At 53.0% G+C, this 67,539-nt stretch overlaps 4 protein-coding genes across 12 annotated transcripts; 2 read left to right on the forward strand and 2 right to left on the reverse strand.

The window, feature by feature from the left end:
* Nucleotides 1-12,316: 12,316 nt before the first annotated feature.
* SLC29A1 (solute carrier family 29 member 1 (Augustine blood group)) lies at nt 12,317-26,192 on the forward strand. Of its 3 annotated transcripts, none has more exons than XM_062490310.1 (13): nt 12,317-12,490; nt 18,609-18,691; nt 19,151-19,232; nt 19,473-19,645; nt 19,873-20,012; nt 20,220-20,354; nt 20,498-20,595; nt 20,941-21,031; nt 21,154-21,242; nt 21,385-21,493; nt 22,710-22,795; nt 24,418-24,617; nt 25,177-26,192. In XM_062490310.1, the coding sequence occupies exons 2-13, from the start codon at nt 18,663-18,665 to the stop codon at nt 25,286-25,288; spliced, it is 1,344 nt and encodes a 447-aa protein (XP_062346294.1). In that variant the 5' UTR covers nt 12,317-12,490; nt 18,609-18,662; the 3' UTR covers nt 25,289-26,192. The 3 variants fall into 3 exon arrangements, with proteins under 3 accessions (XP_062346294.1, XP_062346296.1, XP_062346295.1); XM_062490312.1 differs by having other exon boundaries at nt 25,999-26,192; XM_062490311.1 differs by lacking the exon at nt 12,317-12,490 and having other exon boundaries at nt 18,611-18,691; nt 19,456-19,645.
* Nucleotides 26,193-26,320: 128 nt separating this feature from the next.
* On the forward strand, nt 26,321-35,400 carry HSP90AB1 (heat shock protein 90 alpha family class B member 1). 6 transcript variants are annotated; one of them, XM_062490306.1, is made up of 12 exons: nt 26,321-28,575; nt 28,681-28,827; nt 29,013-29,219; nt 29,532-29,691; nt 29,881-30,014; nt 30,493-30,804; nt 31,230-31,395; nt 31,590-31,780; nt 32,061-32,208; nt 32,476-32,744; nt 33,185-33,518; nt 34,841-35,400. In XM_062490306.1, the coding sequence occupies exons 2-12, from the start codon at nt 28,681-28,683 to the stop codon at nt 34,948-34,950; spliced, it is 2,178 nt and encodes a 725-aa protein (XP_062346290.1). In that variant the 5' UTR covers nt 26,321-28,575; the 3' UTR covers nt 34,951-35,400. The 6 variants fall into 6 exon arrangements, 5 of the variants coding, with proteins under 5 accessions (XP_062346290.1, XP_062346291.1, XP_062346288.1 ...); XM_062490307.1 differs by having other exon boundaries at nt 26,321-27,899; XM_062490304.1 differs by having other exon boundaries at nt 26,321-26,531; nt 26,692-28,827.
* Nucleotides 35,401-37,251: 1,851 nt separating this feature from the next.
* SLC35B2 (solute carrier family 35 member B2) lies at nt 37,252-45,991 on the reverse strand. Of its 2 annotated transcripts, XM_062490313.1 has the most exons (4): nt 45,855-45,991; nt 41,075-41,268; nt 40,625-40,785; nt 37,252-39,369 (listed from the first exon to the last, which is right to left on the reverse strand). In XM_062490313.1, exons 1-4 carry the CDS (start codon nt 45,968-45,970, stop codon nt 38,431-38,433), a joined length of 1,410 nt encoding a protein of 469 aa, XP_062346297.1. In that variant the 5' UTR covers nt 45,971-45,991; the 3' UTR covers nt 37,252-38,430. The 2 variants fall into 2 exon arrangements, with proteins under 2 accessions (XP_062346297.1, XP_062346299.1); XM_062490315.1 differs by lacking the exons at nt 40,625-40,785; nt 45,855-45,991 and having other exon boundaries at nt 41,075-41,264.
* NFKBIE (NFKB inhibitor epsilon) lies at nt 45,985-59,234 on the reverse strand. The gene is made up of 6 exons (XM_062490316.1): nt 58,780-59,234; nt 48,333-48,435; nt 47,579-47,810; nt 47,320-47,408; nt 46,799-47,047; nt 45,985-46,477 (listed from the first exon to the last, which is right to left on the reverse strand). Exons 1-6 carry the CDS (start codon nt 59,127-59,129, stop codon nt 46,412-46,414), a joined length of 1,089 nt encoding a protein of 362 aa, XP_062346300.1. The 5' UTR covers nt 59,130-59,234; the 3' UTR covers nt 45,985-46,411.
* Nucleotides 59,235-67,539: the final 8,305 nt, after the last annotated feature.

Genomic DNA, 67,539 nt, shown 5'->3' on the forward strand with positions numbered 1-67,539 from the left:
GAAATACCTCACAGGGCTGGGCAGCTTCAGCCCCACCAGCATGTTCTGGGAAGCATGTCCATGGGACTCCCAGCCTTATGTAAGGGAGAGGCTTTGCTGGCTGCCTTCCTCCCTTGCCTTCTCCCTTTGGTCTGGGGAACACAGCAATCTGCCAACAGCAGTGTGTTTTGGCACTGTGCTGCTGCCTTGGGGATGGAGAGGGTGGGAGCACAGCAAGCTCCCGGGGCTCCACTCAAGGCTGCCTTTTCTCCTTGACTGAATTACACAGGGGACAAACATGTTTCTCTGTGGGTCATAGAGTGGTGGGCCCAGTACCAGTCCTGGGCAAAGCACAGCTGTTTCCAGTTTGGAGCAGAGACTGTTTTCATAGCTGTGTGCTTTTTATAGGAGGTTTGTTATTGTACACGCAGAGGTGAAGATGATAACATGAGTCACTTGGGAGCAGAGGGTTCTTCAAACTCAACACCTTTACCAAGATGAAGCAAGGCCACTTGGCCCTGCAGCAAGGGCTCATGTTCGTGGGGCAATAAATGAGTGCAATTTGTTACCTTCTCATGCACCTTAGAGGAGGTGTCACCCCTCTGAAACTGCAAGCTGCCACTGACATTGCACAACCCAAGGACTTGCATCGCTCTTGGGAGCAGCCGTGCTCCCTGAGGGGCTGAAGTGCCTCTACAGAGAAGAGAACTTTGAGCTAAATGTCTCCTGTCCTGCAGCAGCCAGGGCTGGATTCTGAAGGACACTCACTGTCTTCCAGACTTAGCCTTCTTCACCCCATGGTGTCTTGCTTGCCCCAGGTCTTCTGCCTGCACAAGAGAAGCCGTCTTTAGACCCTGTTCTGAAAGTTGGTGATGGGTGGGTGCCCAGGTCTGTGCAGGGAAGCAGCCAGCAGCCGGTGCTGTGCTCAGGAGCTGGAAGTTGCCTTTCTCCGTGCCTCCCCTCGGGGCTATCTGCTGGCCTCCAGTCTGCCTGCGGTCACCAGGGGCTGGAACGCTGTTCAGCACTAATGGATTTCAACTCCCCCAGTTCCAGTGAGAGATGTTTGATTCCAGTGACTAGGGGAGTGGCTGTGCAGACAGGACCGGAGCTGCAAATTAGAGAACATTTAATCCTGTACTTTGGTGATGGTAAGTGTTACGTGCCCTGCTGCTGAAAGCCTGGGGTGAGGCAGCGGCTCCACCCGCCCTGTCCTCGAGGAGAAACTTCCTGGAATATCCACTCAAAGGTAAATTTTGCGGTGGTTTCTCCTCCCGATGGGGTATGAGGTTATGATGGTTGAAGCTGAGAGCCTTGTCCTGGCTTCTGGAAGCGCAAGTATCAGTTTGGCTGGGCAGTGCCAGTCTGGACCCTGTGCTCAAGTTCCTGGGAGAATTGGTTCTCACAGCTTTTAGTCTGTGCTCAAGCTGGAGCTTATATAGAAAGATAAAATTGTAGAGATGTTCAAATTTCTGCTCATGCTGCTGAACAGCAAGTGTGGATATCACAAGGAGAAACACAGTGCCCAAGCTGCAGTGGCATCCACATACCAGGGACTACGAAGGGGGCTTTGTGTGGCTCTGTGAGTGATAAAATGGTACATCTCAAAGCTAGAGAGGAGGTGACATGAGACACCCCAAGCAGCCCACCTTGTTTTTCTGTTTTGTTTGGATTTTGCAGAGAAGAGAGGACAGAAAAGATAAGGCAAGGTGGGGAGAGGAGAGGTCTTGTCCGTGTTGCAGCTTTTACCCAGAACACCTTCCAGACCATAATGACTAACAGAAAGGCAGCTGAGGAAAGGCAGGCCCAAGGCTTGGGTCTGTCATTGCCTGGGAGATGCAGCCTGGGAGCTTTGATTTGAGATGAGAGCTTTTAAATTTAATTTGATCTGATATGGATCTTAAATTTAAGAAAAGAGCCTCCTGTCTTACTCTCTGGCAGCATTGTCTGCCACTCTCCTCACATTGTTAGTGTACCCTGCTATCTGACCCCAGAAGCCCATAACCATGACAAATATCTATGGCCAGTGCAGAGGGAGAGATGCAGCTGCAGAAGCTGCTGCTAAGCAGAGATCAGTGAAGAGGTCTTTCCCTCAGGGTGACACTCTGCAGTGTAATTTGTTTCAGATCAGAAAGCACCGGTAGCTGTCCCAGCCCTGTTACCACTGCCTTTTTGTAGGGCTTTGAGGAATTTTTGCTTATGTGGCAATGTTTTGCAGGTCTGTCTTAAAATACAAGCTTGGGGCTTGGATTCTGCAGGAAGATGTGTGTTAGAGATCATCTCGCTGAGAGAGCGTGAGAATGAGAATCTGCCAGAGCTTTCGGGGGTGTTTTAACTTCTGGTTTTAATTTCTAACCCAAACTGATCACCATCTGCAGAGAATTTTCTGAGGCTGTTTATTAATGGAATAAATGTTTTAATGGTCTAAGCTGCTGCAGGGACGTTATGGTGCCATTGCCTGTGCCTGCACAGCACAGTGAATGGAGAGAGCCAGGAGGGCTCTGTTTTCCTTTGAACACCCAGCTAGATAAAAAAAATATTTCTGTGACTGTTTAACCTCACGGATATAAGGTTAAATTAAGGTGCACTCCCCTTTGCTGGGGGACAAAGTACCTGAGGAATCCTCCACGTTTGCACTTCAGATGAGCAACAGGGTTTTATCACAACGGAGTAGATACCAGTTCAGGAGAGATAGGAACCTGAAGGCGGCAGCCGGAAAAAAAGTAATAATAGTGTTTTGCCTGCCCTTTGGATACTGAATACACATATATCCTCCAAATATAGGGGGATTGCTAAGGTTCACAGGGCTCTGCACATTGCCTGCCAACCTGGGTAGTGCCACCATGCATACACAGTGCAAAAAGCTGTCTTTAATCCTCTCTGTGACTTATAGAAAGGGACCTTAAGGATCACTAAGTTTCAATCCCCCTGCCATGGGCAGGGATGACACCCACCTACTAGATCACTAACTCAAGAGAGTTTTATATATATATGTGTGTGTGTGTATACATGCATATTTATATTTGTGTGTATGTGTGTATATATACACATCCGTATATATATAAATATGTACATGTATTTCACCCTTAGGTGGTGACTGCCAGCAGTGTAGTTTTATCTGAATTAGAACGCAGCATGGGGGACAAGTGAGGAACGCAGCGAACTAGGGGCCAGTTCACGCTCCGTTTAGAGCCATAATTTAATTCATAGCTCCCTTTCGAGCTATAATTTCTACTAATGCAAGGACACGAACGGAAACGGGCTCCGGAGTTAGAGGGGGTTTTACCTTGCTTTCCTTCTCCCAAAAAGCAGGCGGGCCCGGGGGCTTTCCCGCCAGATGCGGGGCGTGGAGATGCGGTAGGCGCGGAAATGGGGGGAGCCAGGGGCGGGCGGGCCCGGGAAGGGACGGCGGCACAAGGCGGAGAGCGCGGCGCAGGTGGGTTCGCCCCGAGGTGCGCACGGCTGTCCGCGGAGGGTTCGCGGCTCCTCTTATCCCTTTTCTCCCGGGGGCGAGAAGGGGAGGGGGAACGGGCGGGAAGGGGGAAAACCCGCCGCCTCTCCCACGCGGGAACCGCGTGGCGCTGAAGGCGGCAGAGGCGGAGTTTAGAGAGCGGGACGGGGGCGGCCAGCGGATGGCGGTTCCCATCGCTGGCAGCGGGGAGAGAAGGAGCCGGCAGGCAGGGAGCGGTGGGCGCTCGCGTTCGAGATACCGGCTCAAAGTCACCGAGCTTTTGGCCGCCCTGGCTCCCTCCGAGGCTCCGCGCTGCGTTTCAAAGCTGCCGGGTGCGTGGGGAGCCCCCAGAGGGAGCCGGGGAATACTCCAAACTCAGGGTTCGGCGCCACAGCGTAGGGAGAGGCGGCGTGCGAGTCGCGACTTGGGGGACCGAGCGGGGTTTGTGATGCACAGATGCTGCTTTTCGGGGGATGGGGGGGAGGGGGAGTGTCTTCCTTACTACGTTGCACGGTGACTACAAATCCCCTTTCATAGTTACTGCCGGGGGGAGAGCGTGTGGTTTTGGGGATGCGAAGTGGAGCGGCCAGCACGTGTCTCTGGGGATGCAAAGCGCAGTGATGCTCTGATACCTGGGATGCTGGACTTCACCGAGGGGTTGGTGCCGCGGTCCTTCGGCTGCAGAGGTGCACATCCCTGCCAAGCAGTGGCGGGTGTGCACGGCGGGGTGTGCCAGCTTGCCTCAGCTGGCGGGTGTGCTGGGGACCCGCTGGCAGGTGCGTGGGCAGGGTGCCATGTGTTGCTGGGCGAGAAATGGGGCAGAGCCCCTTTCTCTGGCTGAAAAACTGTTAGGTCGGGGTTGCTCCAGGTCCTGCTCAAGAAAATGCTCTCAGTTGGCTGCGGGATGTTGTGGATGATTTCAATGAGTATTTCTTTCCATTCCTGGGTAAACCATCAGTGCTAATGGAGAGCCCGGTCCAGGCAGAAGTGCCAAGAGTGCTTGCAGAGCCCTTTTGTGCTGTCCTCCTCACCCCTGTAGTTAAATCTGAGCCTCACACCCCTGCTAGATGCTAATACTGCCAGACCAACACAGTCCTTGGCTGTACTCATCAGCGCTCCCATCTGCCTCCCGGGAATGGGCTGTGGAATTGCAGACTGTGTGGGAAGGCAACAGCGGCTAAGCCCTTGAGCTGTGGGATCGCAGACAAGTAAAGCCTGTGTCCTTGATCCCAGGGCTAGGGGCTGAAGGAGGAATTTGTGCAGCTGTTGGCCACAGCTGGATGCACTTCCCAGCTGCTCCGAAACAGAAAGCAGCTCAAATGGCCCCTCAGCTGCCTGTTGTGAGCAGACACAGTTGAGGGACTTCTGTGGGTGCCGACATGGGAAATCCCACTCTCCCTCTGCACTGCATCCCAGCTTGGTGGTATTGTTTCCACTCACGAGCAGCTGCAAGGTGCTGGACAGCCTCAGGCTCCCTCAAGCCTGCTTTCTCTGCAAAGCTATCTCAGGATGTGACTGCGCAGGGATGCATTTCCCTTGGGTTTACTGGTTGTCTTAGTGCAGCTCAAGGGCCATTGGTAGTGTCAGTCCAGTGTTGATACCACACATATGCCCTCCAAAGCACTCCTGCTCCTACCACTGTTTTTTGCTCCTCAAAAAGGCAGGTAGGCTCGCTCTTGGCTCACCAAAGAGATTTTCACAGAGCAAAAACTTTCTTTTCAACACCAAGGACTGTAACACGAGCCCCAGAAGGTGCTTTGCATGATGACTTGTCCCTCCACAGCTAGTGGAGACAAGAGGTGGAGGCTGTACCAGATACAGTGAGGAGTGAGGAGGCTGAATAAGTTCACTTCAGCTTAAATCAGCAGATGTGGCACCAGCACACAGGTATGTGTGTGGCACCTCCATCCTGCAGTTGTCCCTCTTTCCCATTCCTCACCAAGCTGCATAATTAACTACTGGCATCAATTCTGCAGGATGGCATCCCTGCTCTCATTATCTTGGACTGGGAGGTGTTAATGAGCCTCATCCTCTTTGAAGATGAGCCATGGGCTTTGTTATTGCCCTGGCATGACCTGTCTTATTCCTTGTTGTGGTATGGGGGTAAGCCAGGGTGCAGAAGACAAGGCACCCGTTCACCCACTCCCATGCTGCACCTTCTTCACTGCCCAGCTTCATTCCCAGTTCTCCTGGCGGAGGCAGGGCTCAGGGAACAGCCCACTGGGATAGAGGGAGCCCAGGACCTCTCGTGTGCCCTGTCCAAATGGGAAAGCACCAGCCACTCACTTTAGGAAGCCAGCAAATGACTTCTGGTGGTTTCCATGGGACACAAGTAGATCTTGGCCATTTTTGTTCAGTGTAACGTCCAGGCCCTTGGCAGGTGTTACAGAAGCTGCAACGCCCTCTCTCATCCGTGGAATTCTGTTTGCTTGTGGTCCTTGCCAGCTCTGTACTGACCCCACAGTGTAAACCTTGCTTACCTCCCTGTGCCTTCCTGAGCCTTCCTGACAGCAGCTCTGTCCTGAGACCCCTGCCAGCCCAGCACTGCACTGTTTGAAGCTGCAGGACTGCCAGCTGTCAGTCTCATCTCCATGCTACCTTCTACTCCTCTACCAACAAGCTGATGCCCAAAGCACTATGCAAAATGAGGTACAGGCATTTACAGCTGGGCAGGAGTCAGGGTTTCACCAGCCACACAGCTATTTTGATTTGATTAAGCTGTGCTGAAAAGACTAATTGCTTCTTAGGTTAAGAATGTGCAAGATGTGGGATGGGAAAAGAAGTGTGAAGAGTAGGGGCAGAGCCCAGATGGGTTTGGTTACATCAGGTTGTGTGGTCTGGAGGGTCTCAGTGCCCCAGCTGAGGCTGCAGCACAGTACTGCATCCCATCTCTCACTCCAGATTCTGTGGACCTAGCTGGGGTGGAGGGCTGTACATGGGCTGTGGGGTCCCCGTGTGGGAGAGGGGCTGTGATGCTGCATGAGGAATGCATCTGAGGACTGTTGTTCTCATGAGACAAGGGAAGCTGTTGCGTAGGAATAACGTTAATAAGTCCTTTGTAATTTCATTGCTGATGGCAGCAGTGTGAAAATTGTCAAGTTTGTGATCTTTGGGTCCTGCTCTGGCTTGGAGCAGGCTCAAAGCTCTGTGTGCATGGCTGTCATGTACTGTGACACAAATTGGTGAGCCTGGCATTCTGGGCGTAGTGCTCAAGGCTCTCTTTCACTGCTGTGAGCATAGTCAGGCTTCCTCTCCAGGAGACCGACTTTCTTTGGGGCCCAAAGGGAGCAGAGACCTATTGCCTGCTTAGCAGCTCGTGCAGAAGCTGTCAGCAGGAAGTCAGGCAGATTTCCGCAGAGCCTTCTTGCTTCTTCCCACTACACGACTGCCAGGGAGACTTGCTTTAGTTCATTTCCTTTAGGACTAGTCTGATAGGAAGGCACCTCGCTGTGAAATTTCCAGCTGGAAATTCATGGAGTGGACAGACCAGGAAGCTCCAGAGGGAGGAGGCAGACAGGAGCTGAAGAGCAGGGCTGGGAGGGATGTGACTGGGTGGACAGCAGCAGTGGGACTGGAGGGTTGTGCCATCAGCCTCTCACCTGCTGAGCAGCCTGGTCTGGCCATGTACTGAGCCTCAGTTATGGCAGCAGGACTGTGTCATCAGCCATGCTCTGCCAAGGGCAAGCTATCAATCTGAATGTGTATCTGAGTCCCCAGACTGACACTGAAGTGGCTCCAGCCTCCTGCAAATCTGCTGGGGAGAAAGGTGTCCTGCCTGGGTTGCCCTGCTTGGCATCTCCTCTGCTGCCCAAGCTGTGGCTCCAGACATGGTCCTCATCCCTGCCTGGTTCATTTTGCTCAGCACATCCAGCCATGGACACTGTTTACATCTGTGGCCGAGGGCCTGTTCGGCTGGCTTGAGCTCGTGAGGGCTTTGGAGTTTTGCTAGAGTTTTTGTTCATGGTCATGGTAAACCCTCCTGAGAGAAACTCCCTTGTTTTCAGCTTGAGGATAACCCCTGAAGAACAGCCAAGGAAGCAGGAGGGACTGGTGACAGATCTGGCTTGTCAGTCCTGCCCAAGGCTCAGGGTTGGAGGAGATGCCAGTCTTATCTGCCTTGCCTACTCTGCCCGTGACGGGCGTTGTCATTTCCTGGCCTTAGGACCAAGGTGGAGGTAATTCCATTTTTTTATCCTCTGTCAGTGCTGTACCCTCAGTTCCCTGATGGTATTTGCTCTGGACTAGATCTCAGCCCCCACAGGGAGCCTAGTGCTGCAGGATGCACACAGTGCATGGTGCTTTCATCCCATCGGAGTTTGTAGGTGTTGGGCTGTGACTGAGGATGGCAGGGTTGGGTGGGTCTTCAGGCATCCTGGCAAGAGTGGGAGTGTTATCCATTAACCACAGGAGGACACAGACCAACAGCAACACAGCCAAGCCATTTTGAAGTGATCCACCCTACCCTGCAGCTTCTCTTTCCCGTCTTCACACCCACTCCTCCCACTCCTGTGGCAACACAAGGCTGGCGTGTCTGTGTGGTGAACCACACCAGGACACTGATCTGCCAGCATGTTCCTGAATAGGGCTGGAGGCAGCGGCTATGGGCTGCCCACATCATGTGGGTCAGAATCCATGCCTTGCAGGGGTATGAGGAAGGTGCTGAAGAGCACTGCACTCCCCCTGCCTGGGCTCTGCAGCAGGGTTTGCTCCAGAAGTGAAGCCTTTGACCAGGAACAAACCCCAGCATCAGTAAATAGCCTGGCAATCGATGTTCAACACACAAGTCTGCTGTCCTTTTTTCCTTCCCTGTGGCTGTGAAGGGGATGCAGTATGTCAGAAGGGATTGCTTCAGCAAGGCTCAGGGCCTGGGCTCCCTATCACCTGGTGTCACTGTGGAAGTACATTAGCATCCACCCAGGCAAGCTCTGACTGGACGCCTTGCCAGATGGCCAGATCGCCTCAATGGAGGCTTCTGTAACCTTGGGTCTCCCAGCAGGGTGTCTAGTGCTGCCTTCATCTCCTCTGCTCCCCACATTAATCTGGGGAGGCCGAGAGGCTGCTGGAGCCTGCCAGCCAATGCCAGTGGCTGCAAAGTGCCATTTCCACAAGAGCAGAGGACTCAGTGGCTCTCATCCAGAGTTTTCCATGCTTCCCTGAGACGTCCTGAGATGCTCAGGGTGCCAGACAGGCTGCGATATCATGGCTGTGGCACACTGGGTGGTGGCTGTTTGCACGGATGTAGCAGCACAGGCTGGGATTTGGAAGGGATGTGACTTGCTCTTTCCCAACTTGTGGCTGGGCTTATTATTGTTGGTTGTGTGTGAGATTCTGTTTTGACGGCATTTGGGCAGGCACAGCTGTCCCCACCTCCTGTTTGCTCTCCCTGTCTGATCCTACTTGCATAAAGATTTTCCTGTTTGCCGCTGTTTAGCCAAGGCCAGCGCCAAGGGTGGGAGGTTTGAGCTCTGACCTATTTGCTCCGAAGGAAGTGTCTGCCTCAAGTCTTGCTTTGGCTCCTCATGTGAGACCTCAGTCCTGCCAGGCTGTTTGGGGAAGCTGAGTTGCTCGGGAAGAGGGTGCCAGAGATGGTGCTTCTGCCTTGGGTGTTTGCTCAACTCCTTTGCTTGCACCACATCACTGGCAGCACACTGCTTCCTTGGCTTTCCCCTCCTCCATCCACAGATCATGCGTTGCCCACACAGCTCTCGTGTGTCTGCACCAGAGCAGGGATATGGCAAACCCAACTCTCAGCAGGCAGCACCTTCCCTGCTGGGAAATGTATAGGTGTATGTGGCTCCTCGAGTCCCTTCAACTCCTGGGACTCCTGGGGACGGCTTTACCCCACTCTTTGGAAACGGCTGCAGCTTTGGAAGTGAGTGGATTTGGCACAAATAGACCCAGACAGGGCATCCCTTCTCCTTCCTTTTGTTTCTGGGGATTGTGGGGTGCCCTTTGACTGGGACAAAGTGGGTTTTTGAAGTGAGGTGGTGATAGACACTCCCCATCTCTTGGACTAGAGCACTGTGAAATAGCTGCATTTAGCATCTGAAGCCAGTTTGGGATTTGCATGATGCTGTTCCTGTCTGGGCAGTGAGCAGGATCTTGGCAGGACAAGTGGCTGACAGACAGACTGCACAGAACCCTGGCAGGTCCCAAAACCTGCTTCTATGCTCACCATCCCCTTTCTCAGTAGGGCTGAGACGTTTAATTCCAAAAGCAGCAGTCAGCTGAGGCCCCTATCCTGAGCTAGCCTACAAGCGAAGGGCCCCTTTGGTCTGTGGGGACCCAAAATAGCCCATGTATTTCTGTCCTGGCCACTGGGACGTGCAGAGGACAGAGCCAAGCTCTACTCGCCACAGGCCAGTGGTTGGCTCCTGCATGTCTGTCCCATCCTCTGCCAAGGGGGCTGCTGCTCAGTGGGGAAGAACTTCCTCTCTGAGTTTTAGAAGCTGAGGAGATGGTGACACCAAGGGAAGATTGTGTTGTTCTGGCTCTGATTTCATCTCTGTCCTCCACTAAATTGGAAACAGCTGTGCAGCCCAGACCAGCCTCCAAAAAACTGTTGGGGGGGGGGAGCAAAATTGCCTCTGCTCCTGGGCCAGTACCCCAAACAGGACTTGCAGCCTTCTGCTGGGCTGTCCAGGAGTAATGGCAAGGTTCACTTTGTCCAGCCCTAGGGATGCTCTCCCACCTTCTCAGGGGACAGCAGCTCAGCAGTTCCCACTGGGTTTGGGCAGCTCTTGCCTTTTTTGTCCTGCCAGCTCTGCACCTTTGAATCTGGATCCGTAGAGGAAGGAGCCAGAGCAGGAAGGACAGTGTCTCTCCTGGGAGGTGGAGGTGTCGTGGGGTACAGGTGGCCAGGTGGTAGTGAGCAGGGGGTTGCTGCAGGCAGGTGTTCTCACTGCTGGTTGGCTGCCAGCTTTTCCTGCTCTTCTAAAAGCATCCCTGTTTTGGGGACAAGTGAGTGAGGGCTCAGACTCTCCTTGGGGAATGGAGTTCCTGTAAAGCACAGGGCAGCATTTGGGGTGGGAGAGTGGTTGAGCTGAACCCTCCAAGCCCCTTCTGGCTTTGCCCCTCACAGCAGGACTGTTTTGAGGACCTGTCAAATGAAATCTAAGCTGTCCCCCATCCTTCTCCTCCGGACCCTCACTGCAGGTTTCCCCATGCTAAACTCCCTTATATTGGGAGTTATATATATCCTGGTCTGACTCCTTCCTGGGTGTGCCAGTCCTGGAGCCAGGAACATGAAGCAATGAAGAGGGAATCATCTCCACTCTACATCCCAGAACCCTGGGGATACCAGTGGGCTCCTGTAGTCCTGCTCTTCCCCTCTGGTACTGCTTCCCAAGCAGTGATGTTGGGGTAGCAATGGTAGACATGGCCCTACCAAACCCAGGAGATGACAGGCTGTGGAAAAATTAATTTTACACCTCTTTAATTCCTCAGCTGTGGGATTCTGCCCCCTGGGCTTTCTCCCACACGTTCAGTGAGTCCTTGTCTTCAGACTTGTCTGGCTAAGAACTGTTTTGCTCTCATCCTGTTTTGGTGTGGGCTCCTCTTTCTGCATCTCACCTTTGTTCCCCTCAGCTGCAGACAGGAAGGGAAAGTGGGATGCGGTCCTGTAGGCTCAGCCCATCCCTCTGACCTGCTTTAGCTTCTGCCAAAGGTGTGGCCAACCAAGATACCACAGTGCAGACAGAAACAGGGATTCCTCTTGAACAAGCATGAGTGCAGGGAGGGGGAAAACTGCTAATGCAAAAGAGGTGCATCTGACAGCCACATCCCAAGGGGTCTTACCTAACTGCTGTCCCAGCCCACCAGGGATCATCCCTCTTCCCACCTGGCTGGGGGGAAATAAGAAATCCCTGCTTGTGGGATAGCAAGGCTGTGGGCAGGCAAGAGCCATAACTGTGCCTTGTACTGTGCATGTTTGGGATTGCCTTTGTCTTCTGTGCATGGCTGTCCTGGCATGTGGTGACCTGTGCCGCTACTGCATCATGACCCAGGCTCCTCCATGCAGGGAGGACCCACTTCCAGCTTGGGGCTGCCTCTGGCTCCTCCTCGTGCTCCCAGCTGAATTTTACATTAATGATGTCTGGTTGTTTTCCCCAGGTATCCTGTAAGGTTTTCTCCATTTGGAAGCGGAAACCTGGTTTCCTGCCATTGTGCTTCTTCCTGCTGCATCCCCCAGATCGATTCCAGGGAAGTTTCCCTTCCCGCAGCACTTCCCCTCCCCATGGCCCTAGGCAGCACCTCCATTGGCCATCCTGGCACCCCTGGGGACTTGGACCAGCCCTGCAGACATGGGCTGTGAGGGTCTGCCAGCTGCAGAGGATTACTGGATGAGGATGAAGGTCTGGGGTGAGGCATCCCCAGGCTCTCCCCAAATCCATGGTGGTCCCTCAAGAAGCCACGGTCAGGTGTTGTGAGCTTGGTGTGAGCTGTGCATACCCATAGTGGGTCACCCTCTGTCCCTCCCCACCTCCTTGCAGCTCCTGGAGGTACTGAAAACTGCCTGGAAGCACCATCTAGGTCCTGGAGATGGTTTCTGCCTGGGCTTGGAGGCTTCTGCAGCTGCACTGAGTGAAGCCCTGAGCAAAGCCCTCCCTACCCTTGGGATAAAGGGTCTTTATTTTTCTAAATTTCCAACAAATAGAGACTGAAGCTAGCCCTGGAAAAACATGTCTCCTTCCACAGCCTCCCAAGAAGCAGGTTGGGGCTGTGGCTTTGAGGGGATGGTCCTTTCCCAGGGGAGAGCAGCCTAAGCGGGTGCATCAAAGAAACCAGCTTCTTGGAAGAATCCTGTCTCTGCAAACAGTCTCCTGAGATCAGCTTATCTCTCCTCCTCTGACGCCTGCTCATAAATGACGTTCCCCCACTGCTCCTGCCCTCCCCCAGGCACTTCTATCTCCTCCTGTATCCCCAAACTGCTGGCCCTGGAGCAGGCAACAGCTCCAATATTTGTGGGGCTTCTCCTACCTCTCCCAAGGCTGCATTGTCCCTGCATCGTCCTGTGGCCTGAAGTGACAAGGAGCAAGGGGCTGGGACCACCCTGCCCTTCTGGTAAGCTTGTTGCTGTGACATTGCAGTGTCCCTCTGCGGCGTTTGATGGGATGCTGGGCAGGAGCACCCATCCCTGCTTCTGGGGAGGTTTTCTCTGGCCAGGGACCAGCCTGCACCTGGGTACTTGTCATGTGCTGAGGAGAGAGGTATGTGGGTTCATCGTGAGGCTACTACCATCATGGCATTTGACCAGTAATAGGGCTGGGAACCCACCCAGCTGCTCTGCTGAAGATGTGGATGCCCAGGGCTTCCTGGGATTCAGTAATGGGTGGGATAGTCCCAGCTGTGCCACCTGGGGTAGTTCTAAGGCTGGCTCTGCCCTGTCACTGTCCTCTGCCCTCTACCTGGTGAAGCCAGGAAGGGACAGTGCTGGAGTCCTGCCGAGTGCTGGGGAATTTGCTGCCAGCCGGCTCCTTTACCTGCCGGGGGTAAGGGCCCCCAGGGAGCCTCTCAGAGCTCCTTGAACTCTCCAGATAAGGGACTTTGCAGCCGGTTGCTGGTTGCTACGTAGTTCAAAACACACCAGGGCTGAACGCTCCCCCTGCACCACCTGGCATCTGAGATAACGGCAAGTGCTGGGAGCAAGGTTAGTATCCACAGCTGCTGCTCCGTGAGGAGCTTGTGGTGGCTGCTAATACAATAAGCCCAAAGGCAGAGGGGGCTTAGAGGTGCCTCTCTTTGTCCATGAGGGAGTGAGGTGAAATGGATCAGAAACATTGCCCAGAGACCCTCATTCTGTGAGGTGAAGGTGCTGCACAGAGCACCTTGTAAGAGGTTTTTTTCTGCTGGCCAAGCCCTGGCACAGCAGAGGATTTTTTCTGCAGACAGCAAGTCAAGGGAGAAGGCATAAATACCTGCTCCCTGCTGCTTAGCTCTCTTCTCAGGACACGGGCATGGAGTAGGGCTGGAAGAGCAGAGGGCATTACAAGACTGTTTACTGAGAGGCAGAGAGGAGAAGAAGAAGGATAGGTAGTGCTATCAGCTTGCTGATGGAAACTGCTCTCAAAGCGCTCCAAGGACTAGGAAACCTGCTGCAGGATGTTGGAGGGACAAGTGATCAGAGGAAGACAGGCCATAGTAGAAAAGACAGATGAAGCTTTTACCTCTGTTAGCTCTACAAGAGCCTAAACAGTTTCTTCCACCCTCCTTTAGGGAGCTCCTCAGAGCATCTGCAGAGGAGAGGTTAGAAAGCAAAGGTAAACAGCAACAAGTGTCTTGGGCAAGGCAATGTTCCCCAGAAGGAAAGGGAGGGTGAAGCAGCTGGTTGTGATTTGTGGTCTCTAGTCATTCATTTGCAAATGCTCTAGCCCCCAGGGGCTGGGAGGAGGGAAAGAGATGATGTTCTTTTCTAAGAAGGGCTAAAGGAACTTCAGGGAAAAGCTGACTGCTGAACCTGCTGCACATCCTGGGTGTCTGTGCAGGGACACAGCCTGTGGGCAAGTGGGGAGGCTCATGTGGAGGGGCCCCCTGGATTAGAGCAGCACTTCCTAGGGAGTGTGGGCTCAGAGTGACCACACTGCTTCCCCCAAAAAATTCCAGTCGGCTTTCAGCCCAGTTTTTAAAGGAACTTGCTGGTCAAGAGGGAAAGTCCTTACTTGGCTCCATAATTAGTATGAAAACAGGAAGGAGGGTGTAGGAGTTAGCAGTCAGTTTTTGCAGTGAAAAGAGATCTTTGGACTGGTCGCATGTTTTTTCGACACATTTATGAGTGACCTGGAAAAGAGAATGAGCAATGAGATGACAGGGCTTTGCTGGGGTGATTGGATTACTTAGGTTCATGGGGACAAGTGCCAGCTAGGAGGAGTACTGACAACCATTACAACACCAGGCAACTGGAATTCAGTTTAGATAAATATCAAGTGATAGACAAGGGGGGAAGGGAGGAAGCCCCAAATCCACAAACAAGATTATGCACTGAGCCAGCCATGAGCTGGCCACTCACAGCAAGGCCTGGGGCTATTTTAGATAACTCAGTGTGCATGAAAAAGCACACTGAATCATCTTTCCCACTTACAAAGCAGAAACAAAGCAGGAAAGCCTTGTGCCACTCTTTAAATTGGTGTCTCAGCCCCACACAGTCCCTGTGTGCCCCCAGCACCAGCATCTCTGGAAGGATGAAGGAGCCAGGGAAGAAAAGGAGAAATCAACAAAGAGGACTGAAGGCATGGAGCCATGCCTGAATGACTAAGTGAGCTAGAATTTCTGTTTTGGGAATGTGCTGTTGGGTGGATACAATGCAGTCTGTAAAGCAGCCACTCCAATGTTCATCCACCCTTTGATGTTGAAAGCAAGGGAGCCCTGGTGAGGCCTGCATGTGGGGAGAGCTGCTGTCCCCTCTCAGGAGTTCCTGAGTTGAAGGGGGAAGCAGGATTTCATGGAAGTGAAAGCCACCATGGCTACAGAGCACATGAACATCATGACCCTTCCAGCTCAGAGGTTGGGGGAACAGTTGAGCAGTTAGTCTGTACCCGTGCCACATTTACCCTTTCCTAGCATCTGCTTTTGCCCTCTGATGGAGACCAACCTTTGAGCTGGACCAGCCTCTGCGTTGACTCAAGGCACTTGCCTACCTTTGTTTTGGGAGGGCTTGTTTTTGTCTCAGCACCACAGTGGTGGTGTACAACCGTGCACACTCGTCTGTCTTGTGAAATACAAGCGTGTGTCCTCAAGCTGGTGACTGAAGGTGGAGGTGGAATTCCCTGCACCCCGGCATGAGTTAGGAGAATCCGCAAGCAGCGTGGTCAGAGTTCAGGCACGCATATGAAATCTCATGAAATGAGCAGTCTTGTGTTTCCTATCTTCCAGCTGAGTCATGGACACCAAAGTTTCATGTGACTTGCATACCTGTGCTGGGCTTGTTCCATGCCTGCAGATAAACCTTGAGGAACCCCTGGATCAGCCTTCCTGACAGGAGAGCTCTGGTGTTGCCCAGTGTGCAAGTGGACATAGGGGATGGGGTGAAAGGATGGTGAGGCAACTAGTCCTGTCCCATCTTGGCCATGCTTGGAGGAAGTACTGACATTATCCCTGCAAAGTGATCCCCTGACAAGTGGTGTCAGGAGGACATGAGGTGCTTGCCAGTGAATCTGCTGAGAGCCCCTTGGCTATGGACTGCCAGGACACTTCTACATGGCTTTTCTTTTAAAAGCTGGCATTTCTGGGTATAATTCCATGGTGCAATAGCATACCTGTGTGGCAGCCGGGAATTGCTCGAGTGGGAATCTAAGCGTGCATTGTGCTCACCCTTGGCGAAGACAGCAGGAAAAGGCAATGTGGGGAAAGGGAGAGGTAGGGAAGTGTCCAAATCCAGGTGACAAATGGCTGACTGCAGGTGTGGCTGTCCTGCAGTGCGGGTTTTTCTGCAGAGGTTAGGCAGTTTTGGTGACAGCTGGCCCTGGCGTCACCTCCCAGGGCTTGGCTGGGAATGGGGCTGCACGTGGCCACTGAGGGTGTCACTTCACATCTGTCACAGCCTTTGTGTGTCATGAACGGGCAATTAAAATTGTGCCATCTCTTGTTTGAACCTGCTCAAATATTTTAGCTTATGGTTTGTTATGCCCGCTCTTTGTGATCTTGCCTCTTCTGCTTACACATCACCTCTGTGGACTTAAGACAGACTGCTTTATGCCCAGAAACAAAAGGGATGTCCTTAGGCCAAGGCCCCACATCGCATGCCCTTTTCTGAGTCCCCTAGGATGTGCAAGTGGGTGGCTGGGCTAAACACACCGGCAGACTCTTGTGGGGGTGGGGGCGGTGGTTAGAGCTGTGCTGTGCCAGCTGGAAGAGTGGCATCTGTTCCCAGGTCCCATCGGGTAGGGCAGCTCTTCCCCAGGTGGCAGCAGGGTTGCCACCTGTTGCTGGTGTTGGTACATGTAACCTTTTCTGTTTGTTGTAGGGCTCTTTGTTAATAGCCAGCAGCTGGAAGTGTTTCCTGCTGTCATGACTGCTGCCCTTGGCAGGCACTATCTCTGTGAAAAAAAAATTAGGAGGCATTTAGCGAAGTGAGACAGAAAACAAACATAGCAGGCAGGAGACTGCGGCCAGGCAGTGCCTGCCAAGGAGGCTGGGCTCCTGACACAGGGATGTGGGCAGTCTCCGGACGGAAGCAGAAGGCGGTGGGAAAGCAGCATGGCGGAGCGCCCTGCCCCAGCACCCCCTGACTCCTACTCCCGACCCCCTGTGCCTCCTCCCCAACACCCTCGGCTTCTGCCATCTCCTCCTCAGCACCCTTCTGTTCCCCTCCTCGCTGCATGGTTGGGCAGCAGGACCTGGGCTGTGTGCCAGCTCTGGTACCCGATACCTCTCCTCCTCCTCCGCGGGTGCCGCTAGACCCAAGGGGCTCCAGCCCCTGTGACCTGAGCCAGCGCTGCCACTCACTCCCAAGGGCTGGGGTGCAGAACAGGGGGACACGCTGCCTTCAAATACTCGGGACACAGGGCTCGCCCTGGCTCTGTCCTCTCTCCCAGGTATGTCTATGGGGTCAGTCCCTGCCTCTATTTCTAGGGACAGCGATACGACCTGCTGGGGGCTGGAAGGGGGATGAGCGGCGTGGCTGGCAAGGGGAAGCGTTGTTGAGGGCTTGCTGGGGACCCACGGGGGAAGCTGAGGTTCTCTTGCCTATTCTGGGTTGAGATCTGTTTGCTTGGAGACAAGCAGTGGCCCCGGTGGGGTTTCAGCGTGCGAGGGGATCGCAGTTGTGTTTGCAGATCCCCCTGCTAATCCCGGGTCAGGATGTCTCCTCCCTGCAGAGGCACTGGCAGGCTGCCAGGAGAGGATTTTGGGATGTTTTCTCTGGGAGCCCGGACAAGGGCAAGGCAGGAACTGTCATACCCCCGAGCTCTCTGTGTGGGAAGGCGGGGAGCGGTGCTGCAGATGGCTCCGACATCAGCAGGGTGGCACCTGCCGGGTTGGCAGAGCCCTCGATCCTTTGTAGGCATCCTGCTGTCCTGCTCTGTCTTTCCCAAGCGGCCCAAGGGGCTTCCAAAATGTCTCTCCACATCCTACCGGCTATGTTTCAGCTCCATCGTAGCTCAGGCTCCCCAGCCTGCAGGATCCTACCAGAGGAGGAGGCGAGCTGTGCCCAGAACCCCATGGGCACCTGCGCCAGGGACGCGCTGCGCTGCTGTCAGTGCACGCTGGGGCTCGCGGGGACTACAGATCCCAGCATGCTGCTGCTTGCCTCTCCTCCTCCTCCTCCTCCTCCGCCCTGCCTGCCAGGGCGCGGGCAGGGATGCTGCAGGCGGCACTGGAGCAGGCATCCGCGGGATATGTCCCACGGGAGCCGGGGACACGGCACCGGCAGCCCCGCTGCAGGTGAAGCCCTGGGAGAAGTGCCGGAGCACCCCATGCTGCGCCGCCCGGACTGGAAAAGGACAAGGCAGGCCTGCGGTTCCTCCCGGCGGCTAATCCCCCTCTGCCTCGGGAAAAGGGGGTGACCGGGAAGGGAAAGTCCCTTCTCGGGGCTGGGGCCCTCGGACCGATGTCTGAGCGGTGCATCGCCTGGGCAGGTGGAGACGGGAAAAAAGGAGCAGTGGGTGCCCGGGAGGGGACAGCAGTGCCAGGGGCGCCCTTGGCTTCTCAAGGTGACCCAGGAAAGGGCTGTGAGAATCCCAGGGAAGCAGAATTGAAAAGGGGGGATTTGCTGGTTCTGGCCGGAGAGGTTGTTGAATTAAATGTTCCTTTGTGCCACCGAGCCCCGGGCGTTGGAGGGAGCTGGGGCGGACAGGGGGGGCAGACACAGCCCACTGCGCACACGGTTCGTTCAGGATTGGGGACAGGGAGCTGCAGGCTCACAAATCCCTTAAGACCCTGCTGTAAGCATGTGGGCAGCCAGCATGAGCAGCCTGGGTATCTCGGAAAAGCAGTTTCTTTTTGGAGGGAAGGCTTGCTGTGCCCAGTAATAAGAGGAATAAGGCTGTGTGTCACAACCCCTTGGCTTAAGGACTCTGAGCTGCAGGTTTCCAAAGCTCCTGCACTGTCCTCTCATTTTCTGGGTTGGTGTTTGACTCTCAGTACTATGGAACATTTACTGGCAGCATGGGTTGGGGTTAAAACCAGTGCTGCCCCTGCCTGGCTTGTGTCTCTGACTTTCCTATAAAATCTTCTGTTTGCTTTCCAGACGGAGAGCAGCCTTAAGACTTGCTGGGACCTGTGCTGATTCTTGCCACACAAGATGACAGCAAGAGACGGGCCCCAAGATAGGTAATGACGGGTTCTGATGTACCTGTGGGTGCACTTCCAGAATACCAGGAGGTGAGGGAGGACAGGAGGACCCAGCATCTGGGGGACTCCCTCTCCTGCATGCTGACTGGGCTACCAAGCTGTCCCTTCTTTCTCAGCTTTTCCATAGCAAATGGCCTGTAAACTGTAAACAGTCCCCTGTAAAGACACCTGGGGAGCCTAACTCCCTCCCAGATCTGGCAATGGATGCTGTGTATCTGGGTGCCACATGCTGAGGAGCAGCCAGCCTCCCCCTGCCTTCATACCCTCCTGGAGAGGGCCTCCCACAGCCCCTCTGCAGTGCCACATCTCTGGCAGCCCAGGCTAGTACAGGCTGCGGGGCAGGGTAATAAATATTGCCTGGTGCCTCCCACTGGAGGGTCAGGGACAGTCAGAAGCAATATTCATCTTCCCCTCCAAACCACTCTGTCCCTTTCACAGGTACAAGGCTGTCTGGCTGATCTTCTTCATCCTGGGCCTGGGAACACTGCTGCCATGGAATTTCTTCATGACCGCCAGGGAGGTGAGGGCTTCCCTCCTGCTGTTGTCCATGACAATAATTGTCCCCTGTCATGTCTAGGGACTGTGGTGTAGATGTGGCAGCATGGCACAGCATGCAGAGGACCACAAGCATGTGTGAGCTGGGTGTGACAAGTGGCACCGAGGCAGCAGGAGAGATGGGCATGGGTTTGGCCAAAGAATTAAGGGTGGCCTTGGAAGGCCTCACAGAATCTCAGCCCCACCAGGGCTCCTTCCTTTGCAGTATTTCATCAGTCGCCTTGAGGACTCAGAAGAGACAAGCCATGCCAGGAACCAAACTGGTGAGGCCACCTTCACACCTTCTTACCTGCAGTCCGTGTTTGACAACTTCATGACTCTCTGCGCCATGGTGCCCCTCCTTATCTTCACCTGCCTCAACTCCTTCATCCACCAGCGGTGAGCCTTGCTCCATCCTTGCCCCTGCCAGCCCCCATAGGGCCACCCAGCTCTGGCCTGTTCTCCTGTCCCAGCACTGAGCCAAGCTACAGCCTGATCGATCAAGTCAAAGGCAAAACACGGGTCTCCTGTCTTAGGATTTGGCTGGGATTCCCAGAGTTAGAGCTTGGTCCCAGCTCCATGTTTTTAGGGAATTGGGTTTCCCTCACTGAGACCTTCTTTTGTAGGATTCCCCAGCAGATCCGCATCTCAGGCAGCCTGGTGGCCATTGGTCTGGTGTTTTTAGTCACCGCGATCATGGTGAAAGTCCCCATGGATCCTCTTCCCTTCTTCGTCTTTACCATGATCAGCATTGTTTTCATCAACTGTGAGTGAAGCAGTGGGGGATGGAGAAGGACACAGCCCAACGGCTAGGGCTGATCCCTCTGGGAGAAAAGCATGAACCTCACTGTGGGAGACCCAAGCAGGAGGGGGACTTGCCTTGCCTCGCAGGGCAGAGGCCTTGGCTCCCTGCAGAGGTGCAGTCCGTCCTTGCCTTTGGTTTCTCACTTCTGCTCATCTTTCCCTCTTACAGCCTTTGGCGCCATTCTCCAGAGCAGCCTGTTTGGGCTGGCAGGGCTCCTGCCTGCCAGCTACACAGCCCCCATCATGAGTGGGCAGGGTTTGGCAGGCACCTTTGCTGCTTTGGCAATGATCTTCAGTATTGCCAGTGAGTAATTCCTGCCTTGCAGGTGACAGGGCCTTCCCAGACCACAGCATCTGCCGAGGTCATGCTGTATGGGAGATGGCAGCAGGGCCTTGCACCTCTCAGCTGTCATCATCTTCCTTTTCTTTCCCTTCCTGTGCTCTCAGTTGGTGCCCAGCAGCCCGAGAGCTTCATTGGTTACTTCACCACGGCCTGTGTGACAATCGTGCTGGCAATCGTCTCCTACGTAGTTCTGCCTCACATGGTGAGACTGTTGTCCTAGGGAAGGGCTTGGGAACATGGGACCTCTGCACAACCCAGCAGAAGAACTGTGGCCCATTAGTGGCCCAGCCTTGGCCCCTGCCAGCCTCCACCTCTTGTGTCAAGGCAGGCTCTACTGTGTCCCAAGGGAGCACTCTGGAATACTTCCCACCACAGATACCCCAGTATACTTGGGGTATCTGAGTCCGTGGATAATCTGAATCCCCAATATTGGACATAACTGGAAGGAATACTTTTCCCATATTGCCCGTATCTGCTGTTGTCACACAGCCCCTGGCAACTTTCTTTCTGCATGCATGAATGAGTCCTCCCTGCTGTCTCTCTGCAGGATTTCTTCCGGTACTACTCCATGAAGGACAAGACAGAGTACCGTGTGTACAATGCAGAGCTGGAGACCAAGAGAGACCTGATTAAGAAAGGTGAGGGGCTGAGAGAATGAAGAGAAAAAGGAAGGAGCTTAAAGAAAGAGTGAAATGGAAGGACTGAATTAGATCTCAGCTTTCTGGGGTCTGCTATGCCCTACTTGTGTGTCTCCCTGCAGATGAGAATGGGATGGAGCAGAATAATTCAAAGATCATCCCTATCCACAATCCTGATGAGCAGCCCTCTGTCATTGCTATTTTTAAGAAGGTCTGTGAGTTGCCAGCAAGCCTTGTCCTGCCCTTCCTTTTGGGATGGGCACAGGTGTAGAAGAGCATGGAGAGAGGAGACCAGCCCTGCACTGGTCTCTTGCCCTGTGTTTGGTACCAGCATTTTTCTTTCATCTGCCTAGCTCTGGGTCTTGGCTCTCTCTGTCTGCTTTGTCTTCACTGTCACCATCGGCGTCTTTCCTGCCATCACAGCTCAAGTGTCCACTGTACTCGGAGAGGGAAATAAATGGGGTAAGTATGCCAGGGATGGGGGTGATGTAGGAAAAAGCTGAGAACAAGGTAAATAGGAGAAAAGAAGGTGGGGCTTGAAGGACTGTGTGGTGGGCTAACCCTGTCTGTATGCCAGGTGCGCACCAAAGCCACTCCAGCTGGACAGGGGAGAGAAGATATGACAAAAGGCTTTTGAGTCGAGATAAGGAAGCAAGAGATCACTCACCAGTTACTGTCACAGGCAAAACAGACTCAACCTGGGGAAAATTATTTTATTTGCTAATCAAATCAGAGTAGTATAATAAGAAATAAAAACTAAATCTTGAAACACCTTCCACCCACCCCTCCCTTCTTCCCAGGCTTAAGTTTATTTATGATTTATCTCCTCTGCAGCAGTGCAGGGGGACAGGGAATGAGGGGTGCAGTCAGTTCATCACATATTTCCTCTGCCACTGCTTCCTTCTCAGGGGGAGGACACTTCCCACTCTTCCCCTCCTCCAACATGGGGACCCTCCCATGGGAGGCAGTCCTCCTTGAAGTCCAATATGAGTGCTTTCCATGGACTGCAGTTCTTCATGAACTGCTTCAGCCTGGGTCCCTTCCATGGGACACATTCCTTCAGGAATGGACTGTTCCAGCATGGGTCCCCTGCAGGGTCACATATGCTTCAGAGTAGGGTGGTCTTGCACAGGCAGCAGGTGGATATTGACTCACTGTGGACCTTCTTGGGCTTCAGGGTGACAGCCTGCCTCACCATGGTCTTCACCACAGGCTGCAGGGGAATTTTTGCTCTGACATCTTTTCCACTGGCCTTGGTGTCTGCAGAGCTGTTTCTGTCATATATTCTCACTTCTCTCTCTGGGTTGAACTGCACATTTTGAGATTTTTTTTCCCCTTGTTAATATGTCATTCCATAGGTCCTGCCAGTGGTGGTCTTACAGCCATCTGACATTGGCTCAGATTTGGGTGTGCTTCTAGCAGCTTCTCTCAGAAGCCACTCCTGTAGCCCACTCTGCTACCAAAACCTTGCCACACAAACCCAATACAGAATGCTTGAAGGGAAGAGGGAACCACTGTGCATGATGGTTTGGATGTGGACACCAGCCTGGCTGGGAGACCATTCCAGGCCTTAGTGGGAAACTGGTGGGACCTAGACCTGGAAGACAGTCAGTCTCCATGCAGTGGGTATGAGGGGCTGGGGCACACTGGGCTTGTCACTGACCATCCCCTTCTTCAGGTCTCTACTTCATCCCTGTTTCCTGCTTCCTGCTCTTTAACGTCTTTGACTGGACAGGACGGAGTCTCACTGCTCTCTTCACATGGGTGAGTATGGAGCAGGGAGCAAATGCCAGGCAGTGTCCTTTCCTAGGTCCCTCAGCCATGGCTCTCACTGAGGCTGCCATCCATGGCTTGGAGCAGGAAGGAGGTGCAGACCTAACTTCTGCTTTAAGTTCTAAGTGGAGATTTACGGGTCAGAGCTGAGAACCACAGTGTTGTTCTGTCCTCCTACCTCTCTTTCAACATGGCTTGGATGAAGCTGCCTCCTCCATTTCAGCCTGTCTGTAAACAAACCTTCACTCCAGCTATGCAAACGACGAGACAGGATGGCGACAGGGAAAGAGGGTGAAAGACAGGGCAGCCCAAAATAAAACCTCTGGCCTCAGCACAGGACACAGCTGCTTCAAAGCCCCTTGTCCTGAGAGCACGGCAGGGCCATGCCATGTAGGTCACAGAACTGTCCCTTGCCACATCCCCTTGTTCTCATCTCCCCAGGATGGGCAAGGAAAGGGGCTGTCCTGTCTGGATCTCTTCCTGCCCCTTCACCCACCCCCCAAGTGCTGTTTCCCCCTGTATTGTTCAGGCTGTTTGTTTAGAGAAGCTCCTCAGGACCACGTGCTGCATGGGGTCTCCCTGGGCCTGCTTTCCCCGTGGCCTGGAGCTGCTTCTTCCCAGCCATCCACTGCTTGTTGTCTTCAGTCTTGGCCATGAGCCGCCTTGCCTGGTGTCCAGGCCACAGCCTCCATGGTGGGATGACCCAGCAGGAGACGTTTCCAAAACAAGGCTGTGTGGAAAGTCTGACTGCATGTGGTTTGGGCCACATTTCCCTGGTTGGGGCCCCGCTCACTCTTTTTCTCCTCAAGCAGGAGAGGCAGCTGCTGTCTCCAGCTTGCCCCATAGACATGGCAGCTGGCCTAACCTCAGTTTCTTCCTATTTTCACGGAGTTTCCTGTGGCCACGCCAGCCCAGCAGCTCCCAAGGCAGCTTGGGTCTCTCTTCATCTCAGACCAGTAAGCCCTGTGATCACTGAGGGGATGAGGTCCGAGGTCTCATTCCAGGGGCTACCTTGGAAACACGGGGATGGTAGCTCCTTCTTTGTTCCAGCCTTAGTTGCTCAGGAACTCTGGTGGGATCTAAGGAGACTGTAACACGGTCCATGCCTTTCCCAGCACATTCCAAAATAGCCCCAGCATAATTCCTTTCCCAGATGGCTGGATCTTGCCCTGCTTGGCTGGAGGATGGCATAGGACACTGAAGAGCTGGCTAAAGCCCAGTTTGCCTGTGCTGAGGTGCCAGAGGGAATTTACCTCAGCCACCCTTATTTTGCATGCTGGCTCACTGCATGAGGGTGCACAAAGCTCTCTTGCCTGCTTGCCTGTTAGCAGCAAGGGTTTAACAGTTGCCTACAAGCCTGGCTCAGTATTTTGGCTCTAGTGCTGCTTCAGGTCACCTGGGACAGGGCTTTCAGACCTAGAACCTACTTATGACTTCAGGTGGTGATGCTGAGATTTGTTGTGGCTGATAAAGTCTCAGCAGCTTTACCATCTCTCTGGCTCCTCCACAGCCCTGATGCAGGAGGGACAGTCTCTTTAGAGCCCCTGCCAGCATGCCATGGGATGGGGAATAGCCAGTTTTCAGCTGCTCAGTGATCTGTGTTTTTCTCCCAGCCCGGGAAGGACAGCTGCCTCCTGCCAGTGATGGTGGTCCTCCGTGTCATCTTTGTTCCTCTTTTCATGCTGTGCAACGTGAAACCCCGTTACTACCTGCCTGTTGTGTTCTCTCATGATGCCTGGTACATCGTCTTCATGATCTTCTTCTCCATCTCCAATGGCTACCTGGCCAGCCTTTGCATGTGCTTCGGGCCAAAGTGAGTGCGAGCTGGGGACAAGGGAAGTGTTGGTTATGCCCCCAGATGCCAGCCCTGGCAGACTCCACTCCTGGAGTCTGTCTCCGCCCAGCTCTGGCATCTGGAGAAGAGGCTGCAGGCACAGAAGGGAATTATTACTACCCACAGTGTCCCATATCCCAGGCTTGTGCCTCCATATCCTAGGGATGAACAAGCTTTTCGGGCTCTCCATTTTCCCCACCTGCCACACAGGGAAAGGGGCTGGATGCAGTGGGGATCTGAAGGGCAACAAAGCATGGCACAGCATCCACAGCAGGGTGAGAAGCCTTGCCCAGCAGGGCAGCACAAGGAGCCCCACAGGACTCAGAGGGCTGTACCTGGTGCCAGGAGCTTCAGGGTGGCCTGCCTGATGCACTTTATGAGCCCACAGTGTGGAGACTTGGGAGTTCTTGTGGCTCTAGGAGCCAAGGGGGATTTCTTCTTGCCATTGCTCTGCTGCAGACAAGCCTCGGAGCTCCACTGAACAGCAGGGCACTGGACACACATCCTCATGATGGTCTGACACCTGTTTCTCCCCTAGGAAAGTGCTTGCGCACGAAGCAGAGACGGCTGGAGCTGTCATGGCGTTTTTCCTGTCACTGGGTTTGGCCCTAGGAGCTGCCGTCTCCTTTCTGGTCCGAATTCTCATTTAGCAGAGGCACACAGAGGGTGCAGGGACACGAAGAGATGGCTCCGCATCCTCCACTGAGGCTCTGGACACCTCAGTGCTGTGGGGAAACAGTAGCTCATACCTGTCCCTGGCAAATCACACTGCCACAGCAGACATTACATCCAGGGACGGTTCCACTCCTGCAGGGCTGGCCTGGTTCCTGCCACGCTCGGCTGTGTGATGCCTTCAGGCCTGTGTGCCTTCTCCTTCCCCATGCTGTGTGTGTTGTAAGACCCCCCAGGATCTACAAGAGGTCCAGCTGCCTCCCATGCTGCATAACCTCCCTGGCTCAAGGCCAAAAGCTTCTTTCTCTCTGACAGAGTGAAAGGCTGATAACCAGTGTTACTCCTTCTCTTGCCCTTGTCTCCAAAGCACCTAGGAGATTCTCTCATCATCTTCTAGGGGGCCTGGAAATATCCCACACCCCTCCTTCTGCTGGTAAGACTTGTGAATGGGGAGGAGAGCCCCCAGCCAGCCTGGCCATCCCTGCTCTCTGCTAGACGCACATTCCCCTGCCCACTGGTATCCCAAGAGTGTAGACATCTGTGTCCCAGCCACAGAAAGAGCCAATACCATGGCTAGATTGAGGGAGGAGGGGGTCTCCACACCCCACCTTCTCCCCCTCTCCTTGCCCCTGTTCCCGTTTTTTTTTTTTTTTTTTTTTTGGTGATTCTGACTTTATTTTTTTTTCAGCCTCCTGCTTGTGTGACAGGAGGTTCCACTGTGGGCTATAAGAGGAGAAGCAGCAACTCCCTTCTGAACAAAGCTGTCTTCCTTACCCACGTGTGCTACAAGGGAAGGCCTCACCTCTCCCTTGGCTTTCCTGTCCCTTGTTGTGTAAATGTTGTCTATACAGTTGCCATTTTATATAAAAAGAACAAAATGCTCCTTTGGGTATGTGTTTTTGTCTCTGTCACCACAGGGGAGAGGAGCTGTGGAGGGTCAAGGATTGAAGTGAGAAGGCACTGGCATTTCCTTGCATCCTGTGGTCCCCTGCAACCACCATCAGCTGTGGGAATGGCGTGTGCATTCCCTGCACAGCTAGGCCCAGCTATGAGGGCACAGCCAGCGTGGGAAGGGGATCGTAGAACCATAAAATCAGAGTGGTTCAGGTTGCAAGGGGCCTTGATCAGCCAGTTCCAAAGCCCCTGCCATGGGCCGTGACAACTTCTACTACACCAGGTTACTTGTCGCCCCATCCAGCCTGGCTATGAAGACTTTGAGGGGTGAGGCATCCATAGCTTCTCTGGGCAACCTGTTCCAGTGCCTCATGACCCTCAGAGCAATAAATTTCTGGCCCAATATCTAAACCTTCCCTCTGTTTGAAAGCATTTCCCCTTTGTCCTCTAACTACATACTCCTTGTCCCTGTCCATCTTTATTGTAGGTCCCCTTCCAGTACTGGAAGAGCACAATTAGGTCACACCAAAGCCTTCTCCAGGCTGAACAATCCCAATTCTCTCAGACTTCCCTTGTGGGAGAGGTGATCCATCCCTCTGGAACATGTTGGTGTTCCTCCTGTGGACTGTCTCCAACAAGTCCATGTCCTTCCTGTGCTGGGGACCTCAGAGCTGGATGCAGCACTGCAGGTGGGCTCTCACCAGAGCAGAGGGACAGAAAACTGTCCCTTGCCCTGCTGGCCGTGCAGCTTTGGATGCAACCCAGAACACCACCGACTTTCCGAGCTGTGAGTGCACATGGCGAACTCTTGGCCAGCCTCTCATCCACTAGCACCGCAGGGAAGCTGCCTTCGAGGTACACCAAGGGACCACCGACACCTCTGACAAAGAGCAGATGTACCTTCACATTTTGAGGTGGAGTGACCTGCAGCACAGCTCCTGGGAGCTTTCCTTGTGCCTGGGAACAGCCAGAGTGCCACCTCCTGCTCCTGGCGTGAACTACACCAGCCTGCCAGCGGGAATCTCCCTCCCTCTGTGATGTCCCACATTATTGTCCCACATTATTCACAGTCATCACCTCTTTGCACCACCAGGCATCAAAATCTATGTGGGAGCTCGGGTCTCCTCATCCTACTTCCAGCTTCCTTTGCTGGTCAGGGCTTTTGTACCCACAGCTTCAGCACAGAATCACAGAATGGGTCAGGTTGGAAGAGAGCACAGTGGATCATCTATTTCAACATCTCTACTTAAGCAGAGTCATCCTAGAGTACATGGTACAGAATTGCGTCCAGGCAGTTCTTGAGCATCTCCAGTGAGGGAGTCTCCACAATCTCTGTGGAGGGAATCTGTTCCAGTGCTGGGTCACCCACACAGTAAAAAAGTTCTTCCCCATATTCAGGTGGTATTTCCTCTGTATCAATTTCTGGCCTCTGCCTCTTGTTCTCTTGCTTGGCAGCACTGAGCAGAGTGTGCCTCTATCCTCAACACACTCCCTTGCGATGCTTACAGACACTGACTCCCCTCTCAGTCATCTCGAGGCTGAACAGTCCCAGCTCCCTCATCCTTTCCTCTTAAGAGAGGTGCTCCTGTCCCTTAATCATCTTTTTTACCCTCTGCTGTACCAGCTCCAGGGGCTTCATGTCTCTGTTATACTGAGGAGCTCAGAAGTAGACAGAGCACTGCAGATACTAGAACGGTAAGGTTTAAGATTGATTTATATTATTATTTCCCTTAAACACTGAAAAGACAACGCCTCCAAACACTGTTTTGCATCAGCCACGCGGGCCTGCCACACTCCGGCTCTGACACCTCCTGTCCCCGCCCCCTCATCCACTGTGCCGTGGATACACGCAGCCTCAGGCCGGCAGAGCTACGCGGCTCCCGGCCTCGGGGGGAGCTGCAGGGTGAAGCTGGGGCAGCGCGGATTCCCGGTTCCCTGCCCCAGCCGTAAAGGCGCCGCCGTAACCACTGTGGAACACTCTGGAAGAGCCTTTCTACCCGCACCTGTATTCCTCCGCGACGGGGCGCGGAAAGAGTTCCTCGCCGGAGCTCCCCGCCGCCCCTCGCCCTGGCGCCTGGAGATCCCGGTCCTGCGGCCTTCCGAGCGTCACGGCGAAGGGCGGCCGCAGCTGGCGACCGCACAGCAGCAGCAGCATGAAGCCGAGCATCTATTGCACGCCCGCCCCCGCCATGGCCGCCGCTAAAGGGCAACGCCGATGACCCCGACGCGCCATCTATCTATAGTTCCCTGCCCAAGACCCCTTTAAGGCGGAAGGATATAATGCGCCGTGAGGCGCCCTTCCCTCTCCGTGTCTATAAAAATCGGCCGGTGGAGGGTGTAGCTCTTTCGCCGGTCCCTCACGCCCGAGACGGTAGGGATAGGATGGGGGACGGGCTGGGCCTGATGTCCCCACCGCTCCCTCCCTGGTTCTTATAGCCTGAAAATGTGCTGAAATACGTCTGTGTTTGCCTTGTAGATGCCCGAAAAAGTGCAACACGAGGAGGAGGATGCGGAGACCTTCGCCTTCCAGGCGGAGATCGCCCAGCTCATGTCGCTCATTATCAACACCTTCTATTCCAATAAGGAGATCTTTCTGCGGGAACTCATTTCCAACGCCTCCGATGTGAGCCCGGGCGGGAGGGGGCTCCTTCCTCTGCCGGGGGGGCTCGGGGTTGGGCTGGTGTCCTTCCGGGGGAGCCCGGGGAGAGGCCGATTCCTGGCTCTCCGGGCAGGCTTGTGCAGGGGAGGGATTGGAGGAGGCTGGCGAGGAGAGAGGCCGCGTCGAGCAAGCATCCCTCTCTCCCCTAGGCCCTGGATAAGATACGCTATGAGAGCCTGACCGACCCCTCAAAGCTGGACAGTGGGAAAGACCTGAAAATTGACATCATCCCCAACCCCCGGGACCGCACGCTGACCCTGGTGGACACTGGTATTGGGATGACAAAAGCAGACCTCATTAACAACCTGGGCACCATTGCCAAATCTGGCACCAAAGCCTTCATGGAAGCCCTGCAGGTGGGTTACTTTTGGCTGCGTGTGTTCCCTGGGGCCTGGGTCACAGACTGGCAGTGAATGTACAAATAATAATAAAATAAATAAATGACAAAAAAATCCCGCTGCCTTGTTTGCTGTGTGAACTGTTGGCTGACTGAAACGTACTTCCTCCACCTTCCCAGCACCAGGGAGGAGCTGAGGGTAGAGCTGGTTGCCTGTTGGCACTTGCATGTTTTCTTCTGTGTGCTTGACCCAGTTCTTTACTGCTGTGAATCAGTCACAGATATTTTCTATCTCCATACTGATCTTAGCAGGTGCTCTCTGCTTTCACAGGCTGGCGCAGACATCTCCATGATCGGGCAGTTTGGTGTGGGTTTCTATTCCGCCTATCTAGTGGCTGAGAAGGTGGTTGTCGTTACCAAGCACAATGATGATGAGCAGTATGCTTGGGAGTCATCAGCTGGGGGCTCATTCACTGTCCGAACTGACCATGGTGCGTATTGTACAAAAAGCCAAGCGTGTTTTCCTGCCAGAAGCACCCTTTTGCTGGTGCTCCCTAGAGCAGTGCTGCGCTGTCAGTCTCACTGGTTAATGCTGGGTGTTGCATAATGTTTAGGCTTGAGGAGCTGGTCGCACTTGCTCTTTGCCCTGAAATGCTGATGTTTCTTCCCCCACGCTGCAGGTGAGCCCATTGGACGTGGTACCAAAGTGATCCTGTATTTGAAGGAGGACCAGACTGAGTACTTGGAGGAGCGTCGCGTGAAAGAGGTGGTGAAGAAGCACTCCCAGTTCATTGGCTACCCCATCACGCTCTATGTACGTAAGGGAAGGACTGTGGGGACCAGCTGGAAAGCTGGAGGCAGGGGTGGGTGTTGTTAGGAACAGGAACACAGAAACAATGAAGTGTACAATCCCTTCTGTCCCTTCTGTAGTTCCTGGCTGCTGGGTACTGAGCAGTGGTACTCTCAGCTTCTGTGGCCAAAGGTGATTTGGGGCTGGGGGCTTACTGGAGGTGAGGGAGGGTGGGTATCCAGCCACACTAAAGGCCTTTGATCTCTGCAGCTGAAGATAATCTTAAATCAGCCATGGAAAAATGGGGGTTTCCCACCACTTGTCTCTTCTCAGACAGAGCTTTTGGTTGCATGACAAAGGGCTTTTGGGGACTGGTTCCAAGATTTGATTCCAGATCATGCATTTGTTTGGCCTTAGAGGACGCTATTTTTCTCATCTGGAGCAAAAGGATTCTTGGTAACTTGGGGCTAAACCTGACTATTGCTTGGTTCTTTTGCCGCAGCTGGAGAAAGAACGTGAGAAAGAGATCAGTGATGATGAAGCAGAGGAGGAGAAAGATGAGAAGGAAGAAGAGTCAGTGTCCAAAGATGAAGAGAAACCTAAAATCGAGGATGTGGGCTCTGATGAGGAGGAAGAGGGAGACAAAGGCAAGAAGAAAAAGACCAAGAAAATCAAGGAGAAATATATTGACCAGGAGGAGCTGAACAAGACCAAACCAATTTGGACCCGCAACCCTGATGACATCACCCAGGAGGAGTATGGAGAGTTCTACAAGAGCCTCACCAACGACTGGGAGGACCACTTGGCTGTCAAGGTGGGTGTTGGGCTACCCTGCCTTCCAGGGACAGGCAGAGGGCCCCTTTCCAGCCCTTATCCAGAGTCACCACATGGTTGTGCCTCTATGGGACTGAGCACTCTAAGGCCACTTGGTGGTGGAGCAACCTGCACTGTGACTCTCATGCAGGTGGAAGGATTGGCAGTCCTAGTCCATAAGCAAGACAGGAGAATGTGGGGTCTCAGAGAAGCACTGACTTTCTGTCCAAGCCTGCTGTATGCTAGAGAACCTCAGCACATAGGGAATAGTGGGCCTGAGCAGGAGGAAATACGGGCTGCTTAGATGCTAGGGATGATGCTGTGGCCCCTTGCTAGCCCCAGTGCTGAGGAGTGTGGGAGCTGGAGAAAGAAGTGGAGCACCCAAGCAGCTATGTTTTTTGTTTCTTTTTTTTTCTGGGTCCACAGCACTTCTCTGTGGAAGGGCAGCTGGAGTTCAGGGCCCTGCTTTTCATCCCGCGCCGTGCCCCTTTCGACCTCTTTGAGAACAAGAAGAAGAAGAACAACATTAAGCTGTATGTGAGGCGGGTCTTCATCATGGACAGCTGTGACGAGCTCATCCCTGAATACTTAAGTAAGAGCCCCCTGCCTCCACCTCCCAGTGCAGAGCTGGGATCCCCATAGCCTGTGGTACTACTTCCAGTACAAAGGGACTGGGTGAGGTGCTAGCTGGTGTGGGTGCATAGCAGTCAGTGTTTTAGCTCTTTTCTTTCTGTGTTGAAGCTCAGAATACTTAATGTGACACCTGTTTTTATCCCCCCTGTGCAGACTTCATCCGGGGTGTTGTGGACTCTGAGGACCTTCCTCTGAACATTTCTCGTGAGATGCTCCAGCAGAGCAAGATCCTCAAAGTGATCCGGAAAAACATTGTGAAGAAATGCTTGGAGCTCTTTTCCGAGCTGGCAGAAGACAAAGAGAGCTACAAGAAATTTTATGAGGCGTTTTCCAAGAATCTGAAGGTAAGTTGGGCACCGTACACCTGGAGGAGGGAAGGGCTCATGACCCATCTGCCTGAGAAACAATCTTGTTCCTATGCTGTGTCTCCTCTGCATGAATGTTAGGATAAAGGGAGTGGGTCTTGTGAATGCCTTGGAGTGCCTTTGTGGGCACCTGTCCACTCCAGATGCCCTAGGTCAAACACTCAAATGATCAGGAGCTGGGCAAATGGCTGTGCCTCAGGGGTGGCCAAACGCATCCAAGTCCTATCCTGGAGACTTCATGCATCTCTTCCATCCCTAGTTGGGCATCCATGAAGACTCCACCAACCGAAAGCGCCTTTCAGAGCTGCTGCGGTACCACACGTCCCAGTCAGGCGAAGAGGTGACTTCGCTTTCTGAGTATGTGTCCCGTATGAAGGAGAACCAGAAGAGTATCTACTACATCACAGGTGAGCCAGAGCTCTTCTGAGCCTAGCAAGGTAGAGGCGGGTAACCTGAATGTGAACCCTAATTTAAAACACTCCTGCTGCCTTTAGCAGGTCATCCCTGCTGAATTGCAGTTAATTCCTGGGAGCTAGTGAAAGGGGCCACCAGGCCTAGAACCCTGGCTGCTGCCAATTTTATGTTAGAGGTCCCAAGTCACTGGTGGTGGTTGTCCTGCTGTAACCAGCTCTCACCTCTTGCTGATGTCTCATTTCTACCCTCTACAAACACAGGGGAGAGTAAGGAGCAGGTTGCTAACTCAGCCTTTGTGGAGCGTGTGCGGAAGCGTGGCTTTGAGGTGGTATACATGACGGAGCCCATCGATGAGTATTGTGTACAGCAGCTCAAGGAATTTGATGGCAAGACCCTGGTATCAGTCACCAAAGAGGGGCTGGAGCTGCCTGAGGATGAGGAAGAGAAAAAAAAGATGGAGGAGAGCAAGGCCAAGTTTGAGAACCTCTGCAAACTTATGAAAGAAATCTTGGACAAGAAGGTGGAGAAGGTGAGATGGGCAGGGAGCTTAGCCCTGGGCTGGAGGGAGGAGGGCTGGGTCCTCCATGCCGCAGGTGAGGGTCCCCGCTCAATGCATGCCTCTCATCTCCTGCAGAGGAGCCGCTAAAGGAGACTGGAGGTCCCAGCATGCACCATCTTGCTCTAAGCAGCCAGGCTGCAGGCGAGGGGCACTGACCCAAATACATGCATTAATGGGAGAGGGTAAGTGTGGGAAACATGCAGTGGGTGCTCTAAGTGCTGGCTGAGCTGTCCAAATTAGTCTGTGCAAATTAGTCAAAGCAGTCCTGGAGCTGCTTGGAGCATCTCTGCTTGCTTTGGGGTGTCTCCAGGTGAACCAGGGGCAAAGACTTGGGCTGTAATGTGCTGTGTCTGGGCCCAGTCCAGGGCTGATGGGAGCCTCGCTCAGCTAACCCTTGGCTATGCTGGCAGGTCACCATCTCAAACCGGTTGGTCTCGTCTCCCTGCTGCATTGTCACCAGTACCTATGGTTGGACAGCCAACATGGAGCGCATCATGAAGGCTCAGGCACTGCGGGACAACTCTACCATGGGCTATATGATGGCCAAGAAGCACCTGGAGATCAATCCTGACCACCCAATTGTGGAAACCCTTCGCCAGAAGGCTGATGCTGACAAGAATGACAAAGCTGTTAAAGATCTGGTGGTGCTACTCTTTGAGACTGCTCTGCTGTCCTCTGGTTTCTCCCTGGAAGATCCCCAGACCCACTCCAACCGCATCTACAGGATGATCAAACTTGGGCTTGGTGAGTATCCATGCAACTGCTCAAGCCTGCAGCAGGCCTCAAAGCAGGTTAACTGGTCAGGCTGGTGTCTTGGGGCAGGGGCAGGCCAATAAGGGAGCCATGCTGCTTTGATGTGCTGAAGAGGCTCTGTACATAAGGTGGACAGGAGAAAGTGTAAACCTGAAACAAGGTACTTCATGCGTACTTAGCACTCTGGGTGGACTGCCCTGTCTACCACACCACCAGGATGTTCAGATGATAAGCTGAGGCTTTTTATTCCTTCACAGTAAATGTGAAAAGTCTGTCATGGGTGATGTGACCCATCTGGTGAAACAGCTTGTGCTTGCACACAGCCTTTTCCTCCAAATTCACTGGTTAGCTAAAAATGTAAATCAGAAGGTGCTGTGGCTTGGCACAGCTAAGTTAGTCACTCTGTGCTGCCTAGTCTCAGTAGGAGTAGGATCTTCTATTAGTCAAGTTGCAGGTAAGGGGACTGTATGGTAGTACAATTTTCTGTTCAGAGTATACTGAAAGAGCAGCCTGAAGTTGTTGGAAGCTGATGAGCTCTAGAGTCTTGCAGCTGCTTTAGTTGAGACTTGACTAGATTTACTGCATTTTTCTCTAGAGAAATCAAACCATGTTCTCCTGGCTTCAACTCCAGGCTTTGTGGTGCTGGGTGACAGGTCTTTTGTACTTAATCTCTACCTGGCTAAGGAGTGCACTCTAATGGCATAGGTAGTATCCGTGTATTAGTGTAGATGTTACTGGGAAGATGCTACTGATTCAGCATTAGTGCTGGAGTTAACAATAACTTGTAACAAGTTTCATTTATTAGTTTTCAGCCTGGAGGAAAGGAGACTGAGGGGTGACCTCGTTGCAGTGTACAGCTTCCTCACCAGGGGAAGCAGAGGGGCCTGCCTTGGTGTCTTCTCTGGTGACCAGTGACAGGACCTGAGGGAATGTCAGGAAGCTTTATCAGGAGAGGTTTAAGTTGGATATTAGGAAAAGGCTTCTTACCCAGAGAGTGGTTGGCCAAGGAACAGACTCCCCAGGGAAGTGATCACAGTATCAAGCCTGACAGTGTTTAAGAAGTGTTTAGAAAAGACTCTGAGGCACTCGGTGTGATTCTTGGGGCTGTCCTGGGCAGGGCCAGGAGCTGACTTCAGTGATCCTTGTGCGTCCCTTCCAAATTGGAATATTCTAAGATGCTGTGAATTGTTGGATGCCAATAGCCCCATTCCTCAGGCTGGGGGCAGGAGCCAGGTTTACTCTGGGAGAGGCTGTACATCTGGGATCGGGAGTCATTTGAAGGCTGTATCTCTTTCTTTCCTCCCCTCTCCCAGGCATTGATGAAGATGAGATTACAGCAGAGGAGCCCAGTGCAGCTGTCCCTGAGGAAATCCCCCCTCTGGAGGGAGATGAAGATACATCCCGCATGGAAGAGGTAGACTAAAACAGGAAGGTTCTTCCTTCACCTGCCAGACCTCTGCTCTATCATGTCTGCTTAGAAGATGGTCTGCTCCCACCAGCTGCTACTGACTTCTTGGTGGTGGCTATTCTTTTGGCTCTGTTTGGTTGGGGTTGTTTTTGGCAGGGTGTAGGAGGGCATGATTCCCTGTTTGTTAGTAGTGATTCAGGTAGCCTGAGGCCTGTCTGTTCTGTGTTTTTCTGCTTGTGTAGGAACAGCTAATGGGGAGTGAAGGTGTGAGGTTTCCCTGCTCTCCCCCTCATGGAGTTGTCCCATGTTACCAGTAGGCATCAAACACTCTCCTTATTCCATTGGGGTGGGAGAGCCCTTCTTCCAAACTGCTGCCTCCCTGAAGCCCCAGGATAGCATAATGGTTTTGTTTGGTTATTTTTCTGGTTTTTTTTGTTCTACTGGAATTAAAGAATTGATGATTTACATGGCCGGGTCCCTTGTGTTTCATGCCTGACTCTACTAAGAAAAATGCCTCAGCCTGTGCCTGAAGGCATTGGACTATCCCATGTTGGTCTCCCTTGTGCCCTGACTGCTTTTCTAAGCCCTGATTTAGGTGGTCTTTGTCTCTTCCATGCCCTGGCAAAATGAAGTGGGTGGAAGGAACACCCAACCTGCTGTACAGGTGGGGTCATCTCCAATGAGCAGTAGCTGTCCACCTGGAGTGCTGCATGCCTCCCAGCCTGGGAGTGAGCTTCCAGTCTGGGTGGGTCAGCTGGGTAAGCTATGCCAGGGCCTGAGCCTGGGCTGCTGCTAGCTGGTTTGATCTGAGCACCTCTAGGGCAGGACAGTGGCAGGAGCCATCTGCCTGTTCCTTTGCAGTGTGGAGCAGGGTGTGGAGTGACAGCTCAGGACTGTAGTCAGGCTGCCTCTCTTCAACTATTGGACCAAAGACTCAACTCCTTTCCTCCTACCTCCAGCCTGCCCTTTCTGGCCTTCTGCACCCATTGGGTGTTGGGCAGTATCTGGCTTCTTTCCACCTCTGTCCTGGATGACAAGCTGGGACACCACCTCTGACTGAGCTGTGCCTTGCACTGAGCTCACACTCTGTGAGGTTTGTCACCCCTGGCTGCAGTGGTCCTTGGGGTTTGTCAGAGACAACTGACACCAGCATTAAGTTCTCTCGCTGTCCACATGCCAACTGCCACAGGCATAAAACAGAATCTTCAACAGGGAGACAGAGCCTGCTGGAATCCTTTGCTGCACACCAAGACACTGACTGTGCTGCCATTGTGGCAGCTATGTGGGTGCAGCCTGCTAGGGCAGTGATGGAGCTGAGCTAGCAAATTATTTAAAAGCAGGATTTCTCTCTGGAAAGGAAGGTGTAGCCAAATAACTGAATCGATAAAAAATTAACTTTTTAAATTAATGTCCTGTGTTTTCTTTTTCCACTACTGTTTTGTATAAATCTACATTTGAATTAGAAAGGTTATGCCTGGCAATGTGGGTTTTTGTTGTTTTGTTTGCTTTTAATCAAGGAAATCACATTCCATTTTCAGTCTGTCAGCAGATGGTGGGTGCAGACATTTGGGCTAATTTGTAGGGCAGGATGAAAAGCTGGGAGGTTGCACAGGCACCTCCAAAAGCTCAGAGCTAGAAAAGGAGCATAAATAAAACTGCTGGAGAGCCAAGTGCTCTGAAGCCTGAGCTGTGCTCAGCACCAGCTCTGGTATTCTTCCAGGCTCAGCTAAGTCACTACTGTCCCTACTCTCCTCTTCTGTTTCTCCTGTAACCCTCCCATGAGTGTCCCCTTTCCCTAGCTGAGTTAGGCCCCAGTCTGGTCTCTTGTTTACATGGTTTTTCACCAGAGCTCCCACACCTAGCAGCAGGATGGACCATCCACACCTCAAGCTTCTCCTGGCTCTGGCTGCTGCAATACACCCCACAAAATGTCATGGCACCCGTGGCCCTCTGTATCACCTCTAGGTCGCTACACCCACTGGGAATTTCTTAAGTTGCACCATGCAGGGAGCCTAGGAGTCAAAGTAAGCTCACGCTAATGGCTCCTTAACCTGCCCACCAGCATAAGCAGCATTCCAAAGCTGGCTGTGCACCTCAACTGTGTGTGCAAGGATCTCCAGGCTTTGCAGCTTTGAGTGCAACCCTGGTTGATATCAGCCTTGGCAAATGCAGGGAGCGGCACCTGTATTTGGAAAAACAACTTTCCTGTCCCAGAGAGACTAGGGGTGCAGGAAGAGTTGGAAATCTCTTTTGCCTGCTTTCAGGTACATGGAGGGGGGGGGAAAAAAAAAAAACACCCCACATTTCTGTCCATGGCACTATATGCAGCATATTTTTAATTTAATAAAATAAAAAGAGAAAAAAGGTTGCCTTGGAAAAGTACCAAAACCTGCTGGTTTTTCAGGCAGGTTGTGTTGATGAGAAAAGGATTATCCAATAAAACCCAGGCTTCTGGGGAAGAACAGCTTTCACTGCTCCATCCCCTGCTGTCTGTGGAGCAGGAACAAGGCACCGCAAGCGGGCTCTGCCCCATGTCCCAACCCTCCAGGCACAGACTCTGGCCAGCCCCTGGGAAAACCAGGGCTAGTGCCTCCAAGTGACAGGAAAAAGAGGGGTTGTTTGTGCTTGTCTGAATGGCAACTGCCAAGCCCAGAAACTGTGGCACTGAGGAACCCCAAGGCCGTGCTGGGGCTTCTGGGCAGCGCAGCCTATGGCCAGTACCAGCAGCAGATGTAACCAAAAAGCAACCTCAAAGGACTCTGCAAGCCTTGGGAACTGTCCAGCTCAGGTACTGCATACAAATCAGCCTGGGTTGAGGGAAGCAAAGGAAAGCGTCCTGTGGCAGGGGCAAAGAATTGATAAAATCAAATGGGGAGGTACTGGCTTTCATTGCAGTGCCGTCCCAGAGCAGATCCCAGGCCTGGGGTAGGACAGAGTGCGAGTCTTTCCCTTAGCTGTGCCTGTACTACCCAGAGCCCCTCCTGGAATGGAGGAAGAGCGCTCCTCACCCTTTGATGGGTTCAGCTTGGGACTTGCCTCACTCAGAGGTGTTTCAAAAAGAAACCTAGTGTTTTACTTGCCCTTTCCTTCTGCCAGGCTCTGTAATACTAACAGAACTGGAAGAACATTAGCCAAAGGCAAGACAGTGCCAGGGAGGAGTTCCCTTGTTCATCACTGACTTTGGGGAGTAGCCACAAGACAGAGGTGAGGCAGGAATACCAGCAGCCCCATGCTGGTGTGCTCCCAGGCCTGTGCCTTGGCTGTAAGTCTTTGACCTATTAAGGCAAATGGAAAAGTTTAGAGCTGCATCAGCCCAGAGCATTTCCTGGGCTTGTTCCAGCCCCTTTCCCAGGAAAAGCAGGTAGAAAACTGAGTCACTGGTCCTGCCTATCCATACCCCACTCTTCTCCTCAGTGGGTTCTGAGAAATCAAGCAAATACCCTCGAGTGGAGATAGGACAGCGGGCATGGCTTAGATGCCATGGCCTCAGCTTCCTTAGACCTTTTGTACAGGGGTCTCCCCCGGCGGGAGCTTCTTACTGCGCTTCTTCATGCGGCTGCGGGCATAGACACGGAGAAAGAGGGCCATGAAGACAACGGCTATGCCCAGCCCACCCACAACAGTGACAGTGTGCCCATAGATGAGGCAAGAGAGGAGGATGGCAAAGGCCTGTCGGAGTGTCATGATGATGGTGAAGACAGCTGCCCCGAACTGGTTGATGGTGTAGAAGATGAAGAGTTGGCCACAGGCAGAGCACACGGAGAGCAGCACGGCGTGGGCGGTGAACTCCGAGTGGCGAGCCATGAAGCGCAGCGACTCCAGCAAGGCACCCTGCTCCAAGAGCGAGCCCACGGTGAAAAGGCAGGAAAAGACATTGACGCCAAACATCATCTGCACGGGAGACATCTTGTAGGTGAAGAGAGCGTCCTGCCAGTTGGAGGTGAAGCTGTCAAAGATTATGTAGCCAGCCAAGAGCACTATGCCAGAGAAAGTGGTGACAGTGGACACTGTCCTGTTAGGACCACTGGAGAGCAGGAACATGCTGACCCCCACGGAGATGAGGGCAGCAGTCAGGTACTCCCAGTACTCATAACTCTTGCGTGACACCAGTTTGCCCATCATCATCACTGGGATCACTTTGGAGGCCTTGGCCAGCACTTGGGTGGGGAAACTGATGTATTTGAGTGCCTCATACTGACACCAGCTGCTGAGGATGTTGGACAGGGAGGCAAAGGAGTACTTATACATAGGAGCCCCATGGCGTGGCTGCTTGGTCAGGGCACAGTACAGACCAGCCACTGTGAAGGCCAGGATGCGGTTCATGAACACAAGGAACTGGGAGTCCTTGAACTTCTCACCAGGGTCTGTTTCAGTGGCACCATACGTTCTGGTCATCACACGCTCCTGGAGGACACCCCATGTGAGGTAGGAAGCCTGCAAAACAGCAGGAGCACAGGGAGAGTCAGGACCCACAACAGCAGTTGCCAACAACAGGAAGAACAGTCCCCAGGAGATCCTTGCTTTCCCCAGTGTTGCCTCATCCTCTTCATGGCGCTGCTTCCTTGAGACACTGGGAGACTGGGAACACCCCCCACTCCACCCATCTGAGGGAGCCCCTTGTCCCATGTGGTTACAACCAGGAACATTCTGTTCCAAACCACACCTGCTCAGTGTACAGGAGAGAAAAGCCCACAGTGCAAACATCCTGGTGAGTGAGCAGTTATGCTTTGAGCTACTTTAAGCCTGTGGAACCAGACTGACCGAATCAGGGAACATTACTGATACTGATTATTTTACAGCTGTGGTTTTGGTGCCAGCTTCCTGCGGCAGATCCTGGCAGTTCTCCCAATGGCCTCTGTACTGGTTTTCACTTCCAGCTCCTTAGGCCTGGTTTTTACATCCAAATCAGTTCTAGTTTCAAAACCAGCACACAAAATTGTCCATGAGGGATGATCGCTGTCCTGGTTGTCATCTCCCACTACTTTTGGTGTAACAACACCAAGTCCCTCACAGAAGTAATACAGTCTTCCTCTCATCGCACATCTCCCAAGCAACTAAGACAGAGATGAAAGAATTAGGTGGCCCACAGCAAGTCTGAATGGGCTGGGAGAGTAGGCCAGAGAGCGAGTAGCTTCCTGGCTGCAGGACACCTGGGTTTTTTTTAGCTCAGTGTCCACATTGCTATTTTCTGTCCTCACAGATCAAAAAAGTTGCCCTTCCTAATGATGCCCAGGCTGTAGCTGAGACTTGGGGAATCTAGGATTTTAAATTCCTGTTTATCTGCAGCTGAATTAACTATTTTCTCTCCAGTACTCAAATTCAATCTATCAAGGCAGAATGCATCAGCCCCAGACAGTGACCCATGGAGAGCCGGGGAGAAAAGAGGGTTCAAACTATCTGCTGATCTGACATCAGGGCCAGAACAAAAGCAGCCTTAACAATCTGCTGAATCACAGAACTTTCAGAGGCTCCAGAGGACTGTGATCAGAGAGATAGGATGCTCCAACCCAAAATGACAAAAGCAAAATGGACCTCCACAGCCCTTAAGAGGTGGACTGTGCCAGCCTCCAACCCAGCCTTGATAAAGGACAGCATTGCATCCTTGATCTTCAAAGAACTGACAGTCCCTAGCCCACTGGGCAATTCCTCCTTCCAGAATGGGACAACCAAACATTCACAGGACCCTCACCTGTAGACCAGCAGCACAGAAGAGCAGCTTGAAGACCTGTCGGGCTGTGGAGGACTCTGTGGGCTCTGCTCGGGGTGGCAGGGAGCCATCATCCTGATGTACAGACTTCACCTCAGAGCCAAACACACACGATTTGATGACAGGGAAGCAAATGCCTCGGCCTGAACAGGGTAAGAGAAGATGGAGACACAATTAACCAAAGCCTGGGCATGACATGCTGCACCAGCTTGAGAGGTGAAGCCTCCTTCCTCACTAGCCTCCAGATCTGTTGGCATGGGAGCCTCAGAGAAATCTGTTTCAGGATAGCAGCTATACAGCACTGGGACACAGCTCTGTGAGTGGCTCAAGCCTGACAATGCAGGCTGGGGCAACAACCTGAGTGACGTAGACAGAGGCAGGGCAGAGATCTCCAAAGGATGCAGGATGTGGAAGGGAAGCTCCCACTCCTACCTGTCTCCAAGTAGTTCCTTCTCTTGAAGTACTGGATGAGGAGGAAGCCTGGTACCACAATACTCGCATAGCCAGCAGCATTAACAAAGAAACGGAAGAGCCAGAAGTCCCCCCACGAGTCCTGCAGGACAGGGGCGATCTCTTCACCTGTAGCCATTGTAGGGAAGGAAGCCAGCACGAGGGGAAGGTGAAATCTGCAGAGAAAGAGGCAGGTGGTGGGTTCCTGGTACATGGACAGCTCCACTCCATGTGCCTGTAATACCCATCATCCAGTCTGATCCTCATCAGCTGTATTACGGCCACCCAGACCCCACTGCAGTGACAACAGTGATGCTGGCACCACACAGAGTATGGAAAGTCCTCTGGAGCTGGAAAGCACAGGCCAGACATACACATTTGCTTCCATCAAAGGTGATTGCTCTGGAACATGTGGACTTAGAACCTTGGATTGCCAGGATTAAAGAAAACACTGCTGTAACAATCTGGTTTTGACTACACCCTTACTCCAAATGCAAGGAGCACCTCACACCTCACCTTTATAAGTTAAACTTCAGCACAGCTTTTGGGTGGAAAAGAAAAAGGTCACTGAATGGAAAAATTCACTCCTACATAGAAGCTCATGTTTCAAGCCTGTAGCAATGAGCAACCTTCCTCTGGAAGCAAACAGTTCAGAGCTTTCCCCTCCAGCTACACCAGGTGAGTGGAGGAGAGGCAGGGTTTGGGGCTGCAGGGTTTGGAGCCTCCCCCACCGCCCTGTGCAGCCCTGGAAGTGTGCCAAGGCATTCCTCACAGCTCAGAGGAAATTACCAGGGTTCACCCACTTGGCAAAGCACAGCCAGAAAAGCAAGGCTGGAAAAGAAGTTTCCCACCAGCTGTCTGGTTGGGATTTTACCAGGACTATGCAAGAGGTACAGCTGATATTCTTAAGCTGTAGCTGTAGGAAGTGATCTAGCCAGCTTTAAAACAGCTAGAATAGTCCTTGAAGGAGTTCTTCCTTTCAGTGTCCTCTCTCTCACAGAGGCAAACCTGCAATATTCAGGGGCACCAGGTACTCAACAAAATGAGCAACCAGGCAAGAACTTCCTACACCCAAGGTCGCCTGCATCCTCCCCTCACAAAGCAATCTGCAGGTTCCTGCATCACAGTAGAAGGTTTCCCTGGTCCATGCTACATCCCTGCCAGTTTCCTCAGTGGAAAAAGCCTCCCAGTTGCCTTGAGGGCCAGGTGAGAGTGCTGTGGGCTGGCTACATAAACACACACCAGAAATGCTCCTGTGACTGAAAGGGACAGAGATGTTAATTCCTCCTCCCCCAGAAACAAGTGAGTCAGAGAAGTTTCGGCCCTAATTAGGGGTGTACCTGGCCCCAGTGTTGTATAGCTGTGACATTTAGTAGCCCCCACGCAAAATTCTGAGATTTACAAACTTAAGGGCTTTAAAGGCAAAAAAAATCCCCTGCCATTTCATGAGCAAGCACTCCCACCAACCTCTTGTCCCCTTGGGAAAGACCTCAGGGACTTTTCTCATCCTCAGCTACTGTGGCAAGGCCCTAGGAGTTCAACAACTCGACCAAAGCTGAGGCTGTGTTTCACCCAGAAATCTCCCTTCTGTGACTTACAGGACATAGAAATTCCCAGCCCAGAGAGTGGTGCAAATGGCTAAGGGTAGATTTCTTTGCCCGTTTCCTACTCCTCTGTCTCCCCTCTCCCCTAGAAAAGACAGTCTGACACCTCCACTCAATTTCTCCTGCTGCAGTGGCATCATCACAGGCTGTAGAGGTGCTGTGGGATGCAAAAACAGGGCTCAGTGCTCTCACCTGGGGCTGGAGTTGCCCATGTGCTCCTGGGTTGGTCCATATTATGTAACCCTGGCTGATGGTGGGGTGCAGAAGCACTGTTCACTTTTTGCAGAAGTCAGACATAAATGACAGGGTCTGTTGCCACATTTCCAACTTTACAGGGACCACAAGCTCCGTTCAGCACGACTGCGCCTGCTGTTACCCTGCCAGCTCCTGCAGCGCTGCCATGGGAGGAGAATCGGCCCTGCTCTCCCACAGCGACCGTGAAGAGGAGGCTATGGAGGGACAATGGCTCTCTATGCCTGCGCTAGCAATTCCCAGGCCCCGACAGCTGACTCAGTGCAGCAGGCCCTGCCCTCTCTGCCGAGGCTGGGAAGGAACAGGGACGCCAGTGTTACAGGTAGAAAGAGGGGGGGGGCTGAGCAGGCAACATGCAGAGGCATGAAAGGAGCCTTAGTCTGCGGAGCCGGCCGTGCTCCCCTGGGCACTGCAAGGGCAGCTCTCAAACGCACCGCTCCAGAGCCGGGCTGGCACCCGGGCTTCTGCCTGGGATGCGCATTTTGGGTCGCGGGTCTGAAAAAGATCCCTGCCTACAGCCCTGATACTCTTGAGCGCGCCCCCAGCGCCTGGAACGGCTGAGGTAAAACGCAAGCTTGGAGCTGCCAAGTCCATACTAACATCTCGGGATCCCTCGTCTGCTCCCTGCCCCTGCCGGGTCGCAGGGCATTCCTGCCACTGTCCCCCCAGGGCCGACCGCCGCCTCTGCCCCGGGGCCACGAGCAGAGAGAGGCACCGGGCTGCCGCTCCCCGCCGGCCGCGGGGCACCCTCCGCCGCGGGCACGGCGCGGGGCTCCCGGCAAGGGACAGCCCTGCGCTCGCCGCTCCGCGGCTTCTCCGCCCGAGGCTCCGACGGCCCCGCGGGAGAGGCGGCGCCCGCCTGGGTGCGGGGTGAGCGTGGCCCCGGCGCCGCCTCCCTGCCCGGCGGCCACGTTCGCAGCGAGCAGGCCGGCGGCGCGGCGGCTGCCTTCGCCCGCCCTCGTCGAGCAGGGCAGTTGCCGCTGGCGGCCCGGCCCGCCCTGGCCTCGGTACCCACCTGCGGCCCGGCCCCGGCCCGGTGTCGGCCGGCTCCCCTCGGCTCCGCTCCCGGCGGCGGCGGCGGCGGCGGAACCCCCGCCCGGCGGGCGCGCTCCGCGCCCCACAGCGCCCCTGCCGCTCCGGAGGGACCGCGGCGGGCGGCGCGGGGCGGGGCCGCGATCACGGCGGCACAGGATCAATCAGGTTGGAAGAGACCAGAGATCGTCGAGCCCAACCTATGACCGAACGGCACCATCTCAACTAGATCAAGGCACTGAGTGCCACAGCCAAGGTTTCCTTAAACGCCTTCAGGGAAGGTGACTCCACCACCTTCCTTGGCCTTTCTATTCCAATGTCTAATCACCCTTCCTGCAGAGAAAGTCCTCCTACTATCCAATCCGATTCCCCCCTGGCACAGCTTGAAGTTATGTCCTCTTGTCATGTTGCTGGTTGCCTGGAAAAGAGGCCGATCCCCACCCGGCTACACCTGCCTTTCAGGGAGGTGTAGAGAGGGACAAGGTCTACCCTGAGCCTCCTTTTCTTCAAGCTAAACACCCCCAGCTTCCTCAGCAGCTCATCATAGGGCTTTTGCTCCAAACTGTTCACCAGCTCTGTTGCCCTTCTCTAGACATTCTCCAGCACCCTCTTGAAGTGAGAAGCCCACAACTGGACACAGGACACCATGGGAGGCCCCAAATGCAGAGGGATGATGACTTCCCTCGTCCTGATGGCCACACTATTCTTGATTCAAGCTAAAAGCCCTCAGCATCCCCACATTCCTGCCCCTATGTCTCAGGGTAGCCGCCTCTGAGCTGCCAGCCCTGGACTGGGCACAGGTGCTGCCTGGGGGCTGCAGGTCAGTGTAGCACCTACTCCACCCCCATTCCCAAATCCCCTATCCCAGCCCCAGGCATGGCTGCAGGGCTGGCTGCAGCCAGCACATGGCCACCCAGAAATGTTTTACAAGACATCTTTTTAAAACAAGTAGGTTTATTTTAAAATAACAAAACAAACACAAAAGTGCAGATCACTTGTTTCTGCCTTTTCCCTTTGCTCCCAGCTACAGCCCTGGCCACACCGTCCCACACTGCCCTGCAGCATCTGTCATTGCTTCTTTGGGCAGCTTGGAAGGTGCCTCATGTCCCTTGTGAAAGGTGTCCTTTAAACAGCCCCATAGGTTTGCAGCAGGGTGAGAGGCAAAGATTCAAAAGAAACAGAGCCAACCAGCCCAGGACTGCTGAGAAAACCAGGCAAGGTCCAGAGGCCTGGGGGGTCCTTATGCTGCTTTCCTGGCAGCATTCCCTTGCAAGAAGGGAGGAAGAACAAAAGCTCACTCCAGAGCATCCTGGTCGATTGCACTATCCAGTATTTGTTCCAAACAACAGCAGCTGCTCCCAGGCAACAAGTGAGGAATTTTCCTGGCTGTGATGGGATAAGTCAGCTCTGTGCCTCCATTCCCACAGCACCTTTGGCTGATTTCCTAATACATTGCATGTGCTCATCTGGCTGGAGAACTAAGTGGCAGGGAAGGGTGCTGAGCTGAACAACAGAAGGGATGGGAAGATAATGCTGCTACCTCTTCCACTTTCAGCCTGGGAGAATCCAAAACCCAGGAAAGACCCATACCCTAAGATTTTAACCCCCTTCCAAGCCAGGAGAGGGGGGCAGCATCTTCCTGTCCTCTGTGAAAGAGGAAACCACAGGACAGTAAAGCACCAAGGTGTCAGGCACAATGCCAGAAGCAAGACCACAACCTGGTATTCACCATCTCCTATGCTCTTTCTCCAACCCTGCAGCCAGATGCTCAGCAAGACAGCATGGGAATAGAGCACCTTGCTGGGATCCCCCAGCCTTGGCCCTGAGCAGTAGAAATGCTCTGCAAGTGGGGAAGGCCCCGTGCTCCCACTCACCTTCTGTGGTGTGAAGGACCCGAGGGAGCAGGCAGATGGGGAAAACCCCTGTAGGCCTTCACGTCCCCAAGGCCCCGCAGTGATGCACAGCCTCCTGATGCTGTGGGGTGTGGCATGGGTTAGATCACATGAAACCTCTGGTGCCCACAGCAACAGCAAACATTTATTAGAGTGTTGACTCTCCTCACCCCACACTTATTCTGATGGAGTGCAAGACCATGCTCTGTCCAGCCTACAGTGTGAAAATGAGTCCTCTCCGGCTCCTTCCCTGTGTATGCTGGAGATCCCCATAAGTTATGGGAGGGAGGGAAAATTCAGTCCTGCTGCAGTGCGCGGATTCTAAAAGAAAAGCCTCCCCTGTGTAGTGCTCATAATGCCACCTTCTTCCATCTGGGAAGGCAGCCTGAGGCAAACAAAACTTTTCCAAATAGGGGAATGACAGTGGGATAAGTCTCCCAAGGTATCTCTGCACCCACTGAACTGCAGGCAGACAAGATCTTAGTGGGCAGCAGCACAGAGGAAGAAGGCAGCCCGATGGGCCAAAGGAGTCCATCCGCTCATTCAGAGCACACAACAGGCTTCCCTGAGATCTTCAGGTCATCGAAGGGCAGCAAGGCAAGGAGCTGCAAAGACCAAAGGCACAGACATGTAAGCATCCAGGATTGTCTCTTCACCAAGCTGGGGTAGAGGTCCAAATCTTCCCCCCACCTAGTCCTCCAGCCTCCCATGGTCCCAGAGAAGTGCCATGAAACCCTATCTGGGCTTTTCCTTAGGGCTCAAGGCAAAAGGCAGTTATCCCACACACCACAGAGCCAATGCCTACAACATACAGGGAAGGACAGGAACAGCTAACAACTCCTCCTAGGAGGGTCTCTCTACTCATCCAACTCCTGCACCCCCTGGCACACTCGCAGAGCCACAGGCTTCCCCCCACAGCGACTCACATCATCGTTGCCATCAGCCAGGTCCTGAGCTGTCTCGTTCTCCATGTTCCTCAGCAGGGTGTCAGCCCCAGAGTGTGAGAGGATGGCAGCAATGGCAGCATCCTTGCGGCCCACAGCCAGGTGGAGTGGAGTGCACCCGTTGTACATCTGGGCATCCACATACGCCCCATTGCGCAGCAGGAACTGGACAGCTCTACGATTGTGGCACTCCACAGCCAGGTGCAATGGGGTCTTCCCGCTCGTGCCCTCCTGCAACCCACAGATCACAAGAATGTGGGTGGGGGGTCCCCTCAGCTGGGCTCTGCAGCACCCACGCACACTTCTTTGACTGGGTGCAGAGCGCAGGCCCCACCCTGATTGCTGTCACCCAACAACCTCTCAAGGACCTTTACTCCCTGCTCCCTCAAAACTCAGTGCTCACAAATCTCACAGCAGTGCCTGCCCCAGGGCTGAAGGGAGTGCCCAAAGAAGAGACCCACCATCTCAGCCTTTACAAAACATCACACTGTGCCCAGTCTTACCTGAACATCAATGTTGGCACCACTCTCCAGCAGCAGAGACATCATTGGGATGTTCCCTTTCAAAGTACTGATGTGCAGACAGGCCAAGCCTGTGATGGAGAGGCAAAAGAGAGCCACAGTCAGCCCAGACTATGCTGGGACACACCAATCCCAGCCACATTCCCATTCTGCTGTGCTCCTGGATCTCTGCATACACATCTCATGGTCTCTGTCCCAATCTGGCCACCAGTTCTGCCACTGCGCTGCCCCCAGGTCTCACCTTGCCAGTTCTGGAGCTGCAGGTCCTGGTGGTGCCTGAGGGGCTGATTTGTGCCCTCTGGTGTGGCTGGGCCCTCCAGCAGCTGCTGGGCACACTGCAGGTGCTGCTGCTCACAGGCCAAGTGCAGCGGGGTGTTGCCATTGCGGTCCTGCAGCCCAGGGTTCACTCCCTTGTGGATCAGTGCCTGGATCACACTGGGCTGCTCCAGGTACACAGCGAGGTGGAGCGGGGTCTGGAGAGAAATCAGGAAAGGGAAGCATGCCCTGCAGGACACCAGGTGTGATGAGCCCCACCAGTCCCCAGGAGCTAGCCTGGCAGCACGGGCTGACTGTCATGCAGGACATCGCCATCCCTGTTGTGACGTTACGTGTGGATGACACTGGTGGGGTCACACGGCTGTTCCCCTGCACCTCAGCTCACAGACCACCCATGGAGACAGATCACATTCTCCCAAGTTATCTCCCCTGCCACATTCAAGCATGCCTCTTCCAGGGCTGTATGCAATGTCCTGGGGCCTTGCAAAGAAACCCTGAGAGAGAAGTGTGACAGCTCCCACAGCACTGTGGGGTGAAGGGTATTTCCACCTCTCTTCTTCCACTCCCTGCAAAGAGGGTGCACACACAAGACCTTCACCATGCTCTGGGGGAAGCAGGTGTGAGGTCCTAGGGAAAGGGCAGATGGATTGAGCAGCAATCCAGGGAACAGCCTGTGGCACTTCTCTTCCTCCCATCTTCTGCTTATCACAACAGCATACCTGGAAAAGATCATTTTGGATCTCCAGCACCTCCCTGGGTAGCTGAGCGATGCAGCAGAGTGCTACAGCTGGGACACAATGGATAATGGCCAGATGAACCAACCTACAGGGGGTTAATGGCAACAGGAGAGAAAAAAAAGAAAAATAAGTCCCTAGTGCCATGCTCAGGAGAAGAGATCCTTCCCTGATGCATGAAGGAATAATCTCCCTGCCTCTTGTGTCTCCTTCCCTCCAGCTTGCAAGTTTTCAGTCTTGCCCTCTCCCTGGGGAAGCTCAGCAGAAGGCCAAGGCAGGAACATGGTCTGAGGCTCTACAGGGCAGTCCTTTACTCTGATCCCCACAGGAACCCTCCTGTCCCTGCTAAGCAACACAGGGTCCTCCCTCAGACCTCACAGCACGTGTAAGTTTTCAACCTGGCACTGCTCAAAGCCAGGCCTCCAACTGGTGTAGGTCCAAAGAGCCTGGGATGTCTTTCCCAGAGTCCAAGAGCTGGGTTTGGTGGCTGTGGAGAGAGATCTGTGCTCCAGCAGCTGCCCGGGGAATTCCGGCTCCTTGCTGCCAGCTGCACACTGTACTTCTGCTTTCCCCTCCACAAAGGCAAACAGGCACAGCTGGGCAGGAGCCCAGGGCTGGTCCAAGATCACCTGCATGGCAGTCCCTATGCCAGCCAATCTGCTCGTCCACACTACTTTCCTCTTCTCTCACCCACATCCTTCCTTCCCTTTCAGCCCTATCATGGCAGGGCTGGCACGCAGCCTGCCAGCACAGAGGGACACCAGAGATGCAGCTGTCAGAGCTCAGTGCCAAGCAGGGACCACTGTGGTCCCTGTGGTCCCCACAGCCATGGGGTGGCCAGGACCCCCAGAGTCCCCCAGCCCAAAGACAGGTTTAATTTCCAGACAGCCCCTGCATAGACAGAAGAGAAAGGAGAACATAACAGAGGCAGAGCTGAGAGGGAATTTTCAGTCCCCCGCTGCCAACCTCCTTCTCCCAGCCCCCTGCACTGAAGGGCCTATCCTCCCACCACAGGGTAGCCCTCTCAGGCCAAACCTGGCCACTGTGGTCAGCAGCGAGGAGCAGGCAGCAGCTTCCACTCTGCCCAGCAAGGCAGGCATGAGCTCAGCCTCCTGACCCCTCACCACTGCACTAGAGGCCCTGGGTGGCCTCAGTCTCTGGAAGGAACCAGCTCCAAACTGAAGGCTATGCTCTGCCACCCATGCTGCTTTGATGGAGACTGACAGGGCCAAGAGATGGAGGGTGAGAGCTGTGCCAGCCCTGGCAAGACACCCCACTCTCCAGACAGCCCAGCTTTGGGATGCCGCCTGCAATGTGGGGGATAGAGGGCATCTGTCCACAGGCAGGAGAACAACACCTGGCCCTAAAGCATGGCAGGCAAGCGGGGCTGGGGGCTGCCTTTTTGCCAGCTGCACTGGGACATGAATGTGCTGAGAAGCTCAGAGGCCAGTCCCCAAAAATGTCCTTTACTGACCTCCTCCCAAGTGCTGCTTGAAGATCAAGCCAGCATCTGGGACCCCAGGCATCTTCAGTTGAAACCTGATTTTGAAGGCAAAACAAGACCAGTTCCTCTCCACCCTGCTGCCAGGGGAGAGGCCCTGCCCAACAGGAGAAGCTTTGTCCCAGGGGAAGCCCCAGGACATATTGCAGCAGGGAATTCCCCACAGGAAGGGGAGGCCACCCACATTTGCTTGCCTCTGCACAGCCATGGGGTGCCCCCTCATTGCCAGCACCCCCAGGGCAGGGAAGGGGGCTGCAAGCAGCTCCATGGGCAGGAGCTCCATCCTCAGTGGACCATGTGGAAGAGGCACAGCCAAGGGGCCCAGCTCAGGAACAAGGCAACAAGCAGTAAGAATTGCCCTCCCCTCATCAGGCTTTTGCTAACCCTAGCCTAGGTACAATCTGAGCAGGGAGATTCCCGGCTGGGTTTTGCATCAGGCCCCCAGTCCCTGTGGTAGCACCTCTGCTGAGGTGTCCTCTGCACACTTGCAGGGACAGCCCCTGTTTCTCCAAACCTGTTCCCAGGCACCACGTGCAGGAAGAGGCTGCAGGATCTGCCTTTTTCAGGTATAGCAGAGTTAAGACTGCTCAAATGAGGGACTTTCCACAGCAATTCAGCTTGAACTTTAAACCACTGGTGCTTTCGCTTTCCAGAGCCACGCTGGGCTCCCAGGGGAGAGAGCAGTGCTCAGGGCTGTGTCCCACGGCTGACAGCCCTGGTGCCCCAGGAATCCCCCGGGCCCCTCTGTCACTACCCACACCACACTGTACCATCATGTGGGGACGAGTGGGGCAGTCATCCGGCAGAGCTGGAAATCCCCGAGCAACCCTCCTGGCTTGGCTGCCTCTGCAGCTCAACCAGGCAGTGGAGCTGTTTAGGGCTGGGCTGACACTGAGCTAGTTTGAGCACCCATGCTGAAGAGGCAACGGGGGTGACCATCCCCCCTGGCTAGAGTTCAGGCTTTCACCTTGCAGCTGGGATATGCCTGCTTGGAAGGACTGCTTCCCCTGCTCCCCCTTCCTTCTCCACCCGGGTGCAGCCTCCTCCTGGGCTTTCATTTCTGCATTTGTTCCCGCCTTTCCTCATTACTGGCCCTCAACTTCCTGAAATGGCTGCAAGAACCTGAGCTACTTGGGGGAATCATCACAAGGCCATGGGCTGGGAGGAGCCCACCACCAGCACCACATGTACACCGAGGCATTCTGTGCCACCAGCAGTGCTGCCAACCAGGAACTGGGACTGTCTCCTAACTCAGGAAACCTCTTACACCCAGGAGACCTGAGGTGCGGGTATCATGCCAGTCTCCACCTTTTTCCACTGAGGCTACAAGCACTCCTCTCTCTGTGTCACGGCAGCTGCGTGGTCCAGCTGCTGATGGGCTGCTGTGTGCTGGCACATCGTCTGCCAGAGCCAGGACACGGTGATGGAGAGACGCCTGCTCACTGCCAGAACCTCTCCTTGCCCAGCCACAGCAGTGTGGCCCTGCCAGAACAAGCCCTCCACCCTGCCATACTCAGATCCTTGCCCATCCCAGGCTGCCTGCACAATCTCTCCGCTGCTTTCCTCTACTTGCCTGCTCCCTCCTTCCCCATGCTCTTGCCTGCAGTGCTCCGGGCTGCAGCCAGAGGGGCAGGTGTCCAGCAGGAACTGTCAGAAAGGGCAACAGGGAGTTTTGGAAAGGGCAAGGGATGGAGGAGCTGTGAGCAAGGGAAATACAGCAGGAGTACAGATTGTGGGGTTCACTCAGCTTTTCCACTTGCTTACCAGCTCTGTCCTGGCACAAGGGGACTCAACACTCTGAATCACAAAGGCACAGGACATCCCTGGCACAAAGTGATCTACCCATCATCAGAGAGATAACAACCCTGGAGAGCACAGAGGGTGGGGTTATCCTGGGGGATATCCCTGGGAATGAACATGCCATGCCCAAAGTAGTTCTAGCTTAGGCACAGGATAGCATCCATTTCCACAGTGCTGTCCACCTCCAACTTCTGAGTGACTTCAAGTGTCCAGCAGGAGAAGTTTCCACACATGATGACTGGAGGCAGGAGAACAGGGTAAAGGGTGACACCCTAGCTCTGACACACTGATGAAGCAGAACTGATGAAGTCCCACCAGTTCTCTGGCTATCCTTTTCCATCTCTCTAGAAAAGGAGCTGACCATGCAGACCCCCTATCTGTAGAGCAAGATACCTCTTCCTTCACTATGTCACCCAAGAAGTACCTTAATCAGGGGACCCAGCATTCAACAGAATTTGCTTTGACAAATTTTACTCCCTCTCTAGGTAAGGTCCCTGTCTGCAGCAGGAACAGCTCATTCCCAGCTCCTTGTTTTGGCTGAGTGGAACAGTAGGAAATCACACGAACAATTCACACAAGGCAAACTTGTTCAGGGGAGGAAATGGCCCCAGCAGCAATAGAAAGCAGAGCAAGGGAGGAGGAAAACAGCAGGGGAATTCCACGCTTACCCTGCTCTCCTGTTCCAGCCCTGTAACCTGCACTGCTAACCGCTTCCTCAGCCACCAGCACGAACCTCTGCCAGTGGCTTAGCAAGAACAGCTCGATCCTGCCCTGCAGCCCTGAACCAGCCCAGCCTGGCTCCTTTCCTTTCCTTCCTCCCTACATACCAAAGCCATGCTGCCCTGTTCCATAAAGCTGTTCCAGCTGCCTTCTGGCAGCTCCAAGGGAGCAGTGGATCTCAGCTGCCTTATCCCATGTTCCGTGTTCCTGCCCTGCAGGTTTCATTGCCCCTTCCCTAGGAAGGGTACAGCTTGAATTTGAGTGGAGGGGGGTTTGGGATGGGACTGGAGGGAGGTTGCAGCTAGAGGGATACAAAGTCCTTTCAGCCACGTTGGATTCAACATTCCTGATCTCCAGTCTGGGTAGCAGCTGCTTCCCAGCCTGCTGCTCCTGGGGCCAGAGTGAGGAGTGGGGAACCAAAAGTTGAGCAGAGGAGACAGTCTTACCTTTCCTGGGGTGCTCTGCAGAGGGTCTGGTCTGAGTATTTGAGGATGAGGGGAGCTGGAGGCTGACAGGCACGAGAGGTATGGTACTGCAGAAGGGCTGTGGGCGCCTCATTTTTCAGTGAGGTGGGGATGAGAAGGTACCCTGAACTCACAGCCTCTAGATTCTACACCCGCACATTTGAGAATTTTGCTCCATTTCTGAGCAGATAGTGGGTCTGGGATTGCAGAAGCACTAAACATAAGATGCCTGTGGGCTGTTCCCTGCAAAACAAGGGAATTGGCCTGTCCCGTACTATTATCTATGCACAGATGGGCCAAGCCAGAAAACAGGTCAGCCCACCCAAGCAGGGGCCAGTCACTGTCAGAGAAACATGATGAACAATTTCAATAAAAGCAGCAAACATCCCAAAAAGTCCATCAACTGTGGACAGTCCATTTCAAACAGAACAAACTCACACCTGACTCCTTGGGAGGCAAATACATTCTACAGTTTCTGTACACAAAGAGCTATCTTGAGGTCAGAAGAGTCTCTTCCAAGAGGAAAGTGCCTGGACTTTGCCAGAGCCTGTACAACACACCCTAGCAATCATTTACAGCACCACAGGTATCCTCACTGTCTCAGGATTTTCTTTTAATGAGGCACAAGCCGTGGATCTAAGATACCTCAGGGCCCCCCTTCAGCTCTGGATCTGCCCCAGTCAGAGGGGCTTCCCAGCTCTGTGACACAGAGAGCATCCCAGAGGCAGTAACCACTCTCACAGCTCAGATCCCACAACCTCTTCCTACACAGTCATGTCTGACTCCTCATTTTTTCACATTATACTGATAAAACCCAAACCCAAGCCAGTAATAAAAAAATGCGTTAAATTAGCTGAGCTCAACCCTTTTCCAGCAGCAGTTGAGTTTGCCTGCAGAATGCAAGGACCTGAAGCCCACCCCACCATGGCTGATCTGTTAAAGCCAGGCTTCTGCATCCCAGGACATGGAAATTTCCAGCCATTCTTTCCCTTCCTCTGTCCTGAAGTTCCCTGCATTTGTTCCCAGCTCTGAGGCAAACCTAGGCAGGTGGAAAGTTTGAAGAAACTTCCTCCAGGCCAGGCTGAAGTCATCCAAACAGGGAAAAATCCTCTTGCATGCACAATCTCAGAAGGCTGCCAGGACTTACCCACTTTACGCCACGGCTGTGTTGGTGTGACCCCTGCAGCAGCCAGCAACTTCTGGGGCATTCCAAAGCAACTTGTGCAGAACTGCCTGGCCTTGCTTAGAGGGACACCAGGCTCTCCTGTTTACCACACTCCTGAGCACACACAGAGGAAGAGCCGAAAGTTCAGGGACAGGGAGCTGGACACAGAAAAATCTCCCTCCTGGCAGACCCATGTTAGGACTCACTTCCTCTAATGGCCCACAACTGGCAGCATGCTAGGGAATAACTTGGGATGGATTTGAAGCCTGGCAATCAAGCAAGGTTTCTGAAGACCCTCTGGTAAAACCAAGAGCATCCCCACCTCCCATTAACTATGGCCATCCCACTGCTGGGTAGCTGGCAATAGCCCAGCCCAGCAAAGCAGGGAAACTCCCAGCCTGACCAACAACTAGGTGTGCTCTCTGCATCAGACTTCTTTAATCAGTCTCCTAAAATTGAGCCTCTCCAATCCTCTGCTTCTTTTTCCTTCTTTCCCTTTCTGTCTTTTCCCTTTCTTGTCCTTTTCTATCTTTGCTGTCGCATTCTGAGCACTCCAACAGGCACAGAGGGCACAGGGGTTCAGCAACAGCCTTGTACAGCAGGGCAAGCAGTGAGAAAGCAGGCACACTGGAACAGACAGCCTGAATGGGGACAACCTCTATTCCCCTGCTCAGGAAAGGTCTCCAGCCTGGGCCTACATGACTAAGAGAGGGTTAAGATTGGCACAAGCCAATGAATGGTTAGAGGTGGCTCTGGGCCCCTTCAAGATGACCCTTCATGCTCAGCAACAATGCAACAAGCCATGCAGGCAAGGAAGGCCCCTTCACTACCATCCATGTGAAGAACTCAGAACATCAGCTCCCATGGGGCCCTCACTTTACTTGATTAACTGTCCCCAAGCCCCTGTTAAGGCATTTCAGCCCACGAGCCACTGGCACGTGATTTATTATCAGCAGATGGGGCACCACTTGTCTCTGGTGGAAGGAGGAAGTCAGGCTTCCTCTGCTCCCCTCCCTCCCTGAAACACACACCCAACCAAAACCACACCGTCCCATTTTCCATCTGAAGGAGGCCTAGGTCTTCCTTCTGCGATTGAGCGGGGGTCCCTTGATCTGCACCCCTGCAGAGGTGCTGCACTGCACATACAGAACCCCATGCAGACAGTCTCCTGCAGAGGCACAGCCCCCAGCCTTTCCACCACCATGGCAGAAAGTGGTGTGTGGCCTAAGGACCACCATGGAGAGAAAGGAGAGTATGTTTTTAAGATAGACTACATAGTCCTAGAGAGAGGAAGCTCTGCTTAACTTCACACACTGATGAATCAACTCTGCCTCTCCAGAGGTGGCAGAGGCTGACATCAGCCCAAGTAAACAGGGAGGTTTGCTCTTGTGCTGGAACAAAAACAGGTGACCCCTTCACACCCCATTCTACCTTGAAGGAGCTGGTCCCACACCCATCCTTTCCCCAGGATGTTGGAACTGTGCATCTGCCAGGTGAGGCTGGAAGGATGGGGTTTCCTCAGTCAATCTTCATAAAGATTGAGATGGTCTGGAGGCTGGGGCACAACAATAAACCTGCCTGCAGTCCACTCAGAAAAAGCCAGGCCTACAGCTGGAAAGCCCCTTTCTTTCACTTCCATGCAACGCAGTCCCATCAGGACCCAAGTCAGCAGAAAAGGAGCTTGTTTACATGGAAGAGACAGCTATTTGGAGTTTTGGGTCACAAGGAAAAGATGCATGCTTGGAGGAGACATTTGAGCTTGAGTGCAGAGGGTTTGTTCTCTACCAGCCCACGCAATAAGCAGGATACAGATCACTGCCCGAAGTGCACCCACCATCTTCCACTTGTAAACCCCACTCCTCTTGCTTGACTTCTGCCCTCATAGCTGAGCCACACTCTCTTGGGGACTAACGTGCCTGATTACTGTGAATCTGACTTCCCTGAGGCAGAAGAGCAGCCAGTGGTCCTAGGGACCCATGGACAGGATGACATTTGGGCAAATAATTCTTGGAAGACAGCACCCATGCATTTCACTGGCCATCATACCCCCATCCTTCCTGTCAGCCAATTTCCTTCCTTCCAAAATGAGACTCCTTCTAAGTTTGGGCATAGGGCAAGACAGTTTTAGCCCCATTGCTTCATCCTGCCTGCTCTGACGCTCCTCTCCTGCGGAGGCAGGCAGGGAGGTGTCCAAGGAGGATCCTGCTGACACTCCAACTGCCCAAGCATGTGATCTTCACCTCTGCCTCCACCTCCAGTTCTTACCCCACAAGTGCCAGGCTGACAAACACAGGCACACCTTGAGATGGCACAGGTGGGTGAGCCTGGGGGAGCTACAGACAGTGAAGATTTTGTCACATGTAGAGCCAAGACTTTTGCCAGCTCCCTCTGTGCACGCCCAGTGCTCCTCTCAACTCAGCACCAGCCAGGGCATCTGGGGAAACAGGAACTACTTGGCCACAACCCTTGAACTTTTTTTATTTTCAAAATTACAATTATAGGAAAGTGTAGTTGCCCAAGTCTTCTGAAATACAATGACAGTATGATTTTAATTCTTTGCCCAGAGCTGTTTTGTGGCAGACATTTAAAAAAGGCACACAAGGAAATATGCTACTGACAGAGGTGAAAAGAAGAAAAGAAGATGGGTTTGTCTGGCCAGATGAAAGGGATGTAGCCTGTGGCCATCTGATCCCTTCTCCCTGGGGACCTTCCAGCACTGGATGAGCAATTGCACCATAGACTTTAGCATTACTATCAGCCCTGACTTGTTTTCACACACAAAACCGGGAGCAGTGGTGCCAGTTCAGTGAGTTGCTGGGTGCTCACAGTCCCCACTTGCATCGACCCAAGTGGTGGATGTTCAGCACTTCTAAATATAAATGCCACCTACCTCTGCCGCAGGGTCAGGAGGAGAGACAAGAATAGCGGAGGAACAAATCCACAGCCTCACCACTCTAACCACAAGAATAGTTGTTGTTTTTTTTTTTTTCCAGCAGTGGGACTAGATCCCAGGAAAGCCTGTCTCCTGTGTGGACATGGTGAGCCCAGAGCTGTACAACCAGCAGACCTATCGCTCCCTTCCTCACTCCTTACAGATTTCCTGTTCTGAAATGCACTGTGAGTGAGAGAAAACAGAAGAGCAAAGGCAACCATTTGGGGAGCTCTCTGAGAGCCTCTCCTGCCTACAGTAAACAAGGCACTATTGATTAATGTTTTCCTAGTTAATAAGATGTTTGTGTTACGTCTCTCCAAGCAAGTCTGACAGGCAAAAGGCCTCAACCACCAAACAAGACATCCTCAAGCACTAAAAGCACCTCCAAGAAGCTGCATCTATGGGGCTCACTAATAAAACAGTAAGCGAGGAGCCCTGGGCACACCACAACAGACGAACCACAGGGGAAGCATTACTTCCCCGGCTCTGATTAAAAGATGCCTGGCTCTCTCCACGGGCACCTTGGCTCTAGTGTTGCAGCTGGGAAAACTGGCAAAGCTGCTCCATTCTGAGGAGCCACAGAAACAGCCTGTAGATAGGACAGGACTAGAAAGCCTGTCTGGGGAGTGTGGGAGGCTGGGTTTAGTCTAACTTTGCTTGCCATGAGACTTCCAGCCAATCCTCAGAACAGATCCCACAGTCAGCATTAATGAGCTAATTAGCAGATGCACAGCCTCCTTCCTAACAGGGAAGTAAACACTCAGTCTGCCTCCCAGCTCATCTTCAGCTTCAATCCAGATGTGCTCTGCCAGGCAAGGACAGAGCTTTCTTGCTGCTCTCGCTGCTGAAGACATTTGCTTGATCATGTCAGTGCCTCTAAGTTTCTCTTCCTCTTGCACCAATTATTCAGTATTAAACTCTAGCCTGGTTTTGGGGCAAAGCTTTGCCCTCAACTGTGAGAATGCTTCGCTCATGCTGTGTGTACACTCATGATGAAAACCTTCCATCGAGGGAATGTACAACAGGAAAAAACGCTGTGATTAGCTGAAGGTAATTACCAGAAGCCAAACCAAATAACTCTGGCGTGATGCCTCTGCCCTTGAGAAGGCATTAGGGATGTGGGAAGCCCCCCTCATTAAGAGAAACACTTGTCTCCGTCACAGATGCTCAGGAGGGCAGCCCCACATCGGCGTGTGTACGTCACAACTCCGCCAAAAACTGCAGCTCTGTGGGCAAGTTGGCAAAGCAAGGTGATTCCCACCTGAGAACAAACAGTTCTTGGGTTGCTCGGTTGAGCAGTGTCTAACACAGCCATCGCAAGGTCTTGCCCTGCATGGCCAACCTTGTTTCGGGACTTGCTTACGTGCCATCTCACACAGCCAAGCCTTGCCCATTGTGGAGGAAACCTTGCATTCTCTGGGAAAGAAACAGTGGGGAGGGGGGGGGTTGATTTGCTTGCTCCCCTCTTTCTTCTGATTGCTAGCAGTCCCATGGCAAGTGGAAGCTGGCTTCCTATGGTGGGTCCATTCTGTGCCGTGTAGCCCGGGGTGCATCGCTTCCTGCTCACTCCTCTGGATTTGGCTCAGATACCTCTCAGGCGGGTGAGGGCCATCATCCACCCAAACCTGGATGCCAAGCATCCACGCGCACCAAGGCAAGGCGGGAGGCTCTTAGGACAGGGGCCCGGGGAGTCCACGGGGAGTAACAAGAACGGATGTTTCTCGGGAGAGGGCTGGGGATCACGGCAAACACAGCCTGGCTTATCTCTAGGCACCGGCTCCCGGCCGGCAGCAAGGGGAGCAGCCCGGGGCTGGGGGGCGATCGCTCGCAGCTCCCCAGGGATCACTCACGTGTCTCCGTCCTCCGAAAGGTAGGTCAGGGCCTCCAGCTGCTGCCGGCTGAGCCCCTCGGGACGGGGCGGCGGCTCCTCGGGGCGGTCCCCCGGAGCCCCCGGCAGCCCGGGCAGAGCCTCGGGCAGGGCACCGGAGCCGTAGCTGGAATCCAGCCGCTCCTCGGCGGCGGCGGCCTCGGCGAGGGTCTCCTCGTGGGGGGAGAGGGCCGCGGAGCCCTCGGGCGCGGCGGGGGTCTCCCTGCCCCCCGGCAGCGAGCGCAGCGACTCGATGCCCGAGTCGCACTGCCCGTCCTCGCCCTCCCAGCCCGCCGCTTCCTTGCGGCACTCGCCGCCCGCCGCCCGCGACATGGCTCAGAGCCCGCCGTCCGCCCGCCCCGGCCCGGGTCCCGCTCCCGGGGGGCTCATGGCCGGAAAGCCACCGAGCGACGGCCGGCGCAGCGTCTAAGGCGACACGGCCCCGCCTCCTCCTCCTCCTGCTTCTGCCCGCACTGACTCAGCCGCGCCCGGCCCGCCTGCCCGGGATTCCCCCGCCGCCGCCCGCCCCGGAACGGCGAGGGGCTGTCCCTCCCCGCCCTCTTTGTCTGCGGGAGGGCCCAGGCGGCGAGAGGGAGGAGAGAGAGTTGGGGTGACCACGGTGGCTCATGGCGGGGTGAGCAGGGGAGCGAGGTGACAACGCTGCGCTTCCCTAAGCCGGGCAATGCGGGCTATCCTGGGCCTGCCTCCAACCCCTGCCCGGTTGGTTTGGGGTTCTTTAAATAGCAGGCAGGTCTGGAGGGAGGGAGCGAGAGCTTGTCCAACTACGCGGTGTGGGTGAGGATGCTGTTGCGTGTGCAGGTGCTGACTGAGGACATAGGCTCTGTGGGAAACAATATGGTGGATGTCACTTGGAGCAGAGGTGCAGACAAAGCACCGTGCTTTTCCCATGTGCATACATTAAACTGTGCTACCCACTAAGACACCTTCTCATCTGCTCTGCCTTTACTGGAAAAGCCAGGAGCTCGCTGTTGCTGGCTGCACAAGCCTCTTGGTCCAGCTGCTTCCCACCACCTTTCTGTGTTGCAAATAGAAATCCTGTCAAAGCCCAGAGTGGCTATCAGGGCTCCCACAAGAGCAGCTAAGACATAGAAATCAAAGCTGAAAATAGAAGGTTGAATGAAGGCCCAGCTCACTGCCTGTGGATGATTGACCAGACTGCATTTCAGTGCTCTCCTCCCAATGCCAAAACTCCTATAGATCTGCATAGATATCACGCAATTCACTTTCATGTCATGTAATTACCTTCCAGTGTCCCAAGCAGTGTGCTTTCCTCAAAAGACAAACTAGCTAGGTCTGAACACAGCTGACACTTTAAAATCAGTTTCACTTTTTGTTTTTATTGCTTGACATGACTTCCTGTCTCTGCAGGATGCCCATTCTTCTGGTTCATCTGAGCAGGAAGGGAACAATCTCCTGCAAGGAAGCTTACCTGGGAAGAGCTTGGTGATGGATATTGGATGGACTCACAGGAACCACATGCTGAGCGGCAAATATTTCACTATCGCACTGCAGCTGTTGCCTTGGGCTTGTAGGAAGAAAGGTTTTGGGGTGTGAGGGCAGCAGCTGGGAGACAAGAGATAAGTCTCTTTTGGCATCAGTGACTTCCAGTCATAAGCTTTCCTCCCATGTTCAGGATCTGTTTCAGTGTCTCCAATTGTGTCTCTGGCACTGTGTCACTGGAAGATTAGAATTACTAAGGGAAAGGAGCTTCTCCCACGTCTGTCAGCTCTGTCCAATGCAGTATGGGAATCTGGGTCATATATCCATTTCACTCTCTCTCACACCCTGGTGGTGGCTGCATCCCAGCTCCACCTGTAGCTGTTGTTCCTGGTCCCCGCAGAGAATTTCTATTCTTTCAGCTTTCCGTACCCAACTATTACTAGGGTATCTATCAATTGCTTTCCTAAATGCCTTTCCCATTTTCTCTATCATTATACTAGATGCAGCTCCATCGTGGAATGGTTCTTTTTACACTTTCCTATGAAGAAAATGGTCAAATCAACACAAACTTGTGTAGTGATACAAAAATTTAATTTTTCTGTGAACTACTTGCAGCTTATCTTTGCATCAAGCATCAGTCACACCTTGATTATATTGCGATGTGCTGTTCCAGTTGGGAAATAAGTGTGGATCCAGGACTAGTACATGTCCAGGAACAGTTCAGCCAAAGCACAGAACCTGGAGAAGTAAGGCCTGGGCCAGCTCTAGCAAAGAGACAATTCAAGATTCACCACTCTACAGTCCAGTCGATTGCAAGCTGTCTTGTTACACCTTTAGATATCAAGTAGCCCCTGGAAGTGGCCTTTCTCTGCTGCTGATGTGAATTTAGGTGGAGTTTGTGATCTTGCAGCTTCCTTAAGCTTCTTTAAGAGCCTTGAACTCTAGCTAGCTAGCTAGTGCTGTGCCAGGGCTATGTTGCTATGGTCTGCTGCAGCTGAGTTTGGAGACCAGGCACGCCCCATTAACATCAGCTATATCCCCCAGTCATCCACGGCCAGCTACCCTCTGCTCTGACCTTTCAACTAATCCATTAATAGGCACCATCTCCTGCTACCCCTCTTCTGACTGGATGTGCTTCTATTAACCTTTTGGACAATTTCACTGAAAAGTCTGAAAGAGGAACTTGGCCACTTTACCCCATTATTTGTCTTCTGTTACTCATTATGCAAGTCTTGGGCCCCCTTTCATGCTGTCTTCCTAACAGAGAACTTTTCTGCCTGCCTGTGCAAGTTTTGAACTTCCATTATTTTTAGAGTCTTTAAATATATATGCATAAATATCTACATGTATTGAAGGCAATGGTAGAGGGATTAAAAATAACTAAAGGTAATATGAGACAAATCTTGGTGTTCTGATTTAGTTTTGAAAGTTTTAAAAACGAAGCTCTGATTCCTGGTTCCCTCCAGTCTCCCTTAATATGTGTCACTAAAATGGTTAAAGCTGCAGGGAAAATCTAAAGAGGAAGGGATCTATTCCCACTAGAGGTCAGTGTCAGCACACGCTGTTCAAGGCACCAGCGCTCTCCCATCGCACTGCGCTGCGAGGAGCATCAGGCCAGAGCATGGACATGGGAAGGAGTCCCCAGGCTACCCGGACCCCCGCGTATTGTCCCTGTTAATGTCCTGTCCTTAAGCACAGCCCTCTGACTGACTAAATGAAACGAAGGCCTGGCCTGGCACCAGCATCTTCTCTGTTCTTTGAGCTGTTAACTGGGTAAAATAAGTGAAATGCAGCTGAGAGAGGTGGAGAAAGGGAAATTATACCCACTCTGTGTCTGGTCTGAGAAAAAGTAATGGTACTTTAATTACCAGCTGTGGTCCTGTCGTTTGCAAGCAACATGCATTAACTGAAATTTTGATAAGCAATTATTACCACTATAATTCACATCAGGCAACGACTGGTGCCACCTTCCCCCCAATGCAGACTGTCCACTGCACAGCTTTCATCCCACATGAGCACTGAGCTGCTCCATTCCCTGGGGATGCAGCCCTTTTCCCTCATCCCCAGAATCAGAAATGCTCAGTCCATAAGAGGTGCTAGATCCCCATTTGAGGAAGCTCCTTTTGCATTCTTCCCACCAGAGATGTTGCTGGGCACCCCAAGCAACAACCTGGACCTCTGGAGCTCCAGCTCAGCCTGTGGGCTGGGAATTCAAGGGAAGCAGAAGCCCTGGAAGAGTGATGAAAATTGCAGGAAAGACAACAGACTCTCTGCTATGACTGTGGTTCCATATATCTGACAGCAAGTCAGTTCTGTAGCGCACCAAACTGGGTCACTTCACTTTCTGCCCAAATAAAGGAAGGGAGGAACATGACTTTTCAAGATTCTGTGCCCAGAATAAAGGCCAAGATTTCCAACAGAGCAATGCAAAGCAGGTTCCTCCTTGGGTACCCATTTTCTGGAGTAGTCAGTCCAGAAAGCGCTGGCTGCCCTCTCCTGGTAAGTCTGGCTGAAGTCACAGGGTCACTTTGAATCTCTCCATGGATGCTGCTCTAGGCATCTACTTGCTTTTTCAATACCTGAGTATTTCCAGCCAGAATTTTTGTCCTTGCAGTCTGTGTTGGATGCCTCTCATACTTCCACTGTGCACTCCTGTAATGTATGGGAGCCATCATGCCATTGTGCTGACACACAACCCAGGGCAGATCAGGTTTTTCTACATGTGGTAGGTGGTCGGCAAGTTGCCCAGCTAACGCCCTTCCTGAGAGGATTCTCACTGTTGCTCAGAGCCCCACAGTGAACAGGGAAGTTTCTGCCTCCTTCTGTTGTGTATGTGTGTGTATGATGTGTAGGAAGCTGGACAAGAGGATTAGTTAATTCCTTGAGTAGGGATCACACCTAACTCACTCTGCTCTCAGCCATGGCATTCGCTTTCATGAGCAGAAAGTGGTTGATATAAAGACGTACTAAAAATCCTCGACCTCACAAAGTGAATGAACAAAACCCCTAGATATTTTAACCAAACTTCATTCTAAATTACATCCCTCTTGTGTAATTCCTGTCAGCCTGGTGGCTGCAGGAGCAACGCTCTCTGCTTGCACCTGGGCAAATGCATGGCTGATGGGCCTTGCTATGTATTAATATGTGTGTGTGTGTGTGTGTGTGTGTGTGTGTGTGTGTGTGTGTGTGTGTGTGTGTGTGTGTGCTCAGAACTCTCCCAAAGGAGATGGCAGATGTGGTTATGAATGGGAGGGAGTGGCAGATGGTCGTGGAGAACTGGTAATAAAACCATGCTTAAATAGATGGTGAAAGTGTGCCCCAGGTGAGAAATCTTGTCACCTGGGGTTGTCTTTATAGCTAGTGATGAGACAGATTCACTTCAGAGGGTGGCTCTGATAACCTCTGTCTGGCCACATCACTGTAATGAAGGACACTCCTCTCCCCATGGAATAGCTGTGGAAGACAGTGCTCCATCACCGGGCTATCATTTATTCATGACTCTCTAAGTACAATTCATCTGGCAGAGATTACCCAAGACAAAACAAAAACCTCAACCCACCCAAGCATCCCTCAGCTCCCCTTGCCAGAGAGCACAGGACAGATGCTGCCAGTGCTGCTCCTGGGCTTCAGCACTGCTGCACTGGACCTGATGGCTGGTAGAAGGGAGGATGGGTTAACTTTCATTTTTAAGTTAATTCTGCTTGAGTTGCTTTCTGCATCACCTCAGCCCCTTGTCGAAGCCTTGCACCCCCACTAGCCCAGTCCTTGTTTCCTAGCAGTGCTCCGAATGGCTAGGTATTGCTCATGCAAGATCAGCTCTGTTCTCAGGAGAGTTAAACTTCCTGGCTGCCAGACTGAATTAGGGCTTGTGTCTCTCCACACTTGCATCAGAGTGAGTTGGGAATAGACCTGGTGGAGCCACACTATTGAAAACAAGTGAGGAACCCAGGCAGGTGCTGGAGAGAGGGTGAGCAGGGTGGCAGTGAGGGGAGGAGGGGTTGAGTGAGCTGTTTGAAATATTCAGATGCTAAGCAGGAGCAGGTGGCCATCCCCTTGTACAGAGCAGTTCTGACACTGTGAAAAAGCGATGACCAAGTCTGTGTTGCCCAGGTGATGGGGCACACGGAAAGTAGGATTACAACCATTCCCCAGGACCTTGGCCAGACTGACAGACCTGGCCAATACCATGATCCCTAAGCATGCAGTGGGTTTTTAGCCCCTTCCCTAGAACAGTGACTTTCGTGCCTGCCAGGTCCATGGGGAGAGCTTGGTGGGGCAGGAATGCTTCTCCAGATCAGGTTATGTCAGCTTCAAGCCTTCAGTATGGGGAAGGTAACCTGAAACAGAAATCTATTTTCTGCTTTTAAGGAGGTGACTCCCGGGACCATAACTAGAGTTAGACTAAATTCTCAGACCCATTAGTTTCTGTTTATTCCTTTCTGGGGGTGATGGGCCAAAAATTTAAGTGAGAACAAAGCATTTGGCAAGGGAAGATTTGGCTCAGTTTCCAGGCACTTGGGGTGGTTGCTGCTGCTCTGGAGTTATATCGGACAAAATGTCCTGAGGACTGTCAAACAGCATCTGGGCAGTGCTGAATCCGCTTTTCATTTCTAGGGGGCATGTGAGGGAGGGCCCTGGGTATCCTGCTGGGCTACTGCAGAGAGGAAAGTGATTTAACCTGACCCAGAAACCTCTGTGGAGCCTCACAAAAGCTGTGATGATGACAAAATAGACTCTCATGAGGCTGGATGGAAAACAAACTGTATACAGGCAGCCTGATGGAAAAGAAAGGATCAGAGTGGGGATCAAAGACTTTTCAATTACAGCAATTCTATTCAGTGAAATGTGCCCCAGACCAGCAGCTACAAACCCACCTACTTCGTGAGGTTCATGACTTTGAGTGTTTGGAGAGTGCAGTTGTGATGTGTACCCCTGTTAGTGATGCTAAACAGAAATGAGCTCTCCAGTCACCAATTAATGACCCCTGGGGGTTTCCTTCCCACAGTAAAAAAAGGCACACCTGGGTCTCCTCCCAGCAGATACAAAGTCTGAGTGTAGCAGATGAAAACATAACTAATGGCATGTATTTCCTTGAGGACAAAGCTTGCAGAGGTAGATGGTACCCAGTCAGTCAACATCATTGACCAGCAGTGGCAAATGGATGTTTAACAGGAGCAGGAAGCATATTCTTTCACCCACACTCTCCTTGTTGCATTAATAAAGGAGTAATTTAATTGGAGTGACACATTCTGGAAGGCTAAGGCAGCCAGCACAAAGTATCCTTGAAATTTCTAAATTGAATAGGCATTAATTTCTGAGCATAGAAAATCCTGCATCCTAACATGAGGGGATTCTCTGCCACACATCTTCTTAAGAGACAAAAAGGAGCACACTGCTAGGAATCATCAATTGCTTTGGAACAGATGACTGAGTTTTGATCACACTTGATCTATTGGAAAAAATAAAGCTAAACACAATAATACATATATGTCTATATGATGCTGTAAAATCCATTTTTAAATTTAAGCTACAAATACTAGCACATGGATAGGTTATCTATGGTCATCTGGTTTAAAATGCAGCCTCCATCAAAATTTTTTCTAGAAATTGAACACAAATTTGCTGCATGAGTAAGAACTATAACGTATTTAAGCAGGAACTAAAAGGCTATTTTCTGTAACTATCAGAGACAGAAGAGTGAGACCTTTTGTGGTTTGATGCATTATGGAAAGTGAACGGATCCTGCTAATATGATGTCATGCATTATGCTTGCTTGGAACAGATATTAATGTCTCTGCAGGGTGGCAGACACAGGGCTTCTGGAGACCAAACCTATTGGTAAGGGCACCACCTCTACTTCAGTTGCTCTGTCTTCTTAAAAGTCTCCCTGCTTCTTTCAACATCAGAAAGGTGTCCATCCCAGGAATGTGCTGCTTTCCAACATGATTTTCCAGTACAGCATCCTGAAACCTACAGAAATAACTGGAGGGAAATCTCACGTATTTTTGTCTCTCACCCCCAAGAGAAGGAGGGTTGAGTGGATCAGGCAGTGTGTTGTAATTATAACTTCTGGGTTCTCCCTCCAGTGATGACACAGAACACAATCTTGGATGCTCTCTGTCTTGCTTTAATTTCCCAAAGGCCTAAGCATCATGTAGTCTTATTTCTTCCATTCCTGGGAGTCCTGTGCCTTTTGTTACATATTATCAGCCATACCTTTGGGTTCCTGCCTGAAGGTCAAAATCTGCCATGTGCCTGTTTTCCTCAGAAAGTGGCTGAGAACTTAGACAACTTCAATTCAAACAAAGCAGGGCACACAACCTCTTTTGTGCCAACTCATCTCAAAAATAGCACAGCTGATGATGTGTTTGACAGTGTTGTCTCCAAGATATGCTGCCAGGACCAGTATCAAAGATGCCTGACATAAAAATCTCTACCTATGGCTCATCAGTAGCCACTGACTCCACCAGTAGAGGATAAATTGCATTGTGGGTAGCTCTATAAGGGTGGAGGCAGCCTGCTTCCAAAGGGCTAGTCCTAGTGGATAAAAAGCCCAGAATGGACACATCAAAGGAAGCTCCTTGAGTCTGTGGGTGTGCTGTGAAACTCCTTGCCACAGAATGCATGGAAGCACCTACAAGTCCAAAATAAAAACAAATTCAAAAGCAAATGGACAAATTCCTTACAGAAAAAGACATCATAGGCTATTAAATGCAAAGATATAAACTTGTACCACCTTCCCCCATCTTCACCCTTTTGCTTTGCTCTTTTTGTGCGGTATTCACAAATTCTGAGATAAAACCAATGCTGTTCCTGGAGGGTGATCATCCCTCAGGCACCCTTTGGTCTAGCTGAGGTCATATCCTATAAAAAGCAGAAATGCATATAGGAATGCAAATTATTTACAGCTGTCTATTAGTGTGCATGGAATGACATTCAGTGCTGCTACAAGAACTGTGGCAGCTCTGGGCTTGTGCCTCTTTGCCTTGGTCTGTCATGACACACTTGCACGGGTGAGTTCTCAGAGGCGTGGGATCCATCACATGAGGGTGGGTCTGAAACCCTCAAGAGCCAAAGTCTTCTGGGATGATTGGGCAGGGGGGGTCTGAGCGGTAGGCAGCAGAATTCCAAGCAGGCTGCTCCTGCTTGCTGTTGTTCCCATGGAAACAGGGGAAAGGCGAGAGGAAACACATCCCCAGCCTCTTTTGAAGATGAGCTCCTTCAGCAGCACCTCCGGCCATCACATCTATTCCCATAAGAAGCAGGGGTTGGCAGTTCTCCT

This window comes from Cinclus cinclus, chromosome 3 (genome assembly GCF_963662255.1).
Source record: "Cinclus cinclus chromosome 3, bCinCin1.1, whole genome shotgun sequence".
Lineage (NCBI taxonomy): Eukaryota > Metazoa > Chordata > Aves > Passeriformes > Cinclidae > Cinclus > Cinclus cinclus.

Bases quoted from the DNA above. Each gene is read 5' to 3' on its own strand.
- SLC29A1 (XM_062490310.1), top strand. From the start codon at position 18,663: ATGACAGCAAGAGACGGGCCCCAAGATAG. The intron at 21,494-22,709 runs GTAAGTATGCCA...CCCCTTCTTCAG, and splicing joins CGGAGAGGGAAATAAATGGG to GTCTCTACTTCATCCCTGTT. The intron at 24,618-25,176 runs GTGAGTGCGAGC...TTTCTCCCCTAG, and splicing joins TGCATGTGCTTCGGGCCAAA to GAAAGTGCTTGCGCACGAAG.
- HSP90AB1 (XM_062490306.1), top strand. From the start codon at position 28,681: ATGCCCGAAAAAGTGCAACACGAGGAGGAGGATGCGGAGACCTTCGCC. The intron at 28,828-29,012 runs GTGAGCCCGGGC...TCTCTCCCCTAG, and splicing joins TCATTTCCAACGCCTCCGAT to GCCCTGGATAAGATACGCTA. The intron at 32,745-33,184 runs GTGAGATGGGCA...CTATGCTGGCAG, and splicing joins TGGACAAGAAGGTGGAGAAG to GTCACCATCTCAAACCGGTT.
- SLC35B2 (XM_062490313.1), bottom strand. From the start codon at position 45,970: ATGCCACACCCCACAGCATCAGGAGGCTGTGCATCACTGCGGGGCCTT. The intron at 40,786-41,074 runs GTAGGAGTGGGA...TACCCTGTTCAG, and splicing joins AAGGAACTACTTGGAGACAG to GCCGAGGCATTTGCTTCCCT. The intron at 39,370-40,624 runs GTGAGGGTCCTG...GCTGTTTTGCAG, and splicing joins TCTGTGCTGCTGGTCTACAG to GCTTCCTACCTCACATGGGG.
- NFKBIE (XM_062490316.1), bottom strand. From the start codon at position 59,129: ATGTCGCGGGCGGCGGGCGGCGAGTGCCGCAAGGAAGCGGCGGGCTGG. The intron at 47,811-48,332 runs GTATGCTGTTGT...ATTTCTCTCCAG, and splicing joins TCCAAAATGATCTTTTCCAG to ACCCCGCTCCACCTCGCTGT. The intron at 46,478-46,798 runs GTGAGTCGCTGT...TGGTCTTTGCAG, and splicing joins TGGCTGATGGCAACGATGAT to CTCCTTGCCTTGCTGCCCTT.